Source organism: Catharus ustulatus, chromosome 16, assembly GCF_009819885.2.
Source record: "Catharus ustulatus isolate bCatUst1 chromosome 16, bCatUst1.pri.v2, whole genome shotgun sequence".
NCBI lineage: Eukaryota > Metazoa > Chordata > Aves > Passeriformes > Turdidae > Catharus > Catharus ustulatus.
In genome coordinates, this window is record NC_046236.1 from 15,965,232 (window position 1) to 16,033,230 (window position 67,999).

Genomic DNA, 67,999 nt, shown 5'->3' on the forward strand with positions numbered 1-67,999 from the left:
GGCCAGAGCTGCCCAGGCAGGGGGACAGGGCTCAGAGCGGGCTCTGGAGCAGCCACAGGCTCTGCCAAGGCTCTGTTGAATATTCATGTGTAGGAAATGGTTATTCATGAGCACAGGGAAGATTCTCGTTCTGAATCCCGAACTGCTCAGCCCAGCTCGGTTTGATGTGCCGAGGCTCTCACAGTGCATTTGCATTAGAGAAAGCATTGCTACTTTTGATGAAGAGAAGGATTACAGGAGAAATCTGCATAAATTTATTGGTAAATGTCATCTAGCATGTGTCCAAGAGTAATTCATCACAGGGCAGTAGTACAGCCTGGTGACTCACACAGGGCTGGGGCTTCTCAATAGACAGATAAATAACCCTAGGGACAAAATTACCTCATTGATGTTAAATCACTGTCTGCAGGTGAGCAGAGCCCGCTCGGGACCAGCCCCTCAGGGAATGCCAGTCCTGGGGGATGAGTGATGGGAAATGCCAGTCCTGGGGGGTGAGTGATGGGAAATGCCAGTCCTGGGGGACGAGTGATGGGAAATGCCAGTCCTGGGGGATGAGTGACGGGAAATGCCAGTCCCGGGAGATGCTCACTGCTCTTCCTGCACCTGCTGAGCCTCACCCAGCTCTGCCTGTGTGCCACCAGCACCGCAGCCCTCTCTATCTGCCTGCAGCCTCACTGCTCCCTGCCAGCACAGAAACGTGCTGAGGACTCCTCCCAGCTGCCAGGGGCATCCCGGCACTCCTGGCTCCCCTCCCCACAAGCCCAGCCCTGCCGGGGACTGCGGCCACCTCCTCGGGAGGGGCTTCCTTGTAAATGAGGGAAAATCTCGGGTGGGAAAATCTCGGGTGGGAAAATCTCGGGTGGGAAATCTCGGGTGGAAAATTACGGGTGGGAAAATCTCTGGTTGGAAATCTCGCGTGGAAAAAAACACGCGTGGAAAAAACACGCGTGGAAAAAACACGCGTGGAAAAAACTCGCGTGGAAAAAACTCGCGTGGAAAAAACTCGCGTGGAAAAAAACTCGCGTGGAAAAAACTCGAGTGGGAAAAACTCGCGTGGAAAAAACTCGCGTGGAAAAAAACTCGCGTGGGGAAAAACTCGCGTGGAAAAATCTCGCGTGGAAAAACTCGCGTGGAAAAAACTCGCGTGGAAAAAAAACTCGCGTGGAAAAATCTCGCGTGGCGGTCGCGTGCCGGTCGCGTGGCGGTCGCGTGGCGGTCGCGTGCCGGTCGCGTGGCGGTCGCGTGCCGGTCGCGTGCCGGTCGCGTGCCGTTCGCGTGGCAGTCGCGTGGCGGTCGCGTGCCGGTCGCGTGCGGGTCGCGTGCCGGTCGCGTGGCGGTCGCGTGGCAGTCGCGTGCCGGTCGCGTGGCAGTCGCGTGCCGGTCGCGTGCCGGTCGCGTGCCGGTCGCGTGCCGGTCGCGTGTCAGCCCGCGGGACAGCGCGGTGACCCCCCCTCCCCCCCCCCCCCCCCCCCCCCCGTGTGTCCCAGTCGCTGCTGGAAACCCACGACGAGAACCAAGAGCAGACAAACGTGTGTTGTCTTACACTCCCCCTAAGAATACAAACCCCAGAGGCGGTCCCAAAGCAGCTGCACCGACCTGCCCGAGGCTGGAAGGCGATGGGCACCGCCCGGCTGGGATGAGGATTCCCGAGTGCAGCGTCCCCACCCGCTCCCTGTCCGTGGGCAGCACGCGGTACTCACGGACCTGCTGGGACAGAACATTCCTGGCAGTGTGCTGGGATCTGGGGCTGACCAGCTAGAGAGGTAAAACCCCCCAAAATTTTTAGTGAAGCTGTTGGAAAAGAAAGAGTGTAAAAGTGAAAAGTTGTTCTCAACACAGCTCCAGATCTGGTTTATTTCCTATGGAAAGGTGGGACCTCAGTAAATAATTCCTGTGAACATCTGGAAATGCAAAGGCTGTTCCCCCGGTAAAGGACTGGCATCCCATTGGGGTATGAGGAACCATGGAGGGCATTTGGTTTTACTGAGTGAGCCCAACCCATCCGCAGGAAAATAAGGACATTTTGTGTTCTTCCTTGCTGCTCAGATTCTGTAAGCTTCTACCTTTGCCAGGGGTTTTAAATTCTCAGTACCCTATGGAAAAGGACAGACACCACTGATAGGAACCTGCCCGGGGGCTGATGTGGGAATGACTTCCCCCGCCACACCACAACTGACTCACCAAAGGATCCCCCAAGAGTATCCTCCTTTCTCACACATCACTTTTCAAAGGCCACAATCAGAACACAGGCTTTGTGTATTTTGGGAGTCTTTGGGCTGAACTGAGGCTTAACAACTTTGCAGTGCCTGCAGGTACTTATGGCTCCCTATGATACAATCCCAGCAACTGCCAGCCTTTTTCCCTACAGCCAAATGTTCTGGCCCTTTGACTGGGTTAAGAAGTAAAAAGGGCTCTTAACTACCACTGTTCAAGCATTTCTCACCCACTTTGCACTTAAATTCCAGGTACTTTCTTCTATAGAAAAGAGTTTAGAATCTTGTCTCCTACAAGCTTAATAGTGGTGTTGTGTCCAAGATAAGAAGTTCTCCCGGTAGTTAAACAAAGGGCTGTTTCTCTGAGGAATGAACACCACAAATGTCAAATAGGGAAAGTTTCTGGAGCCCGTTAAAAATCGAAAGGCTGTTTCTAAATGGTGTATCGGACAAGAGCCGGGGCAGTGGAGAGGAGCGGGTGTCCTCCTGTGCCATCAGCTCCCGGGAGGCGCCGGAACATCCAGGCTGTGTCCTCTCAACCTCAGGTGTCCCACCCTGGGGTGGGTGGGGAAGCAGAGCAGAGTTTCTGGGTGCTGAGCTCACAGAGCTCACTGCCTGGGGGGGTTCTGGGCGGGTTCTGGGGGGGTTCTGGGCGGGTTCTGGGTGGGCTGGATCAGGGCAGGCAGCACCCAGTGCTCACCTGAGCCTCATTGCAGGAGAGGATGGAGCTTTGCCTCCCCATTCTGGGGCTTGGCTGAGGCTGGGAGGAGGGATGCTGCTTCATGAAGGCTTCATGAATCACTGCAGGTACCTAAAGGAAATTAAAAAGTGGGAACCAAAGAGGGTTTGCCAGGGGCTGACTCCCCTCAGAGTCACACTGGGCCCAGCCCTGCAGGCTGAGATGGCAGAGGGTGAGGGCATGGCCAGGAAAGAGCAAAGGGGAGCACATCCCAGAGATGGGGAACGCTGGCCAGGCTCGGGGTGCAGGCAGGGACCAGCACACACGAGCCCAGTGTGATGATGTGCCTTGTGTTGGTCCTGGGTATCCACAGGGAAATACCAGAGCAATTCTCAGAGTTTTCTCTACACAGCACCAGTCAGACCAGTAACATGCTGGGGCCAGTGCTGGTATCTCTGCTCCCAGCAAGGCTGAGCAGCTGCAGAGCCCTGGCAGGAGCTGTGGGAGCTGCCTGAGGGCCAGAAATCTGCCACGGGGTGACAGATTAAAAAGGTGAGTCAAGGGGGCTACAGATCACTCAATTGTGGTCTCCAGTTGCCATGTGGGATGTTTCTGGTGATGGATGGCACGAGAAGTTGTGTAACAGAGAGATTTAAGCTGGGATAAAACCATTTTAACAAAGGGAGAAATTAAACTAGGAACAATTTACTGACAGACACATAGAAGGTTTTAGAATGAAGGGCACGAATGATGCTGGATTTCAGCTCACCCTTGCTGAGGGAGGTGCACCAGGCACAGGATGCAGAGATGCTGGGGAGGGGAGCAGATCCCCAGGGCCCTGAGGACAGGAGGAGCCTGGTGCTGTTTACCCTCGGGGTAAATGTTCTGCGGGAAGGCAGGAGCCCCCAGGGCTGCTGAGCAGAGCCCTGGCTCTGGTGAGGCTGGCTCCCAAGGTGACACAGAGCTGGCATGACGAGCCACCCCACCAGTGTGTCCTGGAGTGCTCCCAGCACAGCCTCAGCTCACACAGAATTATTCCCGTTCTGAAGAGCAGCAGTACCTGCAGAGTGCTGGATGAGCCCTTATCTCCAAGGGATTAAGGGCTGCTCTGACTCACAACCAAGATGACTCAAAGACAGACAGGATCCAGGGATAAAGTCAGCCGTGGTCCCATCACCAGCCAATTCCACAAGCTCAGCAGCGTCTCCTGAGCGATTAGTGCAGGCAGACAGGGAGCTGCAGAGCAGCCGTGCTGGGGTTTGGCTCTCCCTCTCCTGATCCCCAGCAGCTGCAGCTGCTGATAGCTGCTGTGTGCAGCCAGCTGGGCACAGCCAGCCAGGCAGGGAGGGCTCCAGGGGACAGCGGGAAGGGGCCTTTGATCCCTCGAGTTAATTCTGGTTTAAAATGTGTTGAGAAGCTCAGAACGAGGAGGGAAGCCGGGGCTGCTTTGATGTGTGAGTGCAGACCAGAGGCTGCACAGGGGGCAGAGGTTCAGGAAAGGCTGGAGGCAGGGGGCTTGGGCTGAGGGGTGCTCAGGGACACCCTGGAGCTCCCACAGGAGCTGGGGGCACTGGGAGCAGCCCAGGTGCCCGCTCAGTGGTGTCAGAGGTGTTTGGGCTCTGCACAGGGCTCAGCACAGCCCCGTGGAGTCACTGGGAGCAGCGTGTGGGGCTGTGCTGGGCAGGAACCATTGCTGGTTTGGTACTGGACATGGCTCAGTGTTACCAGGGGACGTTTCCTGCCCTTCTGAACAGAAACAACCACCCAAAATCAGCACAGAGGATTTCCCCGCCCAGCTTTTTCAGTCTGGTTGTTCAGCCTGGAGAAAAGAAGGCTCTGAGCTCTGTGAGCTCTCCTTTCTGTGCCTAAAGGGATCCAAGAGAGCTGAAAAGGGACTTTTCACACGACATGGGGGAATGGCTCCAAACTGTTAGATTTGGTATTAGGAAAAATCCTTCCCTGTGAGGGTGGGAGGCCCTGGCAGAGGAGCACAGAGCAGCTGTGGCTGTTCCATCCCCGGCAGTGTCCCAGGCCAGGCTGGACACGGGGGCTGGACACGGGGCAGTGCAGTGTCCGTGCCAGGCCAGGCTGGACACGGGGCAGTGCAGTGTCCGTGCCAGGCCAGGCTGGACATGGGGCAGTGCAGTGTCTGTGCCAGGCCAGGCTGGACACGGGGCAATGCAGTGTCCGTGCCAGGGCAGGCTGGACATGGGGCAGTGCAGTGTCTGTGCCAGGCCAGGCTGGACATGGGGCAGTGCAGTGTCCGTGCCAGGCCAGGCTGGACATGGGGCAGTGCAGTGTCCGTGCCAGGCCAGGCTGGACACGGGGGCTGGACACGGGGCAGTGCAGTGTCCGTGCCAGGCCAGGCTGGACACGGGGGCAGTGCAGTGTCCGTGCCAGGCCAGGCTGGACACGGGGGCTGGACACGGGGGCAGTGCAGTGTCCGTGCCAGGCCAGGCTGGACACAGGGCAGTGCAGTGTCCGTGCCAGGCCAGGAGCCGCCGCTGCCGGTCCCGATCCCGGTGCTCAAATGACCTCTAGTGGCAGGCGGGGACGGGGGCGGCGGGCTCGCCTTGCTTGAAAAAAAAAAAGTAAAAAAGCACATTAAGCTAAAATAAAAAGCAAACTGAGTCGGGCTCCTTCTCGCCCGAGATAATTTTCTCTTTATTTTCCCCGAGCAGTTTAATTAGTGATTCTGAATTCATCAAGCAAGATCACCCCGGTGCTCTCAGTCAGAGGGGGATCGCAGCAGATTTCCCAAAACCCCAGATTCTTCCGCCGAATCCCATCCACTGATGCCATCCTTGACCTCTCCCCCAGCCTTGCCGAACTTTCAGCGTTTCTCCACAATTTCACACAGACTTGGACTGACTCCCGTGAACCCTGCTCGAGTCCAGCTGGGACCTCCAGCGCCCCGGGGAGTGCTGACTCCGCTCTGCCGCGGGGCGGGATTCGCGGTCGGGAGTCACGGCAGCCATCTTGGAGCGCGCCGGAAGTGACGCCAGCGGCGGGAGGCGTTGCTAGGAGACGCCGGAAGCGGTGGGACTTGGGTGCTCGGAGCTGTCGTAAAGCGCGGGAATTGGGTGCAAGGGAGTATAAAAAGCGGAGATTGACTGCTAGGGACTGCTGTAAAGCGCTGAAGTGTCGTAAAACGGTTGCTAGAGACCGTCGTCAAGCGCAGGATCCGGTTGCTAGGGGGTCCTGTGAAGCACGGAGCCCAGGGGTGTCGTTGCTCCAGATGATATTTTGTCGTTGTTTTAAGGGGTTTTTAACTCCATATAGTGTCCCAGTGTCCTTTGCACTCCTTTATTTGCATACGGGTGAGTGATGTCACCCTCCTCACGGGCGCCATTTCAGGGCAGCACCAGCAGCGTTACCAGTTGATCTGTGCGATGAATCCCAGCGCCTTGGCCGGTCTGTGACGGATCCAGACCGGGGTGACAGTTCCGAAACGGAGCCCAGAGGTGCGGCCGAGCAGAGCCCGGAGCCCTGCGGGAACCGGGGGAGATGGGGATGGGGCCAGATCCGGGCCTGGCGCTCTGGGGATGCAGAAACAAAGAGTCTCTGCCCTGTTCAAGTCACAAAGTGTTTATTGGGATATTTATGTTTGTCTCTGATCCGTGCAGCCATGACCCTGCTGGAGTCCAGGGTGGGAAGTGAGAGAGTTCAGAGTTTCAGAATTAATTTAAAGCTACAAAAAGAGCCCTGGTGCCCACAGGTGTGCAGAGACCACCAATTTCAATGCTGCTCTAGGGTTTAATGACTTTCAGAGTAACCCAGTCCCTCTGAAAGCCACGGGGCATTTCCCTGCCTCATCAGGAATTCCCATTTTGTTTTGTAAAGTTGAGAGTGTGGGCGGCTGAAAACATTGGATGTGACATGAGCATTTCTGTGACACGCAGGAACCAGGCTGGAACAGGCACCTCAGCCCTTTGCTTGGGTCAGACAGGTTTGGCCAGGAACACGGCAGCACTCCCTGAACACATCCTGCTGGTGACACATCCTGCAGTCATGGAATGGTTTGGGTGGCAAGGGATCTTAAAGGACATCCACTGCCCTGGCAGGGACAGCTCCCACTGCCCCAGGTGCTCTGGTCCCTGTCCAGCCTGGCCTGGGACACTTCAGGGGCAGCCTCAGCTGCTCTGGGAATCTGTGCCAGCCGTGCCCACCCTGCCAGGGAAGGATTTCTCCCCGATATCCCATCCAGCCCTGCCCTCTGGCACAGCGGGGTCAGCACCCTCCTGCTGTGATCTCACAGCTCAGCTGCTTACGGGAGCATCCCCTGTCCAGCCATGTCAAAACACTCCTCTGTCCAGCCATGTCCAAAATCCCCCCCTTTGTCCAGCCATGTCCCAAATCCCCCCTTGTCCAGCCATGTCCCAAACAGTCCATTGTCCAGCCATGTCCAAAAATCCCTCCCTTGTCCAGCCATGTCCAAAATCCCCGCCTTGTCCAGCCCTGTCCCAAAATTCCCCTTGTCTAGCCATGTCCAAAATTCCCCCCTTGTCCAGCCATGTCCAAAATCTCCCTTGTCCAGCCCTGCCCAAGCCCTGTCCTGCCCTGTCCAGCCGTGTCCCAAGCAGCAGCCTTGTCCCCACAGCCCAGGCTGGGATCTTCACCAGGTCAGATTTTGGGCTGAGCTGTCCCGCCAGGTTCTGCCTGATCACCCACACAGCTCACAGATCACAAGTTTAGACTAAAATTTCACATGAGAAGAGTTTATTCCAAGGCTTCTTTATTTTATTCATCATTATTTTACCTTGTCTTCGGGTCGGTTGGTTTCTCTGGGACAGCGGCAGCTGGTGAACATAAGGTTTCCTATGTAAAGATTTGAGAATTAGAAAATAAATATTTGTGAAGTGAAAGACTGTTGTTCCTAAGTGTCACTAGAAGGGTTGGACGCGACAGCAGCACATACCGTGAAAGAGGCAGGGGTTTACGTACGACGTGACGGCGATGTGAAGCCCAGAGGAGGGTGACTATTATGGGCTGTAATGTCAATATTTCAATATTTCAGTATTTCAATAGTTCAATATTTCGATATTCCCTCACATTTCCCGCTAGGGGGCGCCCGGGACCAGGGGGCGGGGCCGCTTCGCCCACGTGACGCCGTGTCACGCGCGGCGCCGGGTCACGTGCGGCGTGGTGGACGCGCTCCATCTGCGCATGCTCGCGCGGCCCGTGCGGTGTCGGCCGGGAAACCCCTCGGCGCAGCGCTGAGGGCAGGGGCGGCCGCGGGAGCCGCCATCGGGGCCGAACCGGGCCGAGCCGCGCCGAACCGGGCCGAGCCGCACCGAGCGGGACCGAGCCTGAAGCAAGCGGGGCGGCGCCGGGCCGAGCGGGCCCCAACCCGAGCCCGAACCGAGAGGGGCCGGGCAAAGCCGAGCGGGGCCGAGTCCTGGTCGAGCCCGATCCGAGCGAGGCCGAGCCCGAATCGAGCAGGGCCCAGCCCGGGTCGAGCGGGGCCGAGAGCAGGAGCCGGGCGGGCGCGCCGCGCTCGCCGAGGGCCGCGGTCGTTGCGGGGCGGGGGCCGCGGGCTCGCCACGATGGAGACCTGAGGCCTCCCCAGCCCCGAGCCCTGAGGCCGCGGCCCGGCCATGGCGCAGCGCCGCGGGCTCTGAGCGCCGCTCGCCGCCCCAGCGCCGCCGCCCCGGCCCCCGCGGGCCCTGCCCGACCCCCGCGGCCCCGCCGCGCCGGAGCGGGCGCCGCCCGCGCCCCGCCATGTCGTGCGTGCATTACAAGTTCTCCTCCAAGCTCAACTATGACACGGTCACCTTCGACGGGCTGCACATCTCCCTGAGCGACCTCAAGCGCCAGATCATGGGCCGGGAGAAGCTGAAGGCGGCCGACTGCGACCTGCAGATCACCAACGCGCAGACCAAAGAAGGTGCGTGGGGTTCGGGGGCTGCGCTGACGGAGCGGTGGCTGCCGTGGGCTCAGAGCTGTTCCTTTGTAGCTGCTGCTCTCACTCAGCTCCGTCCGAGCAGTGCTGCGTGCGGAGCACGGCTTCGTGTGCGGCCGTGCTACAAAAGTTTTGGTTTCCTGGAGTTGTAGGTAAAATGGGGGAGTGGGGGACGAGAGGGTGTCCTACCGTGAATAACCTGCCGGCTTTCTTTGAAATCTGGTAGAGGAATGTGAAGGTGATAAGAGTATAGCACATGGCTAATTTGAATGGGAAAAAAACAAAGCGTGTTTGAGGACTGAAGTTTGTCTTCAACTTTTGCCCCCCTTCATTGGAAGGAGCTTTGCAGCATTTTTTACCCGCCTTTCATTGAAGGGAGTGCCCCTTGCAGTAATTGCTTGGGAGCACCAATTTGTATCGGGTGTATCACCGACTTACAATTCCTGCAGACCTTTAAAGCCTCTTGCAGAGTCAGCAAGAGTTCTGTGTAGCAGAATTACTCTTGGGAATTCCTGGGTAATGTGAGCTTCCCAAACAAAGGACACCGTGATTTGGTACTGCTGAGCATCGTTTCATCATTCTTGTCTAATTTATTGTTTTTCTTGCTGGCACTTAGTGTTTGCTGTATCAGGACAGTGCTGAAGTTTTATGGCAGAACATTTACAGTGAATATGTGTAAGAAACGTTCTTCGGGAAGTCATAAATTTGCATCAGTCTAATAAATAGTGCTTGATTCTGCAGTGTGAATGTGGGCTTTTGTTACTATGATGCTTCAATTTGATAATCTGCCATCCTGATACGTTTAAATGTGATTAAAGACTTCGGAGTGTGACTTTTCAGAAATAAAAAGAATTGTGTTTTCATTCCGTCAACCTTTTTATTTCCCCCTCCTCCCCTGCCGTGGTTGTGTGTCTCAGTAGTTCTTTAAAATATGTACTGGTGGTTTTTTCTCTTTCAGTGTTGTGTTGAAGTTTAAAGAGAATGCTGTGTAACTTCAGCCCTGACCTTCAGAGGGGTTGGAGTTGAAGCATCTATTTATCTACAGATATTTAAATCATTTCCAGGAGAGTGTGGAGAGACTTCCCAGCACAGCATTAGGGGTGCAGGGGATGCTGTTGTGTTGGAGCGCAGAAATGTTGGATTTTTGTGACAGTATTGAGTGAAGTTGTGGAAAGCTTTTGAAGGCTGGGTTTGGTTTGCTGCGAGGGCTGTGCTGGGGAGGTCCCTGGCTGTGCCCAGAGCTCTGGGCTCCCAGGAGCAGTGGCTGCTGTCCCTGGCTGTGCCCAGAGCTCTGGGCTCCCAGGAGCAGTGGCTGCTGTCCCTGCCTGTGCCCAGGGCTCTGGGCTCCCAGGAGCAGTGGCTGCTGTCCCTGGCTGTGCCCAGGGCTCTGGGCTCTCAGGAGCAGTGGCTGCTGTCCCTGGCTGTGCCCACAGTTTTGGGCTCTGGGCTCCCAGGAGCAGTGGCTGCTGTCCCTGGCTGTGCCCGCAGTTCTGAGGCTCCCAGGAGCAGTGGCTGCTGTCCCTGCCTGTGCCCGCAGTTCTGGGGCTCCCAGGAGCAGTGGCTGCTGTCCCTGGCTGTGCCCAGGGTTCTGGGCTCCCAGGAGCAGTGGCTGCTGTCCCTGGCTCTGCCCAGGGCTCTGGGGCTCTGAGCTCCCAGGAGCAGTGGCTGCTGTCCCTGGCTGTGCCCGCAGTTTTGGGCTCTGGGCTCCCAGGAGCAGTGGCTGCTGTCCCTGGCTGTGCCCGCAGTTCTGGGGCTCTGGGCTCCCAGGAGCAGTGGCTGCTGTCCCTGGCTGTGCCCAGGGCTCTGGGCTCTCAGGAGCAGTGGCTGCTGTCCCTGGCTGTGCCCGCAGTTTTGGGCTCTGGGCTCCCAGGAGCAGTGGCTGCTGTTCCTGGCTGTGCCCGCAGTTTTGGGCTCTGGGCTCCCAGGAGCAGTGGCTGCTGTCCCTGGCTGTGCCCAGGGCTCTGAGCTCCCAGGAGCAGTGGCTGCTGTCCCTGCCTGTGCCCGCAGTTCTGGGCTCCCAGGAGCAGTGGCTGCTGTCCCTGCCTGTGCCCGCAGTTCTGGGCTCCCAGGAGCAGTGGCTGCTGTCCCTGGCTGTGCCCAGGGCTCTGGGGCTCTGGGCTCCCAGGAGCAGTGGCTGCTCTCACCCGGGGCTGGGAACGGAGCCTTGGCTGGGAGGGAGCTGGGCTGGAGCCCCGCTGTGGGAACAGAACAACTGCTTTGAAACAGGCCAAACACACGGGGCTTGTTGGAGCTGGTGAACAGAAAGCAAAGTTGTTAAGGAGACAGATACTCATAAAGGTCACCTCGTAAAGTGTTACTGCAGCATCCGTGGTACCAGATTTACTGGGGGGTTACTTGTTGGTAACTGGAGTCCAGGGGAGGAGAAGTGTTTGCCTCACTGGAAGGTGTTCGATGTGGTGCTGCCTCAAGGTGAAGTTAAAAAAGCGTTGTCCTGGGTCCTGTAGGCAGGTTGTGTTTTACTTTAACCTCTGCAAAATTAATATTAAATTATAAACATACAACTGTGTCAAATACATCATTTAAAATTCTGTATTAGTGGCACAGATGCTTATTGAAGCTTTCCTAAGGGTGTTTTCCATGTGAAAAGGCAAAATTCCCTCTGTGGTTTGCAGAGCATAGCTAGAGAATGTATTTCCAGAATTTATGTCTGTCAAATCTTTGGTTTATATGCATAAATCTCAGTTTTTATTAGCAGAGGTAGATGCTTAAATCAACCTGCAGAAATTAAAATAACAACTAGACCGAGATGTTCTACCTAAGTGGGATGTTAGGAATTCTTGTGTGGACAGAAGCATTGGGTTTTTGTAACTTTGTCTATTCAGGAGTCCTGAGTACATGTTAAAATGATCTTTGGAAAGGACAAAGCGAGCCATGGGTGAAGATGTGCTGCATATTCAGATTGCTCCAAGACCCTGTAAGCTTTTACAGTTCTGGAGCTGTTTGTTTTCCTAATGTGAAGCTAGCAATAGGAGTGCTGCTAACTTGCTATCGAGGCATGTTCTCAGGAGTGGTGCTTTTAAACTTGCCTCCATGCCATTGGATCTGGGCTTGTTTACCTGTCCTCTGTACCAGGTGTTCCCAGAGCTGTGGAAGAGCTGCAGGCTCCACAACTGAGGTTTCTCCAGTGTTCTTTCCTGCACTGTGACACTGAAACAGAACACTTGGAAAACTTACAGGGCAAAATAGAGAGAAAATAAACCCAAAACTTTGCTCTGATCTGGTGTGGGATGGCTGAATGGTTTTAAGGCAGAGTAGTGCTCAGGCACTTCAGCCCCACGCTGACACCACAGCAGAGCCAAGAGGAGCCTGCAGCAGGGTGCTGTAATGGGATTAATGACTGGAAGCAGGGTGGATTTGATTGACTCATCCCTTCAGAGCAGAGCAGTGCAGGTTCCCTGGGCTGTTTGGCCTCCTGAGCCGGCTTGTTCCAGAAATGATGATGTGCTGCTGTAGATGAGATCAGGGGTTCCTGTTCTGGGAGAGCAGAAAATCCAACAGGACTGGCCCAGTCTGTTACTCAGGAAGTTTCAAACTGGCTGTGGCCAGCTACAGCAATGGCTTGTCCTGTCCCAAAGTGAGCAAGTGGGGTGATGAGAGCAAAGTTAAACAACATGGGAACTTTTGCCAGTGATTTCTTTATAGCATACATAAACACAAATTAGTAAAACTAGCAGAAATTCTCATCATAGATAAATTAAAAGGCGGGGGCTTTAAATCACTCATGCAATGTGAAGCAGCATAAACTTGCCAGCAAATCTGAGCTCTCTGCACTTAACTGTTAGAAGGTTGCAGGCACTAATGCAGTAGTTGCTGTCAGATTTCTGTGTCATGTGAGGCAGCAGTCAGGGTAGCTGCTGTTAACTAGTTTACCTCCATTCATGCCTTCAAGTACTTCTTTCTCTGGACTCTCAAGCTAGTGTTTTCTTGTGGGATAAATAGCAAGTTTGGTTGTTGTGTCTCTTCTGCTCTTGACTTTAATATCCAGATCCATCTTTGTTTTTGCAGGCATTTTGGGTTAATTGGGTACTTTTAATCACAGCTCAGATGGACAAATTCCAGTAGCCACTTCCCAGCTATCACTGGTGGTAAAACAAGCTTGTGCTGGATGGGAGTGGGAATGAACAATGTTGTTCCCTCTGGCTTTGAGCATTTCTGTTGGAGCTCTGCTTGAACAAGTGTGGGCAGTAGCTGTGTGGAGTCATGGAGAGACAGGGACAGGGCTGTGCAGGTCCTGGCCTTGTGAGGCTCTGCCCAGGGAATATTGGTGCCCATGAGGAGCAGGGTCCTGTTGGGAGCTGCCAGTTTAACCTGAAAGCCTTCTTGTGAAGCCACTGTTGCTAATCTTGTCTCTCTGAAATCAAGTCCAGTGATTTGTGATCTGGACCAGAAAGAAAGAACACTTCTGTTTGACCCTGGTCCACAAGCAGGAACAGCTGCTCTGGGCTTCTAGAAGTGCAGCTGAACCATCTTCAGGTGTTTGTCTCAGCCTCAGCACTGAGCTCCTCCATCAGGAAGTGCCAGTGCAGCCTCTCTTGGCTGTGTGAGCAGCAGGGCTCAGGGCTTGTGTCAGGATGTGACTTCTGTAAGAGCTGCTGTTCCTGTCACTGCTAGTCCTTTCACAGTTTTAGATAACTCTGCAGTCCAGAGGAGTCTCCCTGTTTGGTCCCCTGGGGGGAAGATCAGGAATTAGTTTCAGCTAAGTGATTTCTCAGTTTTCTGAAGAAATGTTCTGTTAGTTGGAAATAGAAGTGAAATTTTAATTTCATGGTTGAAGTGATGTCTTCTGCTAGGTATGGTTTGGTCTAAGGAAGGTTCCTGCCTGTAGGAATAATATACTGAAAAATGGAGCATAAATTGTGTTATATTTTGTGTGTGATCACTGAGCAAACTCATCCTGGCAGAGCTTGACTGGATACACAGCAGCTCTGGGTTTCAGACCAGTGTTCTGATTCAGTCTGTGGAGGTAAGGGATTGGAATAGCTAACACTGCAGGCACATCACAGGGAAGGACTGCTTTGCAGTATTTACTCATACCCAGCCTGTGTAAGTCCCACATAAAAACCATTCTTATGGAGAGGGCTTTGCATTTTAAGCTTATTCGGAGTGCGTGAGAGTTGGATTTTTGTTTGGGCCTTATGTGAAAGGTCAGAGGGCTTTTCTTCTCTTTGGACAAGCAGCACAGTACAGGCCAGGGCAGAGCAGGCTCCAGGCACATGCTGTTTTCCAAAGGCTTTTCAAGGCTGCCTTCAAAAGTCATTGCATTTAAGTCCCTCTTCTCTACAGAGAGTGCAAAGAATTTGTATCCCTTTGGTTAATCCAGGCTGGATGGTGAGCTTAAGGGGGGAGGTGCCACTTGAGTTGGAGCCATTTCTGTCCTACTTGTGAAAGCAGAAAATGCCCAAGTTTTTGTGCTCCAAGCTGCAGTGCTGCCAGTTTCAGTTGCATTTCTGTGTCAGGCCCTGAGCAGCTGCCCAGCCTGCCTGGGGAGGGTGCAGCTCCAAGCTCACAGCTGGTGCTTCTGCAGCTCTGCCAGGCCTGAGAGGGGAGTCAGGAGTGCTTAACACACTGAAAGCACTGCTGCAGAGTCCCTGCTTTAACCAGTGCCTGGCTTGTTCAGGACAAACAGAAACTTTAGAGTCTGGTTTATGCAGGTGTGGCTTGGCTTTGGTTTGTTTCTCTCCAGAGATCTCTTGGTTTCATAGTCAGACAGCAGCAAAAACAGCTTAAAACAGATTGGGGAAAAACCTCATGCATTATCAGACTCTGCTTTAGTGTAATTTGAAACTATTTTGCTCTTGGCATTCAAACTAACTTGAAAAACTGAAAATTATTTTGCTGCTTGTGTTTGATAATCAAACCTGAGGATTCCTTGACAGGTGTTGTTGGTGTATTGAGAGGATGAAAGCCTGATGTTATGTATAAAATTTTGCTTTTAGATCTGTACAGTGATTCTCAAAAGTGCTCTGTCTTACATATTAAATACATTCTTACAAATTGACTAATGTTTTTTCTGTACTGATGTTGTTTCCAGAATACACTGATGACAGTGCTCTGATTCCCAAGAACTCATCGGTGATTGTGAGGAGAATCCCCATTGGAGGAGTTAAAGCTACCAGCAAAACTTATGTAATGTAAGTACTGCAAACATCCTCTGCTGTGGGAGGGCTCAGTGTGCCCCCCTTGTTCTTGCCAGCACCTGCAGGGGCACTGGGCTTGTACCTTGCTTGTTAAAGCTGCTGCTGGTGTTTGGTGTCATGGGGTAGATTTCAGTGTGTCTGTCCCAAAGGAGACTTGGATTTGGGTGTTCAGGCAGCAGCAGTGGTAACTTTGGAGATGATTCTGTTGAGTTTGGTTTGGGGTTTATTTTTCTGAGATTCAAGTGCAGATCCTGTTTCCTCTACATGGGGAGATTCCTTATTCTGTGTGTGCCTTTTTAACAAAGGCAGGTACACATTGTAGTGTAAACTTAGCATTTGTTCCTGTCTCAGAGGAGTTTGGCTCCGGGTGTTGGACTGTGCCCTGTGTTTGGGGGAGGTGGGGCAGGGTATGACAGGTGTTTTTCTGCCTCAGATCTGGGGGGGTTTATAGTAGTTGTAGAGGAAAAAGCAAAGGTTGCCAGGTGGTGAACCATGCAAACAAGAAGTTTCATTCCTAAGTGTTTCCTGTGCATTTCCTGAACACACAGTATCTGTTTGAGGCAAGAGAAAAAGAACCATGCCCTAAAGGGTGCTGGCTCTTGTGCAAGTGCCATGAAGGAACAGTTTATCCTGTCCAGACTCAAATCTCAGAAGCAGTTTAGCACATTACCAAATGTGCTGGTTACCTTTCTGAGTCTGTCTGTACCCAGGCTGGAATGTGTGCTCCAGGTTTTAATTCTGTATTTCTAAGGTTTGCACCTGATTCTCTGTCCTCAGTATTGATTAAAATCACAGATACTCAAATGCAGTCCTGGCTACAGGATTATTGCTGCACTGATGTTTTCATGCAGTCCAGCTCTAGAATAGCTACATCAGCTCTGTTAGAAGGGGCATGTTTTTCAACCTCCTTAAAGCCATGCCTCTTCACCACCAGCAGGAGATATTATTAGCTTGTGGTTTTGCCATGTCTTTCTAATGTTGGTTCTCAATACCCTGAGGAGTTAGTGTGTGTCTTGAACAAACAATACAGCAACATCCTGGTACCCATGAACCATTTGCAAGCAAAAAACCCCAAATGGAAGTGGCTCTGCATGTAACCTTGGGGCGTGTTCCTGCAGGAGTTGGTGCAGTTTCTGCCTGTCCCTCAGGGTTCTGCACCCACAGCTTTGTGCCTGTAAACTCAGCCTGGCTCTGGGGCTCATTTCAGCTGGGTGCTGTCCTGCCAGTGCACCCTGCCTGCTGTGAAAAGCCCTCCAAAGAATCAGAGATTCTGTCAACACTGCTGTGGGGATCAGGAGAGAGCAGCACTGCTGGGGTGCAGTTGAAAATGAAGCAGACACATGAGCTGGAAACACTGCAGGAACCCCTGGTGGTGTGGGTGATGCTGGGATGGGGAATGTCTGCTGCAGTGGTGGAGAGCCCTTCAGAAAGGCATCGCTCACCTGGCAGTAAATGCTGAACCGCTGCTGTGTGGTAATCCAAAGTATTTCCCTGTATTTCCTCACCTTCAGGAGGTGTCATTGGGAGCCTGGGGGGGTTTAGCAGTGGCAGGAAGCTGAGCCTCTCCATTGGCATGTGGATTCCCCAGCCTTTGCGTTGCTTCTGCTCATGGGGCTCTGGATGATGCGTGGTTGTTTGTCAGCTCTCAGTGGCTGCATGTGTGGTTCATGGTGAGGAGCATGCAGGTCCACACCACCGAGTATGTGGAATCTCAGCAAGTTTTCAAATGTAATAATATTTCCTAAAATATTGTAACATATTCAAGATCATCTTATAGCAAATTCTGGCAATTAAGACCTTTTTTTTTGTCACAGGACTCCTAAATCGCACAAAATCCTAGAAACTACTTTCAGGTGACATTTCTACTACTACTTTTAGTCAATATAGCATATGTAACATGTTTAATATTTTGGCACTTTGATGGCTAAGTATTGTAGATCTCTGAACACAGTGCTTGGGCTTCCACAAAGAAACACTGTTCTAGAGACTGTGCTGCTGACACTGTTGTGTTGCCCCTTTGTCACATGACTGTTTGTCACTCGAGCAAACTCGCACTTGTAGATTATCCCTGTTCTTTCCTAGAAACTGAAGCCCTGTGCCTGGTACCTGTGTGTCACACCAGGGATGTACATGTTGGCCAAAGCTGCCCCGTGCTTTGGGGATTGATTATTTCAGAACACAGAGCTCTAGTACAGACCTCATGGATTTGGTACTTAGAGGGCAGAGACAAAATGTCTGAGGACTTCCTCTTGCACTGTTGTGTTCTAGATCTGTAAGTCTTGAGTAATTTGTGAGAATGTAGAAATGTGATTTTGGGGGGTTTTTTAGTTGCACTGGGCATACCAAGAGGGAACAGTTTATGTTACAAATGAATGTCTACATTGACTAGAGTATTGGAGCATAATGTGTTGTTCAGGTTCTGGAATCTTTGTGTGGGGTACAAGTGATTTGTTTTAAATTCTGATCACCTTTATTTCTTCTTCTAGAAGTCGAAGTGAGCCAGTGAGTGGAACATCAAAAGCAGTATGTAAAAACACAATCTCACACTTTTTTTCCTACACACTGCACTTAGTTCTAAACAATGCAGCCTTTTATTAATTTGCCAAACGTTAACTTAATATATTTTCCAGTAAAACCTAGTGTATGTTGTAAATACATTGTATTTGATCCAGCATAGTAAAAACTGGGTAATGCCATCATTTGCAGAGTTCTAATGTGAATATTGGTATTTGTGCCTAGTAATGCATTGTATTTCATATTGAATATGCCAGAATCTCTCCTGTATGACTCTGTGTTGTACAGATAATGTATGATCGTTTCCAGATCCTGTAGGCTGGAGGTTTGCACACTGAACATGGTGCCATGTTCTACATCTGTCTGTCTATAGCTAGTGATATGTATGTTTGTATAGGTTGTTGTGTGCTTTTTGTTTCTTGCAATAAAAACTGTTTGGAGTGTATTTTTTGCCATTTTCACATTGTATCACTTAGCTTTTGTTTTTAAATACCTTTTTTTTGCCTAATGGTTTTTGAAAATGTTATCAAAAACCACTGAGAAATCATTATTGTGAAACTTGGTGCTGTTCCTTACTTTTGACTTGGGGGTTCAAACAAATACCAAACCCAGCATATCCCAGATGTTTGCAGGACAGTTCTGTGCAGCTAAATGACTCCTTCTTGTGTCCTTAAATATTTGGGTATTTGTTCCTAAAAGTGTATAATTGAAGTGCTATTGTTTGGGCCCCCCTGAGTACAGAAATGTCTTTAATAGCCTGACGTGAATTTCAATATCGCTGCTACACAGAGTGGTATTCTAAAGTTCTGATTTGATCTCTCCCCTTTATCTGGTGAAGCAGTTTAGTTCAACAGTTTGTCTGCAAATGACAATATGTAACACAAATTTTGGCACCAAGTTAGAGCCTGGGGTATTTGGGGGTGAAATCCCTGTCACTTTTCTAATCTTGTGCCTGCAGCACATTTTTGGGTCTGGGTGACTCCAGGGCTGGCTGCTGCTGTAATTCCCAAAGGTGAAGCCTTTCTTTAGTATACCACCACTTGGAATTCACAATTGGAAAAGGGGCAGCATTTTCCTTCAGGTTTGCAAACCCTTGTACTGCTGCTAACATTTAACCCCACATGGAAACCCGTGCCTGGCCATGGGCAGATCTCGGTACTGTGTGCAACTGTGCTTTTCCAATAGTCCCTAGAGTATCAAAGTGCTGTTTGCTGGGGTTCATTTTTTATCTTTATTTTAAGTATAACTGCTTCTCCTTCACTAGACTGGTGTGAGGCATTACACTAACCCTGGATCATTGGTTCTGATCACTTGATCAGCTATTAGGATAACTTAATCTAGAAATTCCTGAACTCCGGGGCTGTGTTCCGGGAAGAATACAGCCTCTGGTTCCCATGGAAACAATCAACTTCAAATCAAAAACTTGCTGTGTGTAGGTCTAAAACCACTAAATGTGACATCCATAATTCTACTGCTGATTGGTTGAATTCCTTTTGGAGATGAATGCCTCTCATTGGGAGTTGGAGTTAGCTGAACTGGCCCAGTGACCCTAGCAGTTAATGTAATGCATTTGTGTAATCCACGTTTATAGTATTTGATCTAATTCAGATGGGTTTTTATTTCTTGAAAACAGTTCTTTTTCTTTTTGTTTACTAGCATGTGTATAAACACAAACCACATGTTCATAAATAAAGTTAACATTCTTTTAGCCTCGTGTGTTCCCTGGCATGTCTGTATTACATTTTCAGTAGCATCTTACCATAAGCTAACGTAGATGTGTCAAAAAGAAAAAAGGAAAAACCCCCGAGTGGGAGGGAAGACAGTGTGAGTGAGAACTAACAGCAGGAAGGGAAAAGCAAAGCCATTCCCTGGTGTGCTCTGGCTGTCCCTGGTCTGGGAGGGTGGAAGCCTTGCATCCCTCTGTCCAGGCCCTCACTGGAAAAGCCCTGCAGCCTCAGCAGCTTCTGGGGCTGGACACACAAATAGTTCATTCTTAAAGCTAGCTCAGCTCTTGGTCTGGGGGGATTGTTTTCCCTTTGTTGGTTTTTTTTTTAAACACATATTTCTGGATGTATTTCAGAGCAGAAGCTGGGTCTTGTGTAGCTGGAGTAAATCACTAGGAATCTTGTCAGTTATTGATGGGGAGTAAGGCTGCAAGGTTAAAATCAGTTCTCTTTTTTAAAGGATGCACAAAAGCTTCTTCTCTTCAGTATTTTTTCATTGTCATGCTCTTCTGCCAGCTGCCATCCCACCCTTGGCACTGCTTTGGGGTCGGTGTCTCGTCCTTTGGGCCCCTGGAGCTGTGGAAGGCTGAGCTGTGCTCCTTGGTTTAGCACCACTGGGCACAGCTGGAGCCTCCTGGCTGAACTTTGTGCAGCCAAGCTCCTGCTTGGGGGGCAGGCCTGGAATTGCAGTGCAGCCTCCAGCAGTGAATCAGCCTTTTCCTCCTCTTTGCTGTCCCCTTGCCTGCTTGGCTTCCTGTTGGTTTCTGTTCACTCTGCTGCACAACGTGGGAGTTAAAACAAGTTTAGGGTTTGGGGGTAACTTCTTCTGGGCTGTTTTTGGTTTGTTTGTATTTTTTAAAAATACTTCTGCAGTGTTGTTTTAGGGTTACCTACAAATTCATGGAGATGTTGTTGTTTCTACTTGACTGTTTTGAGGGACTGCCAGGAAGTACTTTGGTATAAATTTAAAAGGAACAAAATTGGCAGAAATGTAGGATGGTTGAAAGATGGCCATGGGCAGATGCACTGAAGATACATTAGTTATCTGTTTGCTGCTTTTGGTAACTGCTCAGTATCAACTCCTTTAAGAAATTAGACTGTTGCCTGCAGGCTGTATAATAGCAGCTGCCAAAAAAAGTAGAGGAAAGAATTAATAGTTTATTAACTGTTGTGTTTCGGTTCCTGGTCAGTACTAGACCATTTAATGCTAGAGCTTTCCTAATTTCTTGCTTGTTTCTGAAAAAATACAAAATTGTAGCTGTGCCTGCCCTGAGAGAGCACTGGCCTGCTTTTTCATGTGTAAAAGAGTGGCATATGGAGCATGAGGCTTCAGAATGCTTGTGCAGGTCTCCTTTTGAACAGAACTGGGTACAAAGCATTCTGGAGGGAAGGAGAGGTGAATCTTGTGGTAAGACTTGCAGTGGAATGAAAATCTTTTTGTCTAGCTCTCTGTGTTCCTCTCCAAAGACACAAGAGCTCTTCAGTCAGTAATGCAGGAATGCTCTGTGTGCTTTCCTGAAAACAGGAGAGGAGCAACTCACTGGTGTGAGGAATCATCTTGTGCATGGAAATACTTTTTCCCAGTCTGCTAAAATTGCTCCCTTCAATTCTCTGCTACATGAGGTATTAAAGACAGGACCTTTTTTAAGGAAAGATTTTAATCTCTTTGCTGACCTGTGTAGTGACTTCTTGGAGAGCTGTTCTGTTCACATGATGAATATTCAGTCTGCATTTTCGAGCAGTTTAGATGTAATAAGCAGTGATTCAAGTGTCTTTCTGGTACTGTTGTGCTAGCTCAAGTGCTGTTCATGGCATGATAATATTCAATATACTGCAGAAGGAACTAGATCGAGGTAACCTTTTTGCTTGTGGCAAAACTGCTCTTCAGCACTAGTTCTCTGGCTTCTGTTCCTGAGAGCTGTTCCATAGGCAGCTGGGAGGAGAAAAATGGAGACAAAAATTCCAGCCTTGCGCTCTGAATCCATGTTTTTATCATCAAGACTATGCTTTGCACTTTCCTTTGTTCATTTAGCACTGGGCTGCTCTTAAAGATCAGGTTTGGTCTGATTGCAAGGAATCATCTAAATTGTCACTGATTTGGGTGATAGGGCCTAGTAACATGCAGGAAATCAGTTTTCTCAATTTTTATAGTCCACTCTGTCCTTATAAACACCTTTGTGTAAATGATTTAAGCAGTTGGTTTTTCTCCAGACAAAGTGGCAGGTTGTGGCTGCTGTTCTAGATTGGCTTTTATTTGGGTTTATTTGGTACTGACAGGAGAGACAGAGTTTGTGTTTTGGAGCTGCTGGGGATGGCCTTCATTCTGACAGGGAGGTGTGGGTTCACAAAATATCACTGTGTGCATGTAGAAATTATGAGACACTCACTGATTCATTTACAGACTACACTAGTATTATGTTACCTTCAGTGATTCTTCTTCCTCAATTAAGCTTAAAGATTTTTAAATATCCTTTTTAGCTGAAAATTGGCAGCTTCCTTGCCCTTTTGAAAGAGATCCCTCTCTGAGATATTCTGAGCAATAAGTGGATCTCCAGTGGGGTTGGTTATTTTAATTCCTTCTCATAAGCATGTAGATACTCTTAAACCATCATAGATTTGGAGTTTGTTTTGTATAAATACAGATTACACTGGGTTGGGATTTCCTTTGGGTGACACTCAGGGGGATATAGTGCAGACATTCAGACTATAGTAGAGGTTAACTATTGCTGTGTTTTGACTGTAGAACTTGAATATGTGTTTAATTTTTTGTGAACAGATTGATGACTCTTCTGCATCTATTTCTCTGGCCCAGCTTACTAAGGTATATATATATTCTTGTCAAATACTTTAAAAAGTGTTTGCTTCCTATTTTTAAATTGATACTGTGATCTATAGGTGAATAACTGTTGTAATTGGAAAGCCCCCTTTAATTTTTATTAACTTAAAGTATTTATTTTAACTTTAAAATGTGTGTATATTTTGATACTATCCTGTAAAGAGTAGTTCCCAGTTTGGGAAGATAGAAGGGGAGTACCTTATCAGCCTCAGCATAATGTTGCAGTATTACTCATCCTCAAGACACAAAGAAGAAGCTCTTCAGAAGCTGTTTTACCGTTTCTCATACGTTTCATTAATTTTGCCTTGGAAACTAACCCAGTTTGTACAGAAGAATTTAATTGGCTGTAAGTTGCGGACATTCCAGGGGGGTGTGACCAGCCACAGGAGAAGCGGTTCTGTACCATGGACAATTGCATGGCTATTTTTGACCCCCTAGTCATAGTTACAGACCCATTCTCTGAATGCTGCACAGTTCCATGAATTGTGGCATCTATACAGTGGACAACCCGATCTAATTTGTTTGAACGCAGACTGTGTAGATTGTGTAAATGTACCTCATTGTTTATAGGAATATACCAATGTGTATGTGTGGCATCTGAGCAGCTGTGACCTTCTGAAACTGTTGTAATGCCATGTTTTGCTCGGGAACTGCTTGCATTTTTGCTCACCAATGTGTAATTTGTCTGGGAAAGCACTAGTGACTGCGCTGTGTGGACAGGCGAGTGCTCAAGCACCAGTCCCTGAAGCTACAGGCAGGAGAGCAGGCAGGGCCTGGGGCACAGCAGCTAGTCAGTTTTGGTCATCAAGAGAAGGGCTGGAGTTCATTTCTGATATAAAGAAATCTCTTCCCACTGGTAACTTTTCCCCTCCTCACTGCAGAAATTAAATTGCATACATTTGGCAATAAAACCCCCATTATATATATAAATATTTCTAGTTTGGAAAGTAGCCACCCAAAGAACTGACCCCCATTAGTGCTGTCCCTAAATGTGTCCTCGGCTCTGTAACCTCATGTGAAGTTTTACTCTAAAATGTGCAAAGCTGTCCAAGGGGTGGGGGTGCTCATTTAAGCTTTTGAGGCTATTGAAGCATTTCAGAAAGATGCAGGAGGATGACACCAAGTGGCTCAGCACTGTCACTCCCTCCAGTGGCTCTAGTGCAGCCCGGCTCAGCACGGAGGCAATGTGTTAACAGTTCTCTGGTGATTATTACTATGTATGAAATGCCATATTTGAATTTTGGTCTATTCCTACTAATGTTTTGTGGCTTTTGGATGTGTTTTGTAAACCGTTTGGGTTCAAACAAATTAGTCAAGTACTATCTGTAAAGTTTTCTGTAACTGTTAATGGAAATGGTTTCATAGTTGGCGATCCGGATTCTGTTACTGTGGAGAAACACTGTGTATGTGAAACAACCATTTAATAAAATGTTGAAACTAGTTGGTTGCTTTTGTGAATGAATGCATACAAAACTAAACCATGAGTGCTTGAGCTGAGTGATAGGTGCTTGAAGGCCCAAGTCATTTACAGTCACTCCCTTAGACCCTGCTTGTATCTGGACTAGTGTGTAATGCAAACATTTGAACAAATACGACTTAAAAATCAGCTGGCTTCAGTAATTGGAAGATCTAGTTGTGCAGAAGGTTTATATTACAATTTGTGTGTTAAAAGGACATAGCTAACTGGAAAAAAACTGCAGATTGTCTTCACAGGAAGAAGTTAGGGGAACATGCAGTTTGAACTGCCTGCAGCTCCTGCTGGCAAATTTCTGCTGGAAGGAATTTTGCCTTACTGAGAGATTGTAAAATCCTTTGGTCCTTTTAATACTTGTGTGTCTGAAGCTGAGTTTCAGCCAGCAAACCTAACTGCCCACCTCTGCAGTTCTGTGTCCTTTTAATACTGCAAAATGTAAATAATGCTGCTTGTATCCATCTCAATTCCTTGTCCAGTGGAGAGCTTCTCCTGCACATAGTCTGGAGCTTAAAAATCAGTGTAAAAATACTGGATATTGTTGTTTATGTACACATAGCTTCAGTCCTCTGAAGGAAATTGGATTGGTTACACAAGTCTTGCTGTAAGGTACAAACAGAGCCTAAGGTTTGAGTGCCCAGGAGTGCTCTTTTCTAGTAGGTTCTCAGGCACATAAACATCATGTCATGGCATAAGGACTCCCCAGACCATCTTCAGTCCAAATCTGTTTGGTATAAGCAGCTGCTCTCATGCAAGCTTAGCTAGTGTAGTGCTGCTCTTTACAGGATTGGATGAGTGGTGTTGTCTTGGGCTGCGTGGGCTTAAATGTGTTTCTAATGTGTGTGTCAAATAATTGCCTGTTGCACAGACTGCCAATCTGGCTGAAGCCAATGCTTCCGAGGAGGATAAAATAAAAGCTATGATGACACAGTCTGGCCATGAATATGATCCAGTCAAGTAAGTGTTGCTAATGTGAAACTTGTTCTTTGAAGTTGATGTAAAAATTGTAGAGATGGTTTGTTTTAAACAAGAAAGACACATGAATCTCTTTTCCTTTTTTCCCCCCAAAACTTGTAGTTACATGAAGAAACCCGTGGGGCCACCTCCACCCTCCTACACCTGTTTTCGCTGTGGCAAACCTGGGCACTACATAAAGAACTGTCCAACCAATGGGGTAAGACCTGGGGGACTTGGGGGGTGCTCACTTTGTAATTTTTATCTGGATAGTTACATAACAAACGTGAATACTCACAGTAAGAATTGTGTCTCTTGGTGTGAAATACAGAGGTTACATGGCAGTGTTGCAAAACCCTTTGGATTCAAGAAAAACTGAAAGTAGTCACTGAAATCTCATTTGCAGTGTGGGCCTTGAGATGTGTCTGCATTTCTTAACAGGACAAAAATTTCGAGTCTGTTCCCAGAATTAAAAAAAGCACAGGAATTCCCAGAAGTTTTATGATGGAGGTGAAGGACCCCAACACGAAGGGTGCCATGCTGACCAACACTGGGAAATACGCAATTCCAACCATAGATGCGTAAGTGTGGGATTGCCTGGGCTGATCCACAGGGGAACAAGAGAAACCAGGGGAAGGGCAGGGGTGGAGGTGCAGCCACATGGGCCAGCTCTGAACTGTGGGGAGGAACATTGGCACTGGATCTCAGCTTTGCAATCCATGCTGTTAAAATGGGGGTCCTGCTGCTCCCGCCCCTGGGAGCTGGTTAAACGTGGGCTGTGCTGAGAGCATTTCTGCAGAACATCTCAGCAGCATTTGTAGCTGGGATTGTTCTCTCATTGAGCTCATTTTGCTTCTTATTTGTCTTTCAAAGATTTCATGTAAAATGTAATAAAGCAACTGTTGGACTGTGACTCCCTCCCTCAGATTTGAAGCAGGCTCTAGTTTTTCTGTTGCTATAATCTAGCAAAACATTTGTGTGTGCTGTTCTGAAATACTCTTGGTAGCCCTTCTGATTTTTCTCTCCTGGTGTCCTTTTTTTGAAGCTGTAAGAATGACTTGATTCAGTTATAAAATGTAATTACTGGGAGACCAGCTTTATCCTGAGCCTCCAATTTACATTCAGCCTCTGGCAAAGGAGAGCTGGGATTCATTTCACCTGATATGAGCTGTCAAATATTTTTCTAGTTAGTCTGAAGTGATTTCTTAGTTGATCCAATGAGTGGGATAGTTCTGCAGAACTCCTCCCTCCTTCTTCTTGTGTTAGGGCTGTAGAAAGGTAGTTCAAACCAAACAGCTGTGCTTAGGAAGGCCAATGGAGAGAGAATTCCACATATTATCTTTCTTTTATAAAATCCAGAGCTTGGAAGAGTTTTCGCTTTAACTTCTCTCTTTTGCTTTCCCCACTCTCACTTCCAGAGAAGCTTATGCTATAGGAAAGAAGGAGAAGCCTCCCTTCCTACCTGAGGAGCCATCCTCCTCCTCAGAAGAAGATGATCCTATTCCAGATGAGCTGTTGTGTCTCATTTGTAAGGATATAATGACAGATGCGGTTGTTATTCCCTGCTGTGGAAACAGTTACTGTGATGAATGTAAGTGTTACTGCCAGGTTTGTTAATTCCAAACATCAAATTTGATCTGAGCAGAAATAGGGGATAAGGAAATTGCTGTGTTAGTTCTGTTGAAAACTTCAGCATTCCTGAACAGGGAAAGACTCTTTTTGCATAGATGGGGAAAAAGGCAGAAAGCTTTTTATCCTCCTTAAGTTTCTAGTTAAATCCTCTTCACCTGCAGAAAGAAGAGGGTGAGGGAAGTGCATATTAGTGCAGGTGGTTACAGTATTAGATACCAAATGCATTTCTGTCCACAGCCCTTTCCCTCACACAGAATTATGTCTCCAACTTTGGGCACTTATTGTGGACTACAGAACTGACATGGAGCCATTTATTTCATCCACATTCTTCCGTAGAGCTAGTTAAAACATTCAGAGCTCAAAGCTCCTCATGTTTTTTTGAAATGTGTTTTATTCATTAACATGGAATGACTTCTTGCTGTACTAGAGTTGTGATGTCACATGCCAGTCTGCTGTTCATCTTTACATATTGCCACAGTGAAATAGCAACCCTCTGCTGTATGCTAGAAATTGCTGTAGAATTTCAGAATGGTTTGGGTTGGAAGGAACCTTAAAGCTCATCTTATTCCAGCCTACCTGTCATGGGCAGGGATGCCACAGCTTCTCTGGGCAGCCTGTTCCTCTGCACTATAGAACATTTACAACTTTGTGCTTTCCATTCAAGACTCCCTTTCCCCATTAATCATATGCTTGTTTATGTAATTAATAAGAACCAAAAAAGTTTCCTTAGTTTGACTGTAAACCACTTGAATATTCCCAGGTATTAGAACAGCCCTGCTGGAGTCTGAGGAGCACACATGCCCTACCTGCCATCAGACAGACGTTTCTCCTGATGCTTTAATCGCCAACAAGTTTCTGCGCCAGGTAATGTGGGGCCTTTAGCCTGAAGTCTTTGTTAGAAAAATCCATTTGTAAGGAGCTGAAGGGGATGAAAATGTTAATTTAAATCTCCCTAAGCAAGGCTTTAGTAAACAAGGCTAAGTTTACTTCTCAAATACGCTGCTTGTTTTTACAGAAGCCTGTGGATCATTAGAGACAATCTGGCCAATTCAGGGCATGCTTGTGTTTAATGGGATGTCCTCAGTTTCAAATTGGGTATTAAAAGTATTGAAGTACTTTTAATCCAGAGGCTCTGAGGTACCAGTCATTGATACCAGAGTTTCATGGGATGTGTTCATAGCTGTGTGTTGGCTGCTTTAGGATTAATAGCACTTACAGAAACACAGAGTGGTTTTTCTGTAGAGATGCTTCTGTTCATATTTCTACTGAAGTTCATTCTCACCTTTTCAAACCTGTTTCCCTCCCTCTAGGCTGTCAACAACTTCAAAAATGAAACCGGTTACACAAAACGGCTCCGTAAGATTCAGCAGCAGCAGCAGCAGCAGCAGCAGCTGCCCCCACCGCCACCCCCTCCTCCTCCCCCGCTGATGCGGCAGACGATCACGCGCACGCTGCAGCCGCTGATGCGGCCGGCCCTGGCCCGCCAGCAGGACCCGCTGATGATCCCGCTGGCCTCGCTGGCCTCCCGCTCTGCCCTCTCCTCCCTGGGCCCCGGGCCGTCCATGGCAGCTGGGCTGCCCGTCAACCCCTCCTCTGTGGTTGTGTCTGACCTCCCTCCAGCTGTGTCCCTCTCTCTCCGTGGGGAAAAGCCCGATGGGCCTTTTCGGTAAGGAGCTCAGGAGATAACAGCAATTCAAAACAAACCAAAATGCTTCCGTTCCATCTTCCCTGAGCTTGGCAGCTAGCACCCTGTGTATTGTTAAGGGACAGCTGCAGGTCATTGTGGGAGCTGTGGTTCTCTTTTACTTGCAATGGGGACACTTCAGTGAGCAGAACATGCAAGAATTTTCTTGGCAGTATTTCTGTTTGGTTCCTTTACCAGTTGTGTAGATTTGCCCTGAAGGAGGGACTGATTTTTATCTGAAGTGGCCAGCCATTCCTAGAGTAGCCATTTAGTTCTGTCAGACCTTAGTGTCTCATTAATTTCTCTTCAGTACTGAGGAAATAAGATTTTCATGCAAAAATGTGTACCAGTGTTTAGGGTTACATGTTTTAACCTTGGATGCACAGAACCAGTGTGTCCAGAGGGCTGCCAGGCTCAGCTGGGCCATCAGTACAAGGATCACAATCATGAGGAGCACAGACACATTTTCTAATGGAATTTCAGTTCTTGCATCTTCCAAAACTGAGGTTTAGTGCATGGGTTATATGGATTCTCAGAGTCATCAGCAGTGCTTCCTCTGGAGCCTGCCAACCTCACCGGTGTAAATCTGGTGAAGATTATTTTAAAGTATTTTTTTCACTTAGTGAAACCAGCCTTTTCTCACCTTGGACTTTATATTTCAGTAAATATATATTATATTTCACTTCAAAGCAGTGTTTCAATAATAAAAATGTGTTGTTTTTGTAGTGATGCTGATGCTGTTTTGCCTCCTCTGATGGCTGCTGCTGAGCTTTCCAAATCTTCCCCTTTGTCAATCAGCAGTTTATTGGAAGAGAAGGTAAATTTTCTTTCAACGCATAAAATGATTCTTATGTTCTAGTAGAGCTCATTTTGTGACTGTTTGCATTTATTCCCAAGGGCTATCAGGTTCCTGTCCTGAGACAACCAGCCATACCAAGTCTTCTGGGCCCTCAAGGACAATCAATACCCACAACTGGTAAGAAACTAGAACTTTAGAATTTCATCCAAGAAATTGTCTTCAGATAAACTTACTGGGATTTTTTTTTCCTGTCTCCGCTGGAAAAGGTCATCCAATGAGAGCTGGTGCACTTCGCAGGCCGGGCTGGGAACTGTAAGTATCCAACAGAAATTTAATGTACTACTAGTTGTAACTGGTTAAATTAATCTGTAACACATCACTTAGACAACGGCTGATTTATAATGAAATAGTAGTTGTGGAGAATTCAAGTGGTAATTAATTTTCAAGTGGCTTAATTTAAATTAGCTTTAACAAAGGGGACCTGTGCTTAGAGTAAGATTACTGAAAAATAAAACTCCAGTACATAATTGAAAAGAAGATTCTGAATAATGAACACATTTTGGAAAACCTAAATTACATATAAAAATTAAATGTAATTAAAAGATAAGATGGAAAAGCACCCTTTTGATTGCTGACTGGATAGGGCTGAAGAAATTGATTTCCCAGTAGAAATCACCCTCCAACATTCTTTCTCTAACAACTTACTTGATACTGATTGAGCAAATTATTGAGAAATTAGAGGCTTTTATTTTATGACAGTTTTGTATTTCTGCAGTTTAGTCATCTCAAAGTGCCAAGCTGCTTTTTCTCATTAGAGATAGGAACCTGTTTATCTGTTCTCACAATGTCAAATTAGTCCTTCATTTGTTAGAGATTTCTCATAGCCAGGCTGTAAGGGTCATTGTTTTTACAAAGTCTGAAAGATAAATCAAAATCCAGGATCCATCCCTCAGATTATCTAAAATCTCAGATCCAGTAAACAAGAAAAGAACAATTCAGGGACAAGAGCAGGCCAAATCCATCTGAGGCAGGAGCTCAGGAAACAAAGTTAGGAGAGGTTAGGAGAGGTCTGAGAGGTGAGTTCATTCCTGCACAGTGCTTGGAAGCTCGAGCTGTGTCCAGCAGGGGCAGAGGAGCAGTGGGTGCTTGGGGGTCTCCTGGCAGCCTCACCCACTCCTCACCCAGCCCCCAAGCTGAGTGTGAGGAGAGGAGAGGAGGCTGAGGGAGCTGCTGGGGCCAGGAGGTGCAAGCCAAGTCCGAGGCTCCAGGACTGAGTGTAGTCTCGAGTGAACAGAAAGCCGGAGACCAGTGAGAACCAGGAGTGCTGCCGCCGTGCTGCCGCTTCGCTTTCCTGTGTGCGCTCAGGGCAGGCTGTGCCAAACAGTGACACGTGTTTTTGGGTTTCTTTAAAGTTCAAATCGAGGACGCCCGCACAGTGACCGTGCCCAAAGGACTCAGGCCCCATCACTGCCAGCATCAGCACCAGTCTTTGTGCCTGTGCCTCCACCTCCCTTGTATCCTCCACCACCCCATGCTCTTCCTCTTCCTCCGGGGGTACCACCACCACAGTTTCCTCCTCAGTTTCCACCTGGGCAGCCTCCATCCGCTGGGTACACTGTCCCCCCTCCCGGATATCCCCCAGCTCCTGCAAACATGTCATCAGCTTGGGTCCCAACAGCAGTGCCAGCGGCTCATTCAAACACCATCCCAACGACACAAGCACCTCCTCTCTCTAGGGAGGAGTTTTACAGAGAGCAACGGAGGCTTAAAGAGGAGTAAGTATTCGGCTCGCTAACATTGCCTTGTTTTCGTGTCTGTATCGGGGGAGCGTATCGGACTGCGGTTACGCTAAAGTGCATCTGACCTAGCAAAAGTGACATAGTGTTTCTTCCAGTATACTTTTTCATTGCAGATGGTAAATATGCAAAGCTAAACCAAGACAAATGTAATTCTAGAACTTTTCCTAAAACTTGTAGGAACTGTTTTTGCTTAAATAGGATGTTCACCTTTTGCATTGCATGCAGTAAACATTTTCTCATATTGGCCATGTTTTGTTTCTTGATGTCTTTTGTAATAAAGGTCAAACTATAATTGTAATAAAGGTCAAACTTATTTTAACAGGGAAAAGAAAAAGTCCAAACTTGATGAGTTTACAAATGATTTTGCTAAGGAATTGATGGAATATAAAAAGATTCAAAAGGAGCGTAGGCGTTCGTTTTCCAGGTAACTGCTTTACATGTCCGTAATGGAGAAGCAGATTGTCTAGAGGAATCAGGAGGAGTTGCACTCCACCTCCCTGTCGTTAGATGGATTGGATGATTGAGGGATGAGCAGTGACAGAGTGTCATACGCAGCTTATTGGCTCCAGTGTGGCAGAGATTGCAGGTGACTGAATTAGCACTGGGCAGGAGCACTGAGGAGCGCTAAGGGTCTGTCTTGCTGAGGTGTCTCTGCAGTGATGCCCTTCACTGCCCTGAGGAGGCCAGGAGCAGAATAGCTGGATTTTCAGCATCTCGCTATTCTGATTGTGACCAAGCAGTCCAAGCACTTTGGAGGAGATAGGTGAGAGAAATTGTCCTCATTTCTGCTTTTGTCCATCTTGTGTGGATACATGAGATGTTTGAACCTGGACTGCAGGCTGGGGGCTTTCTCTTGTTGGGTGACGTTGTTAAACTTTTCTTGGGAATTCGAAGCTCAGACTTGTAAGGAAATCTGAAATTGGTGAGGGACTTGGAGAGGAGGAATGATACTAATGAAGATATGAATCATGTGAAATGATTCATTAAAAAATAGTAGAAGGAAAACCTGAGGGTAGCTGCTGTTTTCTGTCCCCAGAAATCCCTTGGGCAGGAGTAGTTGTTAGCAGTGCTGTCAGGAGCTTTCCCAGAGCCATGGCACTGGGGCTTGTGACTAGAGACTGAGGTTAGAAGCTTCCAGATGGGATTTTTCTTGCAATGCAGTCGCTTGCCTTGGTTAGAGCTGGAGGGATGTGCAGGACATTTTTGAGACACCTGCCTGGCAGTGTGGATTCCCCAGGCCTGTCTGTTGGTCCTTTGCAGTATTAGGATTGTGCATCCAAATTCCCAAAAAAGGGTGAAGTTAAGTAGACCGAGCTGGCATTTTAACATTGGGCTTTGCTATCTTCAGGCTAAGTGATGTTTTCTCCGTGTGATTCTGCACTGTAGCCACTCAGATTTGCTCTTTCTGCATCTTACTGCAACAAAAATGATTTGCACTGCATGTGGTTGCCGAGTAGTGACAAACGTGCGTGATCTCGTACCAGTAGAGGCCAGTGTAACCACCTGAAATGTGTCTGTAGCTCTGGTAGCTCATGTGATAGAGTGAGTGGAAGTAGACTGACCCTTCTGTGTGTTCTGACACTAACAAAGCAGCAGCTGTTCTGTCTTGTGAGCAGAAACTTTTACGTGTTATCAAGTTCTTCAATTTGCAGTAGCTTTATGTCAGCAGCTGAAAGAAGCTTTGACATAAGCATGTGGAGAGGAAAGAAAAAATAAATGTGGGAGGAAAAGATTTGAGGAGAAGGACTGTTTGGAATTAACTTCATCTATGTTTTTTTTTGTGTTGTGTTTTTTTAAGGTCCAAGTCTCCCTATAGCGCTTCATCTTACTCTAGAAGCTCGTACACCTACTCCAAGTCCCGCTCAGGTTCGTCGCGCTCCCGCTCCTACTCGCGCTCCTTCAGCCGCTCGCATTCCCGCTCCTACTCGCGCTCGCCGCCGTACCAGAGACGAGGCAAAGGCAAGAGCCGCAACTACCGCTCCCGCTCGCGCTCGCACGGCTACCACCGCTCCCGCTCGCGCTCGCCCCCGTACCGGCGCTACCACTCCCGCTCCAGGTCCCCGGTGTTCCGGGGCCAGTCCCCCTCCAAGCGCACGGTCCCGCAGGGCGAGGCCGAGCGCGAGTACTTCAACCGCTACAGAGAGGTGCCCCCCTACGACATGAAGGCTTACTACGGCCGCTCGGTGGACTTCAGAGACCCCTTTGAGAAGGAGAGGTACAGAGAGTGGGAGAGGAACTACAGAGAGTGGTACGAGAAGTTTTACAAGGGCTATGCCGTGGGCGCTCAGCCGCGGCCTCCAGTGAACAGAGAGAACTTCTCCCCAGAACGGTTTGGCCCGCCCGGCACCAGACGAGAGAATTCTCCGTATGCTCGGGGACGGAGGGAGGAGTATCCCGCTGGGCAGAGCCACAGGAATCGTAACGTAGCTGGAAACTACCCTGAAAAACCCGGGAGAGAGAGCCATGGTATCAAAGATCCTACAAAATCAAAAGAGAAGGAGGTGGAAAATCCGCTGGGAGATGGCAAAGGCAATAAACATAAAAAACACCGGAAGAGAAGAAAAGGGGATGAGAATGAAGGATTTCCAAACGTTGAGCTGTTAGAAGGGGCAAGAAAACCAAGAGAGCCAGTTGCAACAGAAGATGCTAAAACAGACTCTCTGTTCATGCTGCCAAGCAGGGATGATGCCACCCCTGTAAGGGATGAACCCATGGAAGCAGATTCCATTGCTTTCAAACCAGTGTCTGAAAAGGAGAAGAAAGAGAAGGATAAGCCAAAAGCAAAGATTGAGAAAACAAAGCGGAAAGTGGAAGTGGCGGCTGCTCCCAAGAAAGACAACGTAGCAAAACCAGCTAAAGCTTCCCAGGAAAAGGCAGACCCCGATCGCGAAAAATCCCCTCGAACAGAACCTCCTGTGAAAAAAGTCAAGGAAGAGCTGCCAAAGACTGACAGTGTTAAAACCTCTTCCTCTCAGAAGGACGAGAAGGCTCTTGGTACACCACGGAAGGCTCATCCCAAAGTGACAAAGGATCACCCAGAAACCAGACCAGCCAAGGAGGAGAAGGCAAAGAAAGAACATCCTAAAGAAGCCAAGGCAGAGAAGCCCTCCAGCAAGGAGGAGAAGTCCAAAAAACCTGCTGAGAAAAGCAAACTTTCTGATGCCAAACTTGAGAAAAGGAAAAGAAAAGCAGAGGAAAAGGCTGATAAAGAACACGAAGCCGGTGCTGCAAAGGCCTATAAACCTGAAACTGCAGAATTGAAAACATCACCCAAGGGCAAGGCTGAGCCTGAGGGGGAGAAAGGAGAGCGGACACCAGAAAAGGATAAAGCTGCTTTTCTTAACAACCCGTCCAAAAAGATCAAACTGAACCGAGAAACTGGAAAAAAGATTGTGAGCGCAGAAAACGTGCCACCTGGAAAAGAGGCTGTGGAGAAACCTGAGCCCAGCAGCAGCAAAGTTAAAGCGGAAAAGGGAAAGGGAAAAGCGAGGAGGAAAGTGACGGCAGCTGACAGCGCTAGCTCAACTCTTGTGGATTACACCAGGTACCCCAGCAGTTCTCTTCTTTCTTTCTTTCCTCCTCCCCACTCCAGTTCTTTATGGTGCCTAGGGAAAGAAACTGCCAAATCTGTTTTAAACGAGGGAATAATCCATGATCTTCCTTATGAAACTGTACTTGGGTCAGACTCAGATGTTGTTGAGGAAAAGGAGCAGTTTGTACTGCACAGGAAGCTGGTAGGGTTAATTCATTGGTGATGCAAACTCAAAACTTTTGAGACCTTTTTTGAAGCCTTAAGATAGTGTCTTGATAATCTAAAAAGCTTTTTAAATGTCCGTTTTTCTCAGGAAGAACTGGGGCATGAGGATAAAACTTTGTCTGTCTGTACCTCTCCATAATTACTTGCTTTCATGTTGAAAGAGGAATGGATATCTAATTTATCTGCCATTGGGAGAAATAGGACATGAAGGAATTACCAGATCAGACAGTCCCCAATCTGATAATCTTGTGTCTTTGTTAATTAAATGTATAGTAGCGAGATACTAAATTAATTGATTGCTCATAATCTCAGCCAGTGGACTCAGCCTTTGTCTTGTCTGTTCCCTTAATTGAACATCCTTGAGGAAAATGCTGAGAATTTAGAACTGAAACACAAGCCAGTTTATAAAATGTTCCCAAAGCTGTCTGTGTGTGCATCCCATGACTGATGTCCTTGTTTTTGCTCCCAGCACGAGTTCCACTGGGGGCAGCCCTGTCAGGAAGCCTGAGGAGAAGCCAGACACCAAACGAACTGTCATTAAGACCCTGGAGGAATACAACAACGACATAACAGCCCCTGCTGAGGATGTCATCATCATGATCCAGGTCCCTCAGTCCAAATGGGATAAAGATGACTTTGAGTCTGAAGAGGAAGACATCAAAACCACCACCCAGGTGCCCCCAACCGTAGGAAAACCCGCCAGTGTTATCAAACCTGTGAGTGCAAAGGCACCAAACCCCCTCAAACACACTGAAAAGGAGACAGAGCCTCTGGAGAAAACACAGAAAGCTGCAAAAGAGGTGAGTTATGAAGGCACCCAACACGATGCCAAGAGTTCAAAAAGTTCCGTGTCGAGTGAAAAAGGTAAAACCAAAGACCGGGATCATTCTCTGTCAGACAAGGATGGTTCTGACAAGAGGAAGAGCAGTGTTCAGCTAGAAAAGGAGCACTCAGAACGTGCAGCGGAGCAAGGAAATGGAAAAGCTATCTCTCAATCTTCCAAAGATGGCAGATCTTCAGAGAAGCACGAGAGTGGCCGTGGCTCCGCTGCGAAGGACTTCACTCCCAACCGGGACAAGAAGTCTGAGCACGATGGCAGCAGGGAGCACTCGAGCTCCAAGCGCAGGGATGAGAAGAGCGAGTCAGCACGGAGGAAAGAGTCCCCATCCCGGATCAGAGACTCCACAGCAGTGCAGAAGAGCAAACCCAGGGAGGAGCGTGTGGAGCCGCCCAAGAAGGGCCCTGCGGAGCCCAAGCGCAGCAGCTACAGCCCCCCGCGGGAGCGCAAACCCCCCGAGCACAAAGCTGTGCACGACCCCAAGCGCCCCGCCGAGGAACACAAACCTCCCGACAAAAACCCGGCCAAGGACAAAGAGAAAGAGAAGGAGAAGGAGAAGCATGTACCAGAAGTCAAGAGCAATAAGGAGAAAGAGCCAGGTGTGAATAAGCCCCCAGTGAAGCCGGACTCGCCGGAGGTGAAGGTGGAGAAGGAGAGCGTGGCGGCTCAGGGCGATAAAGGCGCGGCCAAGCCCAAGGCGCCGGTGAGCAGCGCCTCGCGCCTCTCCTCCGACCTCACCCGCGAGACCGACGAGGCCGCCTTCGTGCCAGACTACAACGAGAGCGACAGCGAGAGCAACGTGTCTGCCAAGGACGAGGAGGCCGCGGGGAAGACGCCCAAGGAGGCCAAGGAGAAGGCCGTGGAGAAGGCCAAGGAGGAGGCGGCAGTCCCGGCTCCCGCCGAGCAGCCTGAGGCGGGCAGGAGCCAGAGCCAGAGCAGCCCCAGCGTCAGCCGCAGCCGCAGCCACAGCCCCTCCGAGAGCCAGACACGCAGCCACAGCAGCAGTGCCAGCTCAGGGGAGAGCCAGGACAGCAAGAAAAAGAAAAAGAAGAAAGAGAAGAAGAAGCACAAGAAGCACAAGAAACACAAGAAGCATAAGAAACATATGGGAAATGAAACAGAATTGGAAAAGAGCCAAAAACACAAACACAAGAAGAAAAAATCGAAGAAGAGCAAAGATAAAGAGAAAGACGACCAAAAAGTGAAATCTGTCACGACATAAACCGACAGATAATGAAAAAATGACTTAATTACTAAGTCATCTGTATGATCTTTGTTAAAATGTAAACGACTTCAAGCGTTGTAAATAATGACATGAAAGACCCTGTGCTGCACTTAAAATATTGCTGCTTGATTATTTGATTTTTACATCAGAGCTTTATAAAAGTGAACATTTTGTACAGAATTGTGAGTTGTGACCATGTAACATGAAAGGTTTTGCTGGGGCATCTTCTTTTTAACCACCGTTAATTATTTTGGGTGGAGTTTACTGTACTGTGAAGATTTTCACATTCGGGTTTTTTTTAATTGCCTGGCAGAAGCAGCTGGTAGCAGTTACCAAATACCAGCAGATGAAATGCAGAATACATTACAGCCCTGTTATGTCACTTTTTGATTACAATAAAAAAGTTTTCAGTAAATGACCCAATGTGAGATTTCCAGTGGGAGTTGCACGTGAGCAGGGAGCATCCCAACCCTTCCCATCCCTGGCAGTGTCCAAGGTCGGGCTGCTCAGGGCTTGGAGCAGCCTGGGGCAGTGGAAGTGTCCCTGCAGAGAGCTGGGACTGGGTGGGCTTCATGGGACTTCACCCCAAACCAATCCAGGATTCCAACAGCTTGCTGGGAACTATTGTGTGGGGGAAAATCACTTACAGAGGGGTTTAATTTTGGGAAAACTGGCAGGACCTGCCCTGGTGGAGGACAAGGGGTGGTGGGTGCTGCTCTGTGTGCCCAGGAGCTGGGAGTTTGTGGGGTGGGACGTGGGGTGTGACCCCAGAGCTGCAGCCCCTCAGTGCTGGCACTGACTGCTCAGGTAATGTCACACACGCTGGGTTCTGCTGGGTTCTGCTTGGTTCTGCTGGGTTCTGCTGGGTTCTGCTTGGTTCTGCTGGGTTCTGCTTGGTCCTGCTAGGTTCTGAGAGCTCTTGTCCCTTGGGGTTGGAGCTCTGTGCTCATTAAGGTCCCTTCCAGCCAAAACCAGTCTGGAATTTGGCAGCCTGGGTTTGCACACAGGGTTAAACTCCTGTAATTTGCATTTTCTGTCTCACCAGGTGTTGATGTTTTGTACAGAACTGTTTGGTGTGTTCATTTGGGGGTGACACCTGACAGCCCTGACCCCTCTGTGATGTGTGGGGTTAAAAAAGGCAGGACAGGGAAGCTGGGAAGGCAGGATCTTGCTCTGAGCAGTGACAGGAGATAGAAAAGGGAAATTACGAGCTGGACCATTTTAAGATGTAATTTTAACAAGGAGGTGGCAGTGGAATGGGTGTCACTGAGGGCTCGTGGCTGTGGGATTGAGCAGTGACAGCCCTGGGCTGAGGGATTTGCCCAGAGTTTGGGGTGGATATGCTGTGTGGGGAAGTGGCATTTCCTGCTGGCAGAAGGTGTCACCATGCAGAGGGGCTGAGCAGCACAGAAATGCTGAAATGGGGCATTTACCCTGGTTTTCCTGAGGGTGAGCTGGGTCAGAGATGAGCACCCTGAAAGGTAAAACGAGCTCACCAGCATCACTGCTGGGTTTCACCCCAGCACCCTGTGTGATGTGTTATGTGTGTGATGTGTGTGACGTGTGATGTGTGTGATTGATGTGTGTCTGTGTAAGACATGTGTGATGTGTGTTTTACATGTGTGATGTGTGTGATGTGTATTTTATGTGTGTGATGTTTGTGTGATCTGATGTGTGTGATGTGTGTCTGTGTATTATGTGTGTTTTACATGTGTGATGTGTGTGTGATGTGTATTTTATGTGTGCGATGTGTGTTTTAGGTGTGTGGTGTCTGATGTGTGTCTGATGTGTGTTTTACATGTGTGATGTATGTGATGTTTATTTTATGTGTGTGATGTGTATGGTGTGTTTTACATGTGTGATGTGTGTGATGTGTATTTTATGTGTGATGTGTGTGCCATGAGTGTGTGCACACGCCAGGGCTGCAGCCACCCTTCTGTGAGTGCAGTGGCAGTTTGGTAGCAGCCATGGAGGGCTCCTTGCCAAGCTGCCCAATTAACACGAGGCATGTGCAGGCTGGCCTTGTTTTCAGCTCCTGACAGCTGCAGTTGTGTGGGGCTCGCTGGCACTGGCTGGTGACACGAGGCCAGCGGTGACAGAGCGATGTGGCCGTGCAGAACGGGCCAAGGGACCCCAAGGGCTCAGCCCTGCCTCGGCATCCCGGGGGATGGAGCTGGAGCCACCAGAGAGGGGATGCTGTGTATTGCTGTGTGTGTATTGCTGTGTGTGTTTTGCTGTGTTTTGCTGTGCTTTGCTGTGTTTTGCTGTGTTTGTTTTGTTGTTTTGCTGTGCTTTGCTGTGTTTTGCTGTGTTTTGTTGTGTTTTGCTGTGTTTTGCTGTGTTTTGCCGTGTTTGTTTTGCTGTTTTGCTGTGTTTTGCTGTGTTTTGTTGTGTTTTGTTGTGTTTTGCTGTGTTTTGCTGTGTTTGTTTTGCTGTGCTTTGCTGTGTTTTGATGTGTTTTGCCATGTTTTGCCGTGTTTGTTTTGCTGTGTTTTGCCGTGTTTGTTTTGCTGTGTTTAGCTGTGAGCGTTGCCAGCAGCAGACACATCGAGATGTTTCACAGGAAAGCAGATGAAGATGTGTGCAAACACGGGTGACATTTGTGGTTCCCCAGCCAGCGGCCCTCAGCAATGCTCTGCCAGCTGAGAGCTGAAGCAGATCCAGGGGGGAACTCCCTGCCCCAAGCCCTGCCCCGAGGGCAGCTGGCAGCTCTCCAGAATCCCGGGATTCCTGAGGATGCTCTCAAAAAGAGCTGTTTCCATTGGCTTTATCATTTTTGTGATTTTGCTGATGGAAGGAGAGAGCCTTGCCCAGCACGGGAGGCCTGAGCTAGTGAAACTCTCTGTGCCACAGATAAAAACTCCACGGTGTTTGAAGGATGGAGGCAAACGAGGACATGGAGAAAAGTCACCCAGCAGATATATTTAAGTCCTGTTTGACACACATCCTCAGGGCTGGGATGCTCTGGTGTGTCCCCTGTCCCCACAGCCTGGCAGGAGTGGAATCAGAGATTTGGGGATCCCTCCCTGGCTGTTTGGCCAAATCCTGTCTGTGAATTCTGGCTGTTTGTAACCCAGGACATGGGGCAGGGGTGGGGGACAAGGGCAGCTCTGCTCTGCCCCGTGGGTGTGGGGTAGCCCAAAAACTGGGAGCCCTGTCCCTGTTTGTCTGAGGGCCAGGCTGGGCTGACAACAGCAGCCCAGGGTGAGGAGGATGCAGAGGCAGCCCCTTCACATCCCATTATCCCATCCCATCCCATAAATCCCATTCCATCCCATCCCATCCCATTATCCCATCCCATTATCCCATCCCATCCCATCCCAGTATCCCATCCCCATCCCATTATCCCATCCCATAAATCCCATCCCCATCCCTTTATCCCATCCCATCCCCATCCTATCCCCATCCCATCCCATTATCCCATCCCATCCCATCTCATCCCATTATCCCACCCCACCCCACCACTGACCACATTCCCAGCCCACCGAGCCCTCCAGCCCTGAATTGAGCCTGTGTTCCTCCCTCGAGGAGCTAAGAGCTCAAACACTTCTGAGAATATTTTGGAGCATCCCTGATTTTAATTGGGTTTATTTAATTATTATTTACTCTGACTGAATAAACTGCTGTGTTTAAATAACACTCTTTTTGCCAAAATGCTGTCAGGGAGAAGCTGCTTTCCCTTTAGGAGCCCTCAGCTGTGGCTGCCTTCCAGAATCATCGCTCAGAGCATCCTCCTGCCCTGGGGAGGGGCTGAGGGACACAGGAGCTGTGGGATTGTTCCCAAAAACAGCCCCAGCATCGCTGGTGGGGCTCGGCTGTGACCGCCCTGCAGCCAGGCTGAGCCCAGCTCCGTGAGAAATGTGTGAGGCAGAGAGAGAACACATCCAAAACCATCTGAATCACGGGCAGGATGAAGGGCTGAGCCTGGAAAACTGGGGAGAGAAGGGAGCTGAGCTCCAGGGATAGGTGCAGCACCAACCAGCAGTGGGGAAACCTCAGCCCAAATCCACCTGCGGGGTTGGTTCTTGTTCATTTGTTTTCTTCTTTATTTTTTAAATCCCAGTTAAATCCCATGGAGACAGTTTGGGGTGTGGCACTGTGTTGGGTGATCTAACAGCCTTTTTTTTTGGAAGCAGGGGGCCCATGATGGGCTCAGGGCTCTCCCCCTGCCCAGCAGGGTTTGATGTCCCAGCAGGACAGACACCCTTGGGACACGCTGCCCCTCAGCACTTGGGGGTCCCTGCAGCAGCACCAACTTTTCCATCACTTGGTTTCCTTACTTGGTGTTTCTTTAATAATTAGTGGCAGATTTTGTACTTATGTTTGCAATTATCTGGGTGCCTCTGGGACGTGTTCTGCTGGATAATTGAATCTCCAGGTCTGTGGCTGCAGGGACTGGGGAGAGCAGGCTGAGCCCAGGAGGGCTGTGCTGCCTCTGGGTGTCGTGTTAAGACAAAGTGATCTTTTTAATTTTAAAAAACTACTGGAAACAAAGCATTTTGCTTTGCTGTCCTCAGCACAGGCTTTGCTGGAGCCTGGACTAGAGAGGAAATGCGTGATTATCAGTAATTAAGTGGATAAATGTTTTAATTGGATGCAGTGGATCCTCCACGTGCCCAGCACCGGTGAGTGGGTGCTGGACAGACAGACGGACTCTGGACAGACAGACAGATGCTGTGGGCAGGGGAGGGGCCGTGCCTGGCACCCTGTGCTGCAGGACCCAGCTGTGAGCAGGACGTGTCCCTGTCCCTGTCCCCCAGAGGGGTCCCAGCGTGTCACTCCTTCTGTCCCAGCACAGGACACTGGTGTGAAAAGTGCGAGGGAAAAGGAACCTCCTGCTCTGCAGGGTAAGTGCAAAACTGCTCAGCTCCTAAACCTTTCTAATTTAGGGAGATTCAGTGAAATCCATTCCTTAGCATTGCTAATTCTTGTAGGGCCCGGCAGGAGATCAGAGAATCACAAACTGGTGAGGTTGGAGGAAGCCTCGCAGACCACCCAGTTCCCCTCCCCTGCCATGGGCAGGGACAGCTTCCACCAGAACAGATTGCTCCAAACCTCATCCAGCCCAGCCTGGGGCACCAAAATCAGGCCCAGGAAAATAACCAGGGGTCTTGGGAGCACAGAGGAGCAGGTGAGAGGTGCTTGGAGCCTGATTTTGAAGGGGGCCTTGGTCCCACACGAAGGCAGGATGTGTGTCTGGCACAAGAAATGGAAAAAATTTCAGTTTCCTGTGTCCCCCCTGCTTCACCCCAGCCACACAGCAGGTAATGGTTATGGATTTATAACCTGGTTAATGGTTATTGGTAGTGGAGTGCTCAGTGCAGCCCTGCAGCCATTCCTGCAGCCATCCCTGCAGCCATCCCTGCATCCATCCCTGCAGCCATTCCTGCAGCCCCACAGCCATCCCTGCAGCCATCCCTGCAGCCATCCCTGCAGCCACTCCTGCAGTCCTACAGCCATCCCTGCAGCCACTCCTGCAGCCCCACAGCCATCCCTGCAGCTAGCCCTGCAGCCCCACAGCCATTCATGCAGCCATCCCTGCAGCCATCCCTGCAGCCGTTCCTGCAGCCGTTCCTGCAGCCGTTCCTGCAGCCCTGCAGCCATTCCTGCAGCCATTCCTGCAGCCATTCCTGCAGCCATCCCTGCAGCCATTCCTGCAGCCCCACAGCCACTCCTGCAGCCACTCCTGCAGCCATCCCTGCAGCCATCCCTGCAGCCATTCCTGCAGCCCCACAACCACTCCTGCAGCCACTCCTGCAGCCATCCCTGCAGCCCTGCAGCCATCCCTGCAGCCCTACAGCCATTCCTGCAGCCATTCCTGCAGCCATCCCTGCAGCCATCCCTGCAGCCCCGTCGCGGCTCCGTGTGCCAGGAATGCCAATGAGGCCCCGGCTCACAGGCTCCTGCAGCACTCACCCCCCGGAATGCAGAGCAGCCACGGGTGGAGGAGCCCAGGCACTGCTGCTGGAGCCCTTGTCCAATTAGTTCAGTTAATTGTGGCTGGCAGGTACCCACACCTCCCCACCAACACCCTCCAGGCCGGACCTCCACCCTCTCCTCAGAGCTGGGGTTTGTGGTTTTGCTGCACTGCTGGATTTCCAGAGGGAAGATTTTCCCATTCACTTCCCTGCTCTGTATAAATCAGTGTGCAGGCAGGGCTGGGGTGGAGTCGCAGCCTGTGGATGCCCAGTGGGGCCGTGGCTGGTTTGTAACCCTGTCCTTGTCTCACATCCCTGTGCCCTGCTGGGACAATCCTGCTGTTGCTGACAGGGTGAGCATTCCCACCCAGGGAAGGTCGCTCAGGTGGGGAGGGGGAGATATTTGTTTGTGGAATTGCAGAAATGTACAGTGTGCCTTGCTATTTCCTGCTTGAGACTAAGGACATTTCAAACACTGCAAAATTCTGCTCTTGGTATGGCAGGAAAGAGCCTTTGGAAGCACGCTCTGCTGTTTCTGGCTGGGAAAACAAGACATGCACAGACATTTTTAAATACAAGAGTGTGCAGTGGATGTGTTAGGGTTCTATAGGGGCAGCAGGGTGGGCCCAGCCCGGTGGGGATGGGCAGGTGCTCACTGAGCCCCACGTCCCTCCCGATCCTGTGTGACAGATTCCAGCCTGGCTGAGGCACAGACACCAGCCCACAGCAGCAGAGTGCATTTGGTTATCAACAAAGGACGGATTCAGCCGTGCTGGCGCCGCTCCAAGCGCGGGAGCTGCCGAGGAGCGTGGAGGGTGTATTAAATATTCATCAAAATCTCGGTGCTTCATTCCCATCTCTTGCTCTCCTGTCCCCTCCCCTCGAAATTATTTGGTTCTAAAGGTTAGAAGCCTGCTTCGAAAATTAATTATTTCGTTAACTCCTTTACAAATTAGGTTTTCACGACTGAGTTTTTTGGGGTCGACACAAAATGAGCCCTGACCCCAGCACGAGATGGTGCCACCGATGCTCACGGCTGCATGTGACCCCAAATGCTACGTGAGCTCAAAAAAAGAAAAAAAATTAAATACAAAAATATCAGCGGGTTTGTCTCCTGCCTTCATCTGCCCAGCTCCGTGCTGCCAAGCCCTGCCCTCCAGCACGGCTCCAGCCGGTGAGCGAGCAGATCCTTCCAGAAATCCCTTGGTGCTCCATTGTCCTGCGGGGCACGCTGCGGGGTCAGGCGTTGGGGTGGGGTGGCTCTCCGGCCACTGTCCGAGTGTCCATCGCTGATGCTCCTCAAGGGCTCCTCGGGGCGTTCCGAGCCTCTGCTGCCCCGTGCCGGGCTTTGAACCCGCGTGGTGCCTCTGGTTCCTCCTCTGCATCCCAGTGCCGGGTGCTCAGCGATGATTCCGGGCTGGCAGGGCTCGAGTGCAGCTCTCAGACAATGCAGCGTTTATTTTAGCGCTCACCCGGTGCCTTGTCACTCCCCGGTGGTGTCCCCTATGATGTCCTCAGTGATGTGCCCTGTGATGTCGCAGTGATGTCCCCGCTGATGTCCCCGCTGATGTCCCCAGTGATGTCCCCGCCGATGTCCCTGTGATGTCCCTGTGATGTCCCCGCCGATGTCCCTGTGATGTCCCCGCTGATGTCCCCGCTGATGTCCCTGTGATGTCCCGCTGATGTCCCCGCTGATGTCCCTGTGATGTCCCCGGTGATGTCCCCGTGGTGTCCCCGCTGATGTCCCCAGTGATGTCCCCGCTGATGTCCCGGTGATGTCCCCGTGATGTCCCCGCTGATGTCCCTGTGATGTCCCCGCTGATGTCCCAGTGATGTCCCCGCTGATGTCCCCGGTGATGTCCCCGTGGTGTCCCCGCTGATGTCCCCAGTGATGTCCCCGCTGATGTCCCGGTGATGTCCCTGTGATGTCCCCGCTGATGTCCCTGTGATGTCCCCGCTGATGTCCCCAGTGATGTCCCGGTGATGTCCCCGCTGATGTCCCCGCTGATGTCCCCAGTGATGTCCCCAGTGATGTCCCCGTGATATCCCCGCTGATGTCCCTGTGATGTCCCCGTGGTGTCCCCGCTGATGTCCCCGCTGATGTCCCCGCTGATGTCCCGGTGATGTCCCCGTGGTGTCCCCGCTGATGTCCCCGCTGATGTCCCTGTGATGTCCCCGCTGATGTCCCCGCTGATGCCCCCGTGATGTCCCCGCTGATGTCCCTGTGATGTCCCCGCTGATGTCCCCGCTGATGTCCCTGTGATGTCCCCGCTGATGTCCCCGCTGATGTCCCTGTGATGTCCCTGTGATGTCCCTGTGATGTCCCCGCTGATGCCCCCGTGATGTCCCCGCTGATGTCCCTGTGATGTCCCCGGTGATGTCCCCCGTGATGTCCCCGCTGATGTCCCTGTGATGTCCCCGTGGTGTCCCCGTGGTGTCCCCGTGATATCCCCGCTGATGTCCCCGCTGACGTCCCGCTGATGTCCCCGCTGATGTCCCCGCTGACGTCCCGCTGATGTCCCCGCTGATGCCCCCGTGATATCCCCGCTGATGTCCCCGCTGATGTCCCCAGTGATGTCCCCGTGGTGTCCCCGCTGATGTCCCTGTGATGTCCCCAGTGATGTCCCCGCTGATGTCCCCGCTGATGTCCCTGTGATGTCCCCGCTGATGTCCCCGTGGTGTCCCCGCTGATGTCCCCGCTGGGCTGGCGCCACCCGGTCCCCGCTCGCTGCCGTGCGGGAGCTGCGGGTGCGGGCAGGGCCGGAGCGGGGCAGCCCGGCATTAGGATGCAGCTCCATCGCCATCTCCCTGGAGACCACGGGAAGGGCGAATCGCTCTGGGCTGGCAGCCGTGCTGGGAGAGGGCAGCTGCGGCCGGTGGGGATGAATTACTGCCCTGTCCGGCCCGGCCTTTGTTCCCCGAGTTACCGCAGGGACGGGAGCGGGGACAGGACCGGCCCTGCCGCAGGCTGAACCGCGAGCGATTTCATATTTTCTGTCCTTGAACTAATTATTGGCAAAGGCTCTTTGGGGCTGGCACCGACAGGAACTGCCGTGCTGCCGTGCTGTGATCCCGTGTTTAACTCTCGGTCATTCCTGGGCCGCTGCGAGCCCTCTGTGCCACCGAAGGGAGCCTCATGCTGCAGGGGCATCGCTGAGGATAAAGGCATTTCTGGGCGCTGCTGCCCATCACCCGGCCTGGAACGCTCCGGCAAACCCGGGCTCGTGTTTGGAGTCGGGATTTGCGGTCTGGGGAAGGAGCTCCGCAGGTTTTTCGTTGTCTCCAGCCCTGCCCTGCTCTCGCTTTGCTGCGGCTCCGTTGGATTCCAGCGGAGGAGCGGCGGCGATGCTGCAGGGTGGTTTTTCCCCGCTGCTCACGGATTGTCTGTGCCTGGCTGTCCCCGAGCACAAGCTCGCTCCTCCGCTCTCCCGCAGCGCCCTGCTCACACCCCGGGTTTTTATTGGGTTTAATTGGCTCTGACATCGTTTCACGGCAGGAATTCTGCTCCCATCAAAACCTGCTGCTGTGGGTGTTCCCCTGAGGGAGAAGTGAGATAAGTGAGGGAGAGGATGTGGTGGAAACCCCAGGGCCAGGCTGGCATCCCCTGCGTGCTGTGCAGCCCCCGTGTGCACATCCAGCCCTGGGGTCTCACCTGTAGCCAGGGCACAGCTCCTGGCAGGTGCCAGTGTCTGTCTCAGGGGTCAGGGCACTGCTGGGCTGGGCGCTGTGCTCCAGCTGTGCTCCAGCTGTGCTGGCCGAGGGACGGCCAAATCCCACTGCAGCAGCTCCTCAGGTCACAAACCATGCAGGGAGATTCCTCCCCTCTGCTCCTCCTCCTCCTCGCTGCCATCGCTTCCCTCCCAGCCCCGGGGCCAGCAGCGCCGGGCCCAGCCCTGTCACTCTGTGCTCTGTCCCCTTGCTCCCTGCGGATCACGACCCCCAGGGCTGCCCTCAGCCCCTTCTCTTCCAGGCCCTGTTGCTGCTCCCAGTGCAGCTCATGTGCTGATCTCTCCTAAGGGACGGGGAGCTGCAGAGCTGGGAAGACACCTGATGCAAAGAGAGGGGACAGCCACCACCAGGGACCTTCCACAGGACCAGCAACCAGATCTCTCCTCAAACCTTCCCCCTGGAGCTCCTGCCTGTCCCACTGAGGCTCTCCAGGTGCTCCATCCACACGGACCTGGTGCTGCCTGGCTCCTACAGCCATTCCTGATCTGAGTTTGCTCCAGAGCTGCACATGCTGCCAACACTGAACCTTCAGACACGAGAGCTGAGCTCTGCAGGACACCAGGACTCTGCTGACAGACCCTGAGTTCCCAGCCCTTGCTAAACCCAGAGTCAAGGAAGCAAAGGAGAGCCCCATGGACAGCTCAGAGAATTAAGGAGTTCATCAGAGGCTGTGAACAAATGATGGGTAATTAAGACCCCCAGCAAATACCAATTTGCTGTGTGCAGCCCAGGCAGGCTGGAGGGATGGGGTGGGGTGAGCAGGCTGTCCCTGACGTGCAGGGCACCTCGGGGCTGCTGGCAGCAGGGAAGGAGCCCAGGGGAGGCAGCTTCACCTGGCTCCAGCCTCAGAAAGATGGACCACGAGGAGTTCCAGGTCTGGCACAGCCCATTCTGCTAAAGCTGAGTGTCCTCACAGGGACCACACCAGCTCTTCCTGACCTGCCCACAGAGGACATGGAGAGCAGCTTCCTCCCTCCCCTCCATCACACAGGGGACAGCAGCTGCTGTTGGGGTTCCTGCAGCCTTGGACCCGCTGTGGGACAGGGATGGATGGGCCCAGCCAGAGGGGCTGTGGAGGAGGAGTGGGGTGAGCTGCCAGGGTCTGTCCTGCACTCCTTGGGCTGTGGTTTCTGTCTGTCCTGCTCTCCTTGCACTGTGGTTTCTGTCTGCCCTGCACTCCTTTCACTGTGGTTTCTGTCTGCCCTGCTCTCCTTACACTGTGGTTTTATTCCTTCTCTCACCCAAACCAGCAGGGCTGGGGCACAGCTGGCTCCAGACACCCTGTCCAGGCATCCCCAGCCACTCCACCCGGGCTCTGGGATCCTCTGCACACAAACAGAGCTCATAGAACTCTCCCTTTTGATTTAATAAGTATCTGGAAATGTCATAAAAGGCGTGATAATAAATTATCAGATGCAGGAAAATGAGTAGCCAAAGGCATTGAAAAAAGGACAAGAGTAAAGGCAGTAGATTAAGACACTAATTCCCATTCCTTGCATGTTCTCCATCTCTCCTGTGTCTTGGCAGACACAAGTAAATGCCCCCACTTCCCGGGAAGCACTGTCTGCCTCTCCCTGCTGGATTGTCACCGCAGGGTGCCCACAGCCCATTTGTCCTCCAGATTCGAGGCTTTGTCCCTTTCAGAGGAGAGGCTGGGCTGGCTCATCCCCACTCCCACCGCCAGCACTCACACTTAAAGGGCAGGAGAGATTCCAGTGACAATGGCTAAATTTGATTTTACTGCTCTGAAGTAGCTCTGCAAACTGGAGGCCAAAATTGTGCCTTTGTTTAGACCATGCAACAAAGCAACAGGAGAAAAACCAGAGCCAGAAGGGAAAAAAGACTCAGGGATTTTGCAGAAGCTGGCAGGTCCTGCTGTAACTGCCACAGCGAGAGCTGGGCGTGGGGATTTTCTTCCAAATGCAGATTTGGAGCAAATCAGCTGCAGTAAATTCCCAGCACAGGGCTGTGAAGGCGGAGGGATCAGCAGCAAGGTGATGGATGTGTTAATGCTTTAACAGGCCAACCACCTCATAAATAATTCGCTGGGTTCTGGAGAAGCTGACCCGGTCACAGTGGCAATAAAGGGCTGTCCCACGGGCTCTGCTCCGGGGACCCACAGTGCTCCCGTGGAAAGGCTTAAGTGGCTTTTAACAATATCTATTTTATATTGTCAGAGCCCAGTGCTGCCGTCTGTGCGAACACCACGGCTCCAGCTCGGGGAATATCGCAGTGAAAACCCCAGAAATGATCCCTGAGTGGGGGTCACAGCTCAGCTCTGCGGGGAGCAGAGTGTGGAGCATCCCCTGGGAGCTCGGCTGGGTGGGGAGGGATGGAACCCCAGCATTGCCCAGATCGGGGGGGCTTCAAGGAGCCTGGGGGGCTTCAAGGAGCTCCCCAGGGATGGATCCACAGCCACCCCAGCTCTCCTGGGCAGCAGGAGCAGAGGGAGCCTGGCCTGCAGCCAGGGCTGTCCTGGTGGATTCATCTGTGTGCTGGGTGTTCTGCTCCTGTTCTGAGTGTTCCCCTGGTGTACTGGCTGCTCTGCCTCGGTTTTGGGTGCTCCTGGGGCACACTGGGTGTTCCTGGGTGTCCTGGACACCTCACCCTGCGCTGTGTCCCACTCTGTGCTGGCTCAGAGCAGCATGTGGGGCAGGGCTGTGCTGAACCCTTTGGGTTCCCCAGCCTTGCATTGAGTGTCAGGCTGCTCATGGCACCTGCAGCTCCCCCCGCAGCCACAGTGTGATGCTTTTGGATTTCTCTGCGCTGCTCGTTGGTCAGTTCCCCCGTTTTGCCTGGGTTGCAGCAGGCTGGTGAGTTCTGAACGTGTGGAGCTGGGGAATTTGTCCCGCAGCTGCTTTGCTGTGGGGTGGGCAGCCTGGCTCTGTTCCTGTAGCTCAGTTTGCTCTGTCCAGGCTGTGATCTGCACCCACTCTCGAGATGGTGGTGGTGGCAGAGCAGCAGGAGCAGGGGCAGGAATCCCACCCGAGCAGCGACTGGCACCTCTCCCTTCCCTCTCCCTCTCTGTGGGCACTGCTGAGCCTGACCCGACCCTGCTGGGGCTCCCTGCCGTGGCATCCCCTGCCCAAAGCACCTTCCTTCCCCTCCTCCCCCAGCCCCTGCACACACAGCTTCGTCCCAGCCACCGGAGACAAATGCGGCTGCAATGGAAAGTAAATTTTATATCCCGGCCCCTGTTTTTGCAAATGAGTGTGACTGTCAACTGCAGAATAAATGACACCTAATTACTGTTGGGGGAGTTCAGGCAGGAGGGCTTGGCTGGGAGGGGATCACAGGGAAGCTCCAGCGCTGATGGAAAATGAACAAGATTCCGGCTGTAAGGAACCGTAATTACAGAGGACTGACACACTGTGAGCTGTTTATGGTAATGAAGTGGTGCATCAAATCAAATTAACCTTAGTTATTTAACACAGAATGCACCGAGGACTCGGCTCAGTGGATGCTAAATCCAAATCCGGAGCCGAGGAAGCGGCTCCAGCGCTGCACGGGCGTCGCTTTGGTTTAGGATCGGTTCCGTGAGCGCCGGGACGATGGCGAGGGCGGGCGGAGCGGCGGCACCGGCGCTGCCGGGGGCTCGGGGAGCGGCGGGGACCCCCCGAGCCCGCACCGTGAGCCCCGGGACCCCCGAGCCCGCACCGTGAGCCCCGGGACCCCCCGAGCCCGCACCGTGAGCCCCGGGCCCCCCGAGCCCGCACCGTGAGCCCCGGGCCCCCCGAGCTCTCCTTCGCCGGAGCGGAGCCCAGGCCAGGTCAGTGTCCGACCCGGACAGCCCGGGGGTTCTCTCCCGGTCCGCCTCTGTCCCGGGGTTCTCTCCCGGTCCGGCTCTGTCCCGGGGGTTCTCTCCCGGTCCGGCTCTGCCCGGGGGTTCTCTCCCGGTCCCCCTCTGCCCCGGGGGTTCTCTCCCGGTCCGGCTCTGTCCCGGGATTCTCCCAGTCCGGCTCTGTCCCGGGATTCTCCCGGTCCTCCTCTGCCCGAGGTTCTCCCGGCCCGGCTCTGTCCCGGGGGTTCTCTCCCGGTCCGAGTCTGTCCCGGGATTCTCCCGGTCCGGCTGTTCCCGGGGATTCTCTCCCGGTTCGGCTGTGCACGGGGTTCTCTCCCGGTCCGGCTCTGTCCCGGGGGTTCTCTCCTGGTCCGGGTCTGTCCCGGGATTCTCCCGGTCCGGCTCTGTCCGGGGGTTCTCTCCCGGTCCGGCTGTGCCCGGGATGTTCCCGTGGCCGGTGGGTGCTCCCCGGGCAGGGATGCGATCTCTCTGCGCTCCGCTGAGGTTTCATTTCCCCTCTCTCCTCCGCCCCGAGGCTCCCGCCGGGATCCCTTCCCGCTGACGGGGGAGTAACCTTCCAAATCACCCCAAACTCTGCGCTAAAGATTAATGAGCGCTCGGAGCAGGGGTCCCCTCTGTGCTCCGGGCTGCTGCCCATCGCTCCGTGCTGCAGGAACCGATCCGTGCTGCGGGAACCGATCCGTGCTGCGGGAACCGATCCGTGCTGCGGGAACCGATCCCTGCTCCGGGAACCGATCCCTGCTCCAGGAACCGATCCGTGCTGCGGGGACCGATCCGTGCTGCAGGAACCGATCCCTGCTCCAGGAACCGATCCGTGCTCCAGGAACCGATCCGTGCTGCAGGAACCGATCCCTGCTCCAGGAACCGATCCGTGCTCCAGGAACCGATCCGTGCTGCAGGAACCGATCCCTGCTCCAGGAACCGATCCGTGCTGCGGGGACCGATCCGTGCTGCGGGGACCGATCCGTGCTCCAGGAACCGATCCCTGCTCCAGGAACCGATCCGTGCTGCGGGAACCGATCCGTGCTGCAGGAACCGATCCCTGCTCCAGGAGGTGCCGGCACAGCTCGGCTGGGGCGGGCGAGTTCGGAGGGCGTTGTGGCGAGGAGCAGCTCCGGACAGCGGTTCTGTGGATGATGCTGGAAGGCTGCAGGGTCAGCGGTGCTCTCTGGATAACGGGACAGGCAGCGAGGATGCGGCAGGCTCGGCTCGGCCCGGCTCGGCTCGGGATGCTCCGGGCTCGCTCCGCTGCTCCGCTGGTTTTGCCAGGCAGGAACGGGCGGTGCTGGCAGCGAGCAGAGGCACGGAGCGCCCTGGGGAGCTGCCAGCTGCTGGCACAGCCCAACAGGTGGTTTTGAATTGGTTTGGATTAGGAAATGTTTATTCAGAGCCCTGCGTGCCGGCGGGGCCCTCTGGGGAGCCGAGCCGCTCCTCGGGGAGAGGATTCCTCTGCAGGACTTCCCACTTGTTGGAACAGCACCAATCACGTCTCCAGCCTGAGGCTTTCCTCTGTGTATTTCACGGAGTTTGATGATTTTGGAGTTCCTGCAGTCAGGTCCATCCTGAATTATTTTTTTCCAGGAACCTGGAGTTTCCCCTCCCAGCGTGGCAGACGTTCCCCCACAGCATTCAGGGTGCTGAGCTGCCCTGTGGCTCCTCCATCCTCAGCCCTGCTCTGGCAGCTCCCCTGAGCACAGGGGAGCACCCGAGGTGTCATCCCAGCAGCTCCTCCCCTGGATTTTGTGGTTATGAGTTAATTTTGCTCCTTTCCATCAATATGAAAATGCTGTGTGAGTCCAGAGAGTTAATCACTATTGTAGGGAAAGAAAGAGCAGAGATTTCCTCTAATCCCCTTTAAATGGCCTCCAAATGAGGGCTCAACAAAGATGACTAATGACAGACGTGATTAAACTAATTTAAGAGGTGAAGCTTCTATGGAAGCCCCGAATCCCAGGTACAGCCTTGGGGCGCAGCTCCTCGAGCTCACTCAGCTGAGTAAATCAAACTCATTTGTTTTGTTTTGTTTTGACCAGAGGATTCCCTTTCTCTATTGAAAATATTTTTGTCTCTTCAGCAAACCTTTTCCTTGCTGCTGCCAAGCACCGTGTCCCTGATGGGATGCTAAATGCAGTTTCAGTTAATAGCCAGCTGCATCCTCATCCCTCACCTGATCCTGCCCCTCCAAGGGTTCCTCTGAGCACACATCAGTCTCTCACCAGCTGACAGCACTAATGAAATAGAAAGTCAATGGGATTTCTCTGGGGATCTCTGGAATGTGTCTGGGGAGCTCTCTGAAGAAAGTCCCTTTAAGGCCCTTAACAAAACCATGCAGAGTAAAGGGCAAAACAGGGGGTCCCATCCCCACAGCACTGGGAGTGATTAATGAGGCACCAGCGCTGTCCATCTTGCTTTTATTTAATTTGTTTTTTGTGTTGTTTGTGTCTCCCTAGACCTGACCAGGCAGGGATGGTTTGATGGATTATAAATGAAATCCAGGTCAACACATCCAAGTGTTACTGCCTCAGAATTTGCTGTGCCACAGAGGCCAGTGGAGATGCCTTGTGTTGTTAATTATGCCAATATATTTTCCTGAGCCATGTGATTAATTAGGCTGTGTATGGCTGGGCCACGGGCCTGTGGCTGTTTGTTCTTGGGTGGAGGTGGCTGGAATGGAGAACAAAATCTGCAACTGGTCTCAGCCCTTCTCTCCCAGAGCATCCAGGGGGAGAGACAATTCCTGACGTTGCATTTTGCATGCCAGGGAGCCTCAGGGCTGCAGGGAGCTGCCTCTGGCTGGGCACTGCTCCGGGGGAATGGGCAATGCCACAGGGACCACGAGAAGCCACCCAGCACCACCTGGACTTGTGTTTACAGGGGTGGATTGCACTTAAATTGCAGAGACTCCTCTGTTCTCACTGAACTTCTGAAAAGTGGATCCACAAAGTTTCATTCTCTTTTTCAAGCTCACACTGCAGTCTGTGCTGTGCTGAGCGTGGTCCCACACTGGACCCCATCCCAGGTGATGACTGCTCCCAGGGCAGAGACAGAACACAGGGTTTGCAGCTTTCAGGGTGTGAAAATATTCACAGAAAACCATTTTTTTGACAGAAGCCTCCTCAGCTTGCCAGAGTCAGGGCTTCAGCCTGTCCAGCAGCCTGGGCTGTGTCCCCTCTGTGCCCCAGCCAGCCCTGGGCACTGTGTGGTCCCCAGCCCAGCATCCCCAGCATCCCCAAGCCTGGTGCAGCCTGCAGAGCTCAGCTCTGCTGGGTTTCCCGTGGCAGGTGATGCTGTGCCTTGTCCCCACCCTGTCCCTCAGCCCTGGAGCTGACCCTCTCTGTCTTTGTCCCCATTAAGGTCACAGAGGAGCCGTCACTCTCCAGGTGCCAAGACGAGCTGTCCCACCCTCTGGTACCAGAAGACTGGGAACAGTAAGGCAGCTGCTCACTCTCCCAAATGGTTGCTCTGTGGTTGAATGCACCCTGGGTTTTCTCTGGCCATTTCCCCTCCTTGTCACCAGTGTGATTTTGGTGGTTTGTGCCTTCCACGCCGCTCAGGCCTGGCAGTCACACAAACCCCTGCTGTACTGGGAACTGCCCTGTCCTCCCTCTGATCCCACAGACCCTGAGCTGCAATTTCCCCATCACCAAGTTATCCCTGCTTGCAGGAGGGGCAGAACATGGGGTGAGGGGCAGAACATGGGGTGAGGGACAGAACATGGGGTGAGGGACAGAACATGGGGTGAGGGACAGCCCTGGCATCAGAACCCCTCTGAGTGCACCCAGCAGTGCTCTGGGCTGTCAGAGGCTCCAGCCACAGCCACAAACCCCTCAGAAAACGAGCTGTGGCTGCAGCACTCGGAGCTGCCCGGGATTTATGGGCAGCAGGAGCTCCCTGTGCCGTACCTGGGGAGCTCTGCTCACACCGTGACCGCTTCCAATTTCACACCGCCTTGAACTCGCTCTCACCGAGCTGGGGACATGAAAAATGTCTTTATTAAGGGAAGTCCTGGGCCCCTGATTGGGATCTAAATGTTTCTCTAATGTGTGCAGGGAGCCACGGTGGTCCCTGGGCTCCCCTGGGAGCCTGGCAAGGCACAGCATCTCCCAGGAAGGGATTGTCCCGTGGTTCTGCTGCTGTGACACCTGGAGCAGGCTGGTGGCACTCACTGTTGGGGTGCTGACCTCGCTACTGCCCCACATTCCCAAGGTGTGAGGGGTGACCCTGCTCCACATGCTGGGCCCCATGCAGAGCTGTAGGACACCGGGATTTTGGGAAGGGCACGGGGCTCAGGTGTGTGCCCATCACCTGTGTGTGCTGCAGGTGCTGCTCTGCCCTTCTGTCAGGGCTCTGCTCCTCATCTGTGGGTCTGTGGCAGTCCCAGTACAGCATTTCCTCCTGTCCTCTGTCCCAGTACTGGTGAGCTGCTCTGCAGCAAGGTCCCCAAGATCCGTGTCCTTGTCTGTGTGTCCGTGTCCGTGTCCGTGTGTCCATGTCCGTGTGTCTGTGTTCATGTGTCTGTGTTCATGTGTCTGTGTGTCTGTGTCCATGTGTCCATGTCCGTGTGTCTGTGTCCATGTCCATGTGTCCGTGTCCCTGTCCATCTGCCTGTGTCCGTGTCTGTGTCCATGTGTCCATGTCCGTGTGTCCCTGTCCATGTCTGTGTCCATGTCCCTGTCCATATCCCTGTCTGTGTGTCCGTGTCCCTGCCCTTGTCCCTGTCCATGTGTCCCTGTCCGTGTCTGTGTCCATGTGTCTGTGTTCATGTCCGTGTGTCTGTGTCCATGTCTGTGTCTGTGTTCATGTCCGTGTGTCTGTGTCCCTGACCCTATCCATGTGCCTGTGTCTGTGTGTCCATGTCCCTGTCCCTGCATCCATGTCCATATCTCTGTGTCCCTGTCTGTGTCCATGTGTCTGTTCATGTCCGTGTGTCCGTGCCCCTGTCCATCTGCCTGTGTCCCTGTGTCCCTGTCTGTGCTGGACCCACCGGAGCAGCCCTGGTGTCTGCCCTTCCAGCTGCTCCTGCAGCACTCCTGGGTTGAGGATTCCCTCCGTGGGTTGGGGATTCCCTCGCTGGGATGAGCATTCCCTTCCCCGGGTTGGGCATTCCCTCCCTGGGCTGAGCATTCCTCTCTCTGGGTTGGGGATTCCCTCCCTGGGGTGAACATTCCCTCCCTGGATTTGGGATTCCCTCCCTGGATTTGGGATTCCTTCCCTAGGTGAACATTCCCACCCTGGGGTGAACATTCCCTCCCTGGGGTGACCATTCCCTCCCTGGGTGAACATTCCCTCCCTGACCATCTCTCATCCCCACATGTCCTGGCCCCAGGAATCCGGCACTGAACCTGGGTCTGAGTCCAGCCCGGACCCTCCTGGCGGCTCCAGCCCCCCCAGCTTGCCCAGGGCTCTGTGATTATCCCCATCCCTGTAATTAGCTGCTCAGGCTGTGATTGCCCCATTGTCCGCTGGATGGGCTTAATCATTCTTTTCTCCTACAGTGGCAATTTTGTTCCAATTAATTATTTCAGTTTGAACAGCAATAGCTGGTTGAGTTTAGAGAGAAATTAAAAGGGTAGGGAAGGATAATGAGGAATGAGCTAACGAGGGAGAGGTTGCAGACAGGGCTGCACGGGTCCCTGCTTCTCCTCCAGCCTCTTGCTTGCTCCCCAGAGAGATTTATAGGGCTGGGAAATGCTCATGGGAGGGAGCCCGAGATCTCTCACCCTGCTGGCCAGACCCAAACATCGCCATAAAACTCTTTATGTCACGGCCAGGAGCAAGCTGACATCACTGCATGTCCTCACCAACGCCCAGCAGCACGGGTGATGTTCTCAAGGTGATTTCAGATGAGGTTGATCTGGATTTTTAAAAATTTAAAAATAAATAAATTTAAGGCTTGCCAAGGTTTTGTAGGGAGTAGAAAAAAAAACAACATTAATGCTTTTCAAGACTTACAAAAATGCTGCCTGTGAAATTCATGTATAATTCAATGAATTGCAGAGTAGTTTGAATATTTGAATTATGTATAGTCAAAGCAATGAAAAATTTGCATTTCCTCACTCTGAGGCCCCCAGACACAGCTCCCCCAGTGCCCCCTCCCCAAAAGGCAGCTCCTGCCTCTGCACCCCCTGAGCTATGGAGCCTCATTGCTCTGGAGGAATTGAGCTCGACTGGAAAAACACGGACACAAAGTGTGGCTGCTGATCCCTCCCTGATCCCGGCTGTGATCTCAGCCAGGGTGGGCACTGCTTGGCATTGCTGAGCACTGCTGAGCACTGCTGAGCACTGCTGGGCACTGCTGGGCACTGCTGGGCATTGCTGAGCACTGCTGGACACTGCTGGTCACTGCTGGGCATTGCTGGGCGCTGTTGGGCACTGCTGGTCACTGCTGGGCACTGCTGGACATTGCTGAGCACTGCTGCGCACTGCTGGGCATTGCTGGTCACTGCTGGGCACTGCTGGGCACTGCTGGGGATTGCTGGGCATTGCTGGACACTGCTGGACACTGCTGGGCACTGCTGGGCATTGCTGCCCCGGCCCCAGGAGTGATGGGCACGGCTCCAGCCGAGCCCAGAGGAGGATGGAGCAGCCGAGCTCCCAGCGCTGCCCAGGGGGATGGAGGGGGCTCATCCCTGCCCTCACCTCTCTCAGGGGCTGCTCTGGCCTCGCTGCTCCTTCCCCCAGCTGGGTCTTTGGTCCATCCCTCAAACCCCCGTGGAAGTGTTTGTGTCCTCTCCGCTGCAGGGCTGGGACGTGGCAGCTCCTGCTTCTGGTGCAGCCAGGAAAAAAATGGAAAATACCAACAAACTGCTCCCTCTGCCCCTCCCTCCACCCGCTCTCCAGATGCTGTAAATTTTCATCAGTATGCTGTAATTTAATGATCTGCTCCCGAGAGAAAATTAGTCTTCAATTTACCAAAACTTCCTTGTTAATTTAAGCACAATAGTGGGGAGCGCTGCACGTGCCAGGTCCTGCACCCTGCTCCTCCCTCCCACCTGGGGAAGGACAAATGTTGGGACAATTCTAATATAATACACTAAAATCCAAGAGTTAATTTGGCACCTGGCAAGCTCCAGTTCAGGACTGGGAGAGGCAGAACGTGCTGGGCTTGCTGGGCATGAGCCAGCCTGCTCACCCAGGAGGCAGCTGCCACCAAACCCTCGGGGTTTTAAAACCATGACCTTGGCAGAGCTGCACCATCCTGGGCAAAGCCCTCTCCAGGACCAGGGGTGGCTCTGTCTGAGCTCTGCCCCTCCCTGGGTGCAGGACCAGGGCTCCAGGCTCTGCTGCCCCCCTGCCCAGGAGGGGTCTGGGGGCATCCCTGCCCAGCTCCTGCCCTGTCAGCTCCTCCCCAGCTCACACTGAGATGGATGGTGGTGGCTCTGCTCCTCCTGTGGCACAGGCTAGGTGCTGGGAGTGCAGGCAAAGTGCTGTTTGAGGAGCTCATTAACTTGAAAAATTGGGTCCAGAGGGCTCATTTGTCTGAGAGCAGTTCACTGTTTTTTCTAGTAATGTGGAAAATGAGGGAGGGGGATCTGAGCCTCTCCTCAGTGACTGGCTCTGTGATTTACCCCTTTCTCATTCACCTTATTGCCCTCAAATTGCCTTTAATACTATTTATTTTCCATGGGAACTTCACTCCCGTGGGGCTGCGCCTGTGGGACAGAGCAGGCACTGGGACAGGTTTGGCCAGGCTGGCACTGCAGGGATGGCTCTGATGCCCCTGGTCAGGCCCAGGAGGTTCCCAGCAGGGCTGCCAGGCACTGCTGTGTGTTTGCTCTCAGATCCTGGTCCCCAGGGCTGTGTCCCCTCCCTCGTTGTGGTGGGAGCTGCTGGGCAGAGCCTGCCCAGAGTGTCAGGAGGGGCTGACCCGGGTCTGGCACGGCCACCAGCACAGGGATGTGTCAGATGCTGACCCGGGTCTGGCACGGCCACCAGCACAGGGAGGTGCAGGATGCTGTTTGTGGAGAGGCTCTGAGGGCAGCTGAACCCTTCCTTGATGATTGCCTTGTTTTTCTGAGCAGGTTTGGGGCAGAGGCAGCTGAAGGACACCTGGCACAGGACACAGCGCTCCTGCCCTGCTGGGGCTGCAGTCCCACCCTGCTGGCAGCCCCACATCACACCAGTGCTGGCAGCAATGCCCCCTCTGCCCCTCACTGATCATGGAGGCAGAGCTGCCAAACTGCAGCCAGGGATGGGGGAGCCTGGAGTGATCCCCTGGCCCATGGCAGGGAATGGGGCTGAGATCTCTCCGTGGGGGTGGGAGAGAGTGTAAGAGGAGGATGTGGAGAGGAGTTCATGGAGAGGAGGACATGGAGACGAGTTTATGGAGAGGAGGATGTAGAGAGCAGTTCATGGAGAGGAAGATGTGGAGAGGAGTTCGTGGAGAGGAGCTCATGGAGAGGAAGACATGGAGAGCAGTTCATGGACAGGAGGATGCAGAAAGCAGTTCATGGAGAGGAGTGCATGGAGAACAGTTCATGGAGAGGAGGATGTAGAGAGCAGTTCATGGAGAGCAGGTCATGGAGAGGAGGGCGTGGAGAGGAGGATGCAGAGAGCAGTTCATGGAGAGCAGTTCATGGAGAAGAGGACACAGAGAGCAGTCCATGGAGAGGAGGACATGGAGAGGAGTTCATGGAGAGGAGGACATGGAGAGCAGTTCATGGAGAGGAGGATGTGGAGAGGAGTTCATGGAGAGCAGTTCATGGAGAGCAGTTCATGGAGAGGAGGATGCAGAGAGCAGGTCATGGAGAGGAGTTAATGGAGAGGAGTTCATGGAGAGGAGGATGTAGGGAGCAGTTAATGGAAAGGAGGACATGGAGAGGAGTTCATGGAGAGGAGGACATGGAGAACAGTTCATGGAGAACAGTTCATGGAGAACAGTTCATGGAAAGGAGGATGCAGAAAGCAGTTCATGGAGAGGAGGATGCAGAGAGCAGGTCATGGAGAGGAGTTAATGGAGAGGAGTTCATGGAGAGGAGGATGTAGGGAGCAGTTCATGGAAAGGAGGACATGGAGAGCAGGTCATGGAGAGGAGGATGCAGAGAGCAGTTCATGGAGAACAGTTCATGGAAAGGAGGATGCAGAAAGCAGTTCATGGAGAGGAGGATGCAGAGAGCAGGTCATGGAGAGGAGTTAATGGAGAGGAGTTCATGGAGAGGAGGATGCAGAGAGCAGTTCATGGAGAGGAGGATGTGGAGAACAGTTCATGGAGAGGAGGATGCAGAGAGCAGTTCATGGAGAGCAGGTCATGGACAGGAGTTCATGGAGAGGAGGATGTAGAGAGCAGTTCACGGAGAGGAGGACGTGGCAGGAGGTCCCACCTGGAGCTCCCTGGAGCTGATGGAGTGAGGGCTTGGCCATGTGCAGCACTTCTGCACCCACCAAAGGCGACCTCAGCACCCCTGCAACCCCCACTGCACCCCTGCTGATCCCCCAGCCAGCCCTGCCCCAGACGTGGTTAAATTAGAAGGGAAATCTATTTCCTGTTTTAAAAAACCAGGGGATCAAAGTCAGTGTTAAATATAGATATATGATATGTAAATGAATCTGACAACTGAGTGAATAAAAAATGAGGGTTTAAATTATTGAAGGGTGGGAGGAGATGGCGCATGCAAATAGCATTAATGTGGAAAGAGGCAGTGCTCAGAACAGGGAAAGGAGGTTTTGAAACGTAATTATTTCTTTTAAGAAAAGGGCTACACATAAAATAAAAGCCAACAGAGCTGGTGTGTGTTTGTCTCAAAGCCTTTCCTCTCCTGCCCATCCCTTTATCCTTCTGGCTTTTTTTTCCCCCCTGCAAAGCAAAGAGAGAAATCAAAGGCTACTGAGTTTTTTTAGCTTTAATTAAAATAAGATAAATGAAGTTTTAGTTGCTCACAAGAAGGAGTGAGGCCCAGGGTGTCCATTCACAGGGATGGGAGGGCAGGAGCAGGTGCTGGGTGATTGCTGTGGTGGGGACAGGGCTCTGTGTCACAGCCACCCTGGAGTGGGGGGATCTCCAGCACTTTGCAGAGGAGGTGTGGGCTGAACTTTCACAAAAAACACCCACCTGACCACGTCAGCCCCAGGGTTTCAGTCCAGCTGTGCTGTGCAAACACTTTGCTGGTTTTTGTTCCTGTTCCTCCCTGTGCTGCAGGGCCTGAGGGGCAGGATCAGAGATGGGGCTGGCTGTGGTAGCGTTGGCCATTCAGTCCTGAAAATAGGAAACTCGCTGGTGACTTTTATCAGTGGTAAAGCTGACAAGGAATTCTGGTGGTGTCCCCATCACCTTCCCCAGCACCCCACCCTCTTCAAGGCAGGTTATGGGTTCTCTTTCCCTCACTCAGAATGTGATGGCTTGGGACGAGTGGTTAAATCTATAGATCATAATGTCATTTATTAGAAAAGTGCCTCCCTGGGGACTCTCATCCTTCGTTCATTATTTGTCGTGTGCTGACAGTGAGCTCTGCTGTGTCTAATCTGTCTTTGTGGCTGTTTACACAGCCCTCACTGTGCTGGCACCTGAGTGTCTCCCATGGCTTAAAAAATGATGGTTTGCTTCCTGCTCCCTCTCTACTCTGCAAAGCCCCAGGGGCTTCAGGCTTTATGGAGAGCATATGGGACAGGTTTTCCTGTTCCCTTCCAAGGCACCTCCAAGGTGGAGGGTCCTCCCCAGGGTGTGCACAGGGTGTGGGGCTCACACTGCCCACGATGCTGCCAGGGCTGCTCATGGAGCTGTCTGTGAGCTCAGGGTGGTCCTGGCGTGCCCCACACCACCTCAGGCTGCCCTGGTGTGCCCCACATCACCTCAGGCTGCCCTGGTGTGCCCCACATCACCTCAGGCTGCCCTGGTGTGCCCCACACCACCTCAGGCTGCCCTGGCAGCAGCTCCTGCCTGGTGTGGGCCGTGGGCAGGTGGAGGTGAAGGCAAGGCTGTCCTCCAGCCCACAGTGGGAGCCCCAGGTGTTCCCTGCCTGCATCCTGGGGGGCACACGAGCCATCCACGACTCTCCAGGCTTTGGGACAGGACCCAGGCAGCTCCTGCTCCTGAGTGGTGAATGGCCTGCACCAGGACCAGGCACACAAATCGTGTTCATCACCACCAGCCTTTCATGCCATAATTCTGCACGGCTGTTCCATCCTTCTGCAGGTGATCCCTGGGATCTGTGGGATGGTTTGCTCTCTCTGTGTCATTGCCCAGGCCAGCTCAGGGGCTTGTGCCCCCTGCACAAACTCATTAAAGCAGTATTTCCCCGCTAGACAGCTTTAGCATCAATGAAATGAAGGGGAAAGAGAATTCCTCGGTGGGTGCCCCCTCATTTTCACTGTCTGCTTGACAGATGCTGTTCATGCCACTTGTGGGCAGGTCCCAGGTCGGCACCCTGAGCCAGCTCCTGGCCCAGCCTCCCTGCGGGGCTCAGGCGCTTTCCCTGCCGCGCTTCTCGGCGCTGGCCCCGTGCTCGGTGGCTCCCGGTCCATCCCATCCCCATCCCCATCCCCATCCCCATCCCATTATCCCATCCCTGTATCCCATTATCCCATCCCATCCCATTTTCCCATCCCATTTTCCCATCCCATCCCATCCCATCCCATCTCATTGATCCCATCCCATCCCATCCCATCCCATCCCATCCCATCCCATCCCATTATCCCATCCCTGTATCCCATCCCATTATCCCATCCCGTTATCCCATCCCGTTATCCCATCCCGTTATCCCATCCCGTTATCCCATCCCATCCCATTATCCCATCCCATTATCCCATCCCATCCCATCCCATCCCACCCCATTATCCCATCCCATCCCATCCCATCCCGGTCCTCTCCCGGCCCCGTCTCCATGGCGACGCGCTCTCCGTGCCGCAGAGCATCCTTGGCTCGCCACTTCCAGCGCTGCGTTTGTGCTCCCAGCCTTTGTCTCCCGCCTGGCGCTGGCAGCCGGCCAGGCCAGGCATCCATTTCAAAGCAGCCTTTGTTTTATCGGTGCAGTGGCTGCTCAGAAATCCGTGGGATTCAGGCAGGGTGAGGACAGTGTGTTTCCCCTCTCTGCTGTCCCTGAGCTGCTGTGACCCCACGGCCGGGCCGAGGGCAGCAGGACGGGGCTGTGCTGGCCAGGAGAGAGCGGGGCAGTTCTGCCCCTGTGCCCTCCCCAGGCACAGCTGACATTTCCCTGCCCAGTCACAAGGGCCATTTTCAGCACAGCCCTGCCCTCCAGGCTGAGGGGCAGCCAGCTCTGCTGAGCTGAGGTAGAAGATTCCAGCCCCCGTGCTGGGATCCTGCCCGAGCTCGCTGCTGCTCCCCTCTGTGCTGCCAGCTCGGGCAGAGGCAGGGCACACCGTGCCATCCATTAATTGTGATACCTGTCCTTGCTTCCAGGGAGTTCAAGGCTTTAAAGAAGGGGTGATGTTACACATGTGCTCAGAGATGGATGCAGAAGTACCTGCATGCATCCACAGGTGTGTTATTGAGGGTCTGGGGGAATCCTGGCACTCCTGTCCCTGTGACCTTCCCCAGGTCCCCAGGAGGGGACACAAAAGGGGGCTGTGAGGTGTCACTGCTCAGGCCCTGGTGCTCCCCAGGGTGTCCCTGCAACCCTCAGAGCATGGAGTGAGTCAGGAGGGAAATGAGAACACTGAATACTTCATTAAGGGCAGAAGCAGCAGCTCTGTGTCAGCCTTGCCCAGTAAAAAACGTCTCCAGGAGAACCTGTCCATTGAAACAGGCATCAGGGAAGGAGCAGGAGCTGGGCAGCCAGTCCTGGGAGCAGTTCATCCAGCAGTTTGTCCTTCCTGCTGCTATGGAACTCCTCCAGCCTGGGCCACATCCCTCGGAGCCTGGCTGTGCCAAGCTGGGGTGGGCACCGGGGGCTGGACTCGAGGGTCTCACTGGAAGGACCTTTACACCTTGCCAAGCCTCAGACACTCTCCTGAGGGATTCACTGCATCGTTATGGTGAGACGTGACCACCTCAGCACCACTCTGACTGCAACTGGGAGCACTGGGAGCACTGGGAGCACAGGAGTTCAGGGTCCCACAGAAAAACCACAGCAGGTGCAGCTGTGGCTCAGGCACAAGAGGGGCTGGAAGAGTCACCCTGGCAGCACTGACATGACTTTGCATGAGGACACTTCCCCACATGGAGACAGTCCCAGAGGTAAAAAGTGCCAGAGCTCCTGCCGTGGTCTGTGGTGCTGTTCAATAAAGAGCGTCCTGGCCCCGTTTATTCTCCATAATTAGGAAACTCAGCAGACAAATCGCTCTCTGAAGCCTGAACCAGACCATATTGCTGGCACAAAAAGAGCTGGTCTGCGACAGAGCAGGAATTGCTTGTGCCATTTCTGTGAGAAGAGCAAGGAAACAGGTGAAATCTGTCAATGTGGTGCTGTACTGAGAAAGGGCAGGAGTGAGTGAGTGAGGGGATTGATGAGCATTGTTTGGGAAGGGCTCAGTGCTGCTGGGCACAGTGCAGGGCAGAGCACAGGAGCAGGGGGTGCAGCCTGGCAGGTGGGAGCTGCTGACTGCAGCCCCTGGCCCCTCCTGCGCTCCAGGTGCTCCCATTCCTCTGGAATTTTCTCTGGAGAAGCAGCTCGCATCTCTCACCTATTCACCAGTCTAGATTAATCCTGGAGGACGGGTGAGCTCTGCCGTGGGTGTAGCTGGGCTGAAGGCAGGGGAAGCTGTTTCCTCTGTGGACATCAGTGTTTGCACAAGGCCATCACAAACAGCTGAGGCTGGAGGCAGAAACAGGAGGGGAACACTTTACCCTGCCCACACCACCCATGTCCTCTGCCTGGTGGGTTGTGGCTCTGTGGGCTCTCCAAAAAACGCCCCACTGCTTTTTGGAATTGTATTTTAGGTTATCAAAAACCTGGGAACAAGCTAGAAAGAGCCATGGCAATGGAAGAGAGCCCAGCAGACTTGATGTGGGCAAACTGGCTGAGCTGCCCACAGGGCAGGTGATGCCCAGGGTGGCTGGAGCCAGCTGCTGGGGCAACACCTCGAGGGGAACCTCTGGAGCTGGGGGACACCCCCAGCAGCCCCACAGGGGATTTGGACTGGGCTGTATTCACTGACACCTGAGCAGTGGGGAGCAGGAGACCTGGGCAGGGCTGCAGGAAGCCCAGGGCTGTGATTCCCTTTGGAAGCACAGTGCAGCCTGGTAAATAAATAAAGACTGGATCTTGTCTCCTGTGCTGCAGCACTTGCAGGACGCGAGGCTGCTGTAATTGGCTGGGTGCAGAGCGAAATCCAGGCTCAGCGATTCCATTTTGCAGTTGGCAGCCTTCCCAAACGCAGATCAGGGAATGCAAGTTGGACTGGCTTTAAAACACAGGGAAATCCTTTATCTTTGATAATTTTTTTGCTGATTTAAAGGGTTGGATTAAATCCTCATTTAATAACCCCAAGTGCCTGCTCTGCCCTGCTCGGAGAGCGGTGCCAAGGCGCTGGGGCCCGGAGGAAAGGCAGGGAATGTTCTCCCAGCACAGATCCCGTGGCTGTTTGCTGCTGCAGCCCGTGAAACAAAACCCACTGTGTAACCCCCAGCCTCCTTGCTTCCCAGGTCTGCTTGTTCCCAGCTGCTTCCCAGGTCTGCTTCCAACTGCTGTCAGGGCTGATTGGAAGGCAAGCCCAGCACTTTGTGCTACCAACTTCCAGTTATGTCATTTGTGGGTTTTTCTCCTAATTAAGGATCCTCAGAGCCCCGAATGTTCCTCTCCAGCACACAGCCCAGCTGACTGCTCTGACAGGCTCTGGGGCAGGGATTGTTTTATCAGTAAGTGCTGCCTGTTCAGTACCTTTGTACTGCCGCCTCTTACCGTCGCCTGGGCTATTTTTAAATCCTTAAATAAAGCATCTACAATGAAAAAGAAAGGAGCCTCCTTGCAGAGGAACACAGAGCTACCACATTGACGAGGAGACTGTTTTCCCTTGTCTGTCAAATCAGCTCATTTAGATTATTTAAGTCAAGAGCAATTTTGAAAACAATCTGTTTTGCCGGTGACAGCGGCTCCGCTCTGTGCAGCGATGCCGAATGGAGCCGGGGCTGAGAGTTATTGATGGCAAATTCCTCACATCCCCAGGCCCCAGCTTCTCCTGAGACAGCCCCAGCTCTGTTTTCCCCAGACATGAAGCTGAAAGTATTTTCTAACATGTCGGCTTCCTTTGCCTGGAGAGCAAACTGCAGCTGAAGGGGAAGGGCGGAGGGGATGGGAGCGCTGAAATGGCGCCAGCTCCTCTGGAACTGTTTTCAGCAGTGCATTTCTCTGCCTCCTGCAGCCGATTCTCTTGCCCTGATGATATGAAAAATGCTAATTAAAAGGTGAATGGGGATGTGGGGATGGGAGGACGCGTGTGTGTGCCAGGCTGGCAGGGTGTAGGGGTGGCTGCTGTTGCTGGGAGAGGATATTTGGGGATCACTGCCCAGGAGGGCATGTTTGCCCAGTGGTCAAAGTGCAACTGCACAGTCCGGCCCTGAATGCAGGCAGCTTGTTTGCCCTCCAAGAATTGCTTCCATGATTTCTGGTTTCTGATGCTGTGTGTGACCAGGGTGCTGCAGGGCTGTTCAGACCCACACCAGGGAAGGGCAGCCGTGCCAGGGTGAGGATGTGGCACGAGGGTGGCACAGGCTGGTTCCTCCCTGCACACACTGCCCTGCTCCTGGGGACAGGGATCCCATGAGGAAGAGAAGCACTGACATTTCACAGATTGGATTTATTTAAGGATTTATTCATCCTTCAAGCTGAGAGCAGCTCCCCAGCCAGGTGCTTGCGAACATCATTTTAAGCACAGAGGTGTTTTGCTGTCCCTTGGCTGGCAGAATCAGAATCTGGGGCCCTAGCAAAGGAGTCCAGAGGGCCAAGCTTCAGAGAGCACCAAGGGACAAAGAACAAACCAAAGAACTGTGGTAAGCAGGAGAGAAGGTCCTCCAGAACATCAGTTCCCAAATAACTACGCTCAGTGCACATCAAGGCTAAGAGCAGGAGTGATTAATTAACATGCAAGCGCTGTTCCATCCAGCACCCAGCACCACTGCTTTGGATGATGGGCTTTTGCATGCATGAAGCTTAATCTGCTGGTTCTCCTAGAAGAAAACATTCTTCCTACTTGAGGATTCCTGAATTTCCCTAGCCCGTGCAGGAATTCAGTTTCACACGTGTCAGAGCTCAGCTGAGCAGTGTTACCTTGAGGTGAGAGGTGAGATCATGAGGCTGATGCAGGGAGGAGGTGACAGGGTGAGTGATGGAGGGCTGGTCCTGCAGAGGCTTTGCTGATGGTGAGCAGCAGCTGCAGCACTCACCTGCAGGAACAAGACCACTGCTGCAGCGGTCTAGCTGCTAGGAGCACGTGCATAAATAACATTAGAGAACAATCTAAAATAATAAAGAAAGCTGCAGACCTTGACTATGAATTTTATTGACAGTGGCACAATGCAGTTAACAAACTGACATAACAGGAGTACATAATGAATTCATCAGCCTTCCCAACTGAGGACAGACTTAACAGCAGCCCTCCTACACCACGTGTAGTGCCTCCAAAGAGACATGAAACAGGGCTGCTGTGAATGGAACAGCGAGAGAGAGCTGAGTCACACTTCAGGAAATAATGGCTTTCAGTTACACACAATTACATGACAGTCCAAACTTTTTCATATGAAGAAAAATAAACAAGACCAAATTAACTTACAAGTTATTACAAGACACTGAGAAACTGATTTCAAGCTGTCACTTTACGGCAGTGCCTGTTCAGCTCACAGCGATGCTCTCTGCTTTACTGAGCCTCTAAGGACAAAAATAAACTCACTGGCTACTCTGCATTGTCACAAACGCTGCCTCAAACACTGCAGGACCTTCTCCAGCTGAAAAACACTGCACTTTGTCCATGCTGGCAGAACGACAGTGGGTGCTGCAGCAGATCTCCAGGACATGGCTCAAACAGAGGAATCAAACAGCATTGCTTTTCTCACTGCATTGGGAAAAATGGTCAAGGCCCACTGGAACTGGGCTGGAAAATGCTGGTGACAATGTACAGCTGGAGGCAAGGAGTGAGAACTTCTCCATGCCAACAAAACCTCGGTTGGGAGTGCTTGCCAGATGCTGAACCACTTGCTGGGAATTCTTGTCCCCTCAGTCTCACTGGTTCCTGACTGCTGCTCTCAATTCCAATCCATTATCCTGTTCAGTCCTTTGACTGGTTTGATTTTCCTAATTTCTGGGATATTGCTACTGAAGCCTAGCCCAGTAACAGTGTGGCTCATGTACTCCACACTCTTCATTTGCTGCATTTGAAGTATCTCTGTGTGTTTTGGATTATATATATCGGTCTCTCACCAAGTTTGCCAGTGCTGGGGACTTTTCTATTCCCTCCCTCAACCCAACAGTCAGTGAAAGGTTAAGAGAAATGTCTGTGTGGTTATTTAAACACTAATTCCTTTTATCTGCCAGTTATTGGTGCCCCAAGCCTGGCACAGAGCTGGCACAGCTGCCCCACACAGGGAAAACACGCGTGGAAATGGATGTTCTGTCCCTCTGCGCCTTGTCCTGCATCACTTGGGGAACGACTGAGTCCTGCTGAGGGTGCTTGGTGAGACAGGAATTCCCGTGTGTGATCGGGATAACTAAAGACTACATGGTGTCACAGCCAGGAGGGTGATGTGAGGCAGGGCTCATCTCCTCCACCGTGCTGGGAGGGAGGACAAGAGGACATGGCCTCAAGCTGAGACACGGCACGTTCAGATTAGATGTCAGAAATTTTTTTTTTTCACTTTTCAGGTGGTCAGGCTTTGGAAGAGGCTGCCCAGGGAGGTGGTGGAGTGTCCATCCATGGGAGGGTTTGAGAGGCACTGGGTGGTGAAGTTTTGGGGTTTAGGGGTTACAGCAGCAGTGCTGGTGGAAGGATGGATTGGATGATCTTAAAGGTGGTCACAGAATATCAGAATATCAGAACCGGAGCGGGAAGGGACCAACCGGGACCATCCACCCCAACTCCCGGCTGTGCAGAGGGAACCCCGACAGTCCCAGCCTGGCACCCCTGGAGCTCCCGCAGCCCGGGGGCCGTGCCCGTCCCTGGGGAGCCCGGAGGAGAGGGACGAGCCGTTCCCCGAGCTCCGAACCCGACACAGCCGCGGGCCGAGGGTCTGCTCTGCGGCTCCGTGAGCTCTAGCCCGGCCCCGATCCCCATCCCGATCCCCCGGGCTGGGGTCCCTGTCCCGGTCCAAGCCCCGCTTCCTCCGTGTCAAGGTCCCGGTCCCGGTCCCCCCGTGCCGGTGTCCTGGTCCCTGTTCCGGTCCCGGTGCCCCCGTTTTGGGGCCCCGGTCCCGCTCCCCCCGTGTCCTGGTCCTGGTCCCAGCCCCGCTCCCCCCGTTCCCGGTCCCGGTCCCGGCCCCGCTCCTC

The 67,999-nt window shown here is 52.1% G+C and overlaps 3 protein-coding genes across 5 annotated transcripts; all 3 read left to right on the top strand.

Moving 5' to 3' along the window:
* The first annotated feature begins 8,576 nt into the window (after window positions 1-8,576).
* Window positions 8,577-19,174, top strand: LOC122149437 (E3 ubiquitin-protein ligase RBBP6-like). 2 transcript variants are annotated; one of them, XM_042779770.1, is made up of 4 exons: window positions 8,577-8,779; window positions 14,847-14,946; window positions 16,767-16,805; window positions 17,439-19,174. In XM_042779770.1, the coding sequence occupies exons 1-4, from the start codon at window positions 8,614-8,616 to the stop codon at window positions 17,548-17,550; spliced, it is 417 nt and encodes a 138-aa protein (XP_042635704.1). In that variant the 5' UTR covers window positions 8,577-8,613; the 3' UTR covers window positions 17,551-19,174. The 2 variants fall into 2 exon arrangements, with proteins under 2 accessions (XP_042635704.1, XP_042635705.1); XM_042779771.1 differs by lacking the exon at window positions 16,767-16,805.
* Window positions 16,812-36,603, top strand: LOC117003633 (E3 ubiquitin-protein ligase RBBP6). Of its 2 annotated transcripts, XM_033073653.2 has the most exons (15): window positions 16,812-17,475; window positions 21,967-22,011; window positions 24,366-24,454; window positions 24,575-24,671; window positions 24,893-25,032; window positions 25,870-26,042; window positions 26,844-26,947; window positions 27,394-27,749; window positions 28,494-28,584; window positions 28,665-28,743; window positions 28,833-28,878; window positions 29,979-30,341; window positions 30,688-30,789; window positions 32,164-33,909; window positions 34,592-36,603. In XM_033073653.2, the coding sequence occupies exons 3-15, from the start codon at window positions 24,417-24,419 to the stop codon at window positions 36,180-36,182; spliced, it is 4,926 nt and encodes a 1,641-aa protein (XP_032929544.2). In that variant the 5' UTR covers window positions 16,812-17,475; window positions 21,967-22,011; window positions 24,366-24,416; the 3' UTR covers window positions 36,183-36,603. The 2 variants fall into 2 exon arrangements, with proteins under 2 accessions (XP_032929544.2, XP_042635703.1); XM_042779769.1 differs by lacking the exon at window positions 16,812-17,475 and having other exon boundaries at window positions 19,264-22,011.
* A 10,082-nt stretch (window positions 36,604-46,685) lies between these two features.
* On the top strand, window positions 46,686-53,333 carry LOC117003955 (SH3 domain-containing protein C23A1.17-like). The gene is made up of 4 exons (XM_033074341.1): window positions 46,686-46,706; window positions 49,359-49,461; window positions 50,118-50,788; window positions 52,989-53,333. The coding sequence occupies exons 1-4, from the start codon at window positions 46,686-46,688 to the stop codon at window positions 53,064-53,066; spliced, it is 873 nt and encodes a 290-aa protein (XP_032930232.1). The 3' UTR covers window positions 53,067-53,333.
* The last annotated feature ends 14,666 nt before the right edge of the window (window positions 53,334-67,999 follow it).

What these genes read in the sequence shown, in the direction of transcription:
- LOC122149437 (XM_042779770.1), top strand. Translation starts at nt 8,614, where the DNA reads ATGTCGTGCGTGCATTACAAGTTCTCCTCCAAGCTCAACTATGACACG. An exon ending in CAACGCGCAGACCAAAGAAG is followed by an intron (nt 8,780 to 14,846) that starts GTGCGTGGGGTT and finishes TGTTGTTTCCAG; the next exon opens with AATACACTGATGACAGTGCT. An exon ending in ATCCTAGAAACTACTTTCAG is followed by an intron (nt 16,806 to 17,438) that starts GTGACATTTCTA and finishes TTCTTCTTCTAG; the next exon opens with AAGTCGAAGTGAGCCAGTGA.
- LOC117003633 (XM_042779769.1), top strand. Translation starts at nt 21,943, where the DNA reads ATGTGTTTAATTTTTTGTGAACAGATTGATGACTCTTCTGCATCTATT. An exon ending in GCAGTTTATTGGAAGAGAAG is followed by an intron (nt 28,585 to 28,664) that starts GTAAATTTTCTT and finishes TTTATTCCCAAG; the next exon opens with GGCTATCAGGTTCCTGTCCT. An exon ending in CGCAGGCCGGGCTGGGAACT is followed by an intron (nt 28,879 to 29,978) that starts GTAAGTATCCAA and finishes GTTTCTTTAAAG; the next exon opens with TTCAAATCGAGGACGCCCGC.
- LOC117003955 (XM_033074341.1), top strand. Translation starts at nt 46,686, where the DNA reads ATGGACCACGAGGAGTTCCAG. An exon ending in TGGACCACGAGGAGTTCCAG is followed by an intron (nt 46,707 to 49,358) that starts GTCTGGCACAGC and finishes GCTTTGGTTTAG; the next exon opens with GATCGGTTCCGTGAGCGCCG. An exon ending in GGACCCCCCGAGCCCGCACC is followed by an intron (nt 49,462 to 50,117) that starts GTGAGCCCCGGG and finishes CGCTCCGCTGAG; the next exon opens with GTTTCATTTCCCCTCTCTCC.